The sequence below is a fragment of the Melanerpes formicivorus genome, unplaced genomic scaffold (genome assembly GCF_026170545.1).
Source record: "Melanerpes formicivorus ecotype bairdi unplaced genomic scaffold, bMelFor1.0.p_v2 SCAF_47, whole genome shotgun sequence".
NCBI lineage: Eukaryota > Metazoa > Chordata > Aves > Piciformes > Picidae > Melanerpes > Melanerpes formicivorus.
In genome coordinates, this window is record NW_027142399.1 from 3,728,877 (window position 1) to 3,798,511 (window position 69,635).

At 53.6% G+C, this 69,635-nt stretch overlaps 1 protein-coding gene across 2 annotated transcripts; it reads right to left on the reverse strand.

The window, feature by feature from the left end:
• Window positions 1–21,041: 21,041 nt before the first annotated feature.
• On the reverse strand, window positions 21,042–53,092 carry SNX19 (sorting nexin 19). 2 transcript variants are annotated; one of them, XM_068160045.1, is made up of 11 exons: window positions 50,965–53,092; window positions 50,357–50,495; window positions 48,947–49,047; window positions 48,723–48,842; window positions 47,570–47,700; window positions 44,293–44,389; window positions 43,845–44,031; window positions 41,160–41,289; window positions 25,608–25,792; window positions 24,738–24,825; window positions 21,042–24,107 (listed from the first exon to the last, which is right to left on the reverse strand). In XM_068160045.1, exons 1-11 carry the CDS (start codon window positions 52,597–52,599, stop codon window positions 23,981–23,983), a joined length of 2,940 nt encoding a protein of 979 aa, XP_068016146.1. In that variant the 5' UTR covers window positions 52,600–53,092; the 3' UTR covers window positions 21,042–23,980. The 2 variants fall into 2 exon arrangements, with proteins under 2 accessions (XP_068016146.1, XP_068016147.1); XM_068160046.1 differs by lacking the exons at window positions 21,042–24,107; window positions 24,738–24,825; window positions 25,608–25,792 and adding an exon at window positions 34,590–34,645.
• Between the last annotated feature and the right edge of the window lie 16,543 nt (window positions 53,093–69,635).

Consider the following 69,635-nt stretch of genomic DNA (forward strand, 5'->3'; position numbering starts at 1 on the left):
CACTGGGACAGGCTGCTCAGGGAGGTGGTTGAATCCCTGGAGGGGTTCAAAAGAGGCAGAGGTGCGGTGCTGAGGGCCAGAGTTTAGGACCAGCCTTGGGAGAGTTAGAGAATGGTTGGGCTGGGTGAGCTGGAAGGTCTTTTCCTACCAAACCCAGTTCCCTGGATCTGTGATGTTCAGTGCAGAGTCAGGTTTCACTGACATGCAGTTTGCACTCCAGGGACATCCAAGCACATTCCCATTGCATTGCACGTGGCACATTCTTCATTCTAAAACCTCCTGCAGCCCCCAGGTTATTCCACAGCCACTGGTGACTGCAGGCAGTCTCTGGAGTCTCTGCTGTTTCCTCTCCACACCTTCTACATACCCTTAAATGAGCCTGGCCATCCCTTTCCTCAGACTGCTTTGGGCTGGGCTTCACTTCCCAGCCTTCTCTGAGCACTGGCTAAGGGATCCTGCTGCAGCAGTGGTGGTGCTGGCTGCTGGGCTACATCACTTCCTCTGTTTTGCTTCCTGAACAAAACAAACCCCCAAAAGATGTTCTTACATAGCCAAAGACTTCCCCATGCTGAGAGGCAGGTTCATTTTCCAGGTGACAGGTAGAATGGAGTCCTCTCAAGTCCCTGTTAGAGGAAGTTCCTTCCTCTCTTCCCAAGCAGAACCAGCTTCTCTCTCCTACTGCCAACAGCAAGCTCTTGCTTTTGGTCACTTTGATTCCTCAGCTTTCAGTTTTCTTACTCAAAGAAATAGAATCAATAAGGTTGGAAGAGCCCTCAGAGATCATCAAGTCCAACCTGTCACCCAGCACCTCATGACTAACTACACCATGGCTCCAAGTGCCACATTCAATCCCCTCTTGAACACCTCCAGGGATGGTGACTCCACCACCTCCCTGGGCAGCACATCCCAATGGCCAATCTCTCTTTCTGGGAAGAACTTTCTCCTCACCTCCAGACTGTGTCCTCTTGTTCTGGTGCTGGGAGAAGAGACCAACCCCCACCTGGCTGCAACCTCCCTTCAGGGAGTTGGAGAGAGGCTCCCCTGAGCCTCCTCTTCTCCAGGCTAAGCAACCCCAGCTCCCTCAGCCTCTCCTCACAGGGCTGTGCTCTTGACCCCTCCCCAGCTTTGTTGCCCTTCTCTGGACACCTTCAAGTGTCTCGATGTCCTTCTTAAGTTGAGGAGCCCAGACTGGACACAGGACTCAAGGTATCATAGAATCACTGAGGTTAGAATCAGAGATTCTGGTGTTGGGTGCCTGGGAGAAGAGACCAACCCCCTCCTGGCTACAATCTCCCTTCAGGGAGCTGTAGAGAGCAAGAAGGTCTCCCCTGAGCCTCCTCTTCTCCAGGCTAAACAACCCCAGCTCCCTCAGCCTCTCCTCATGTCTGCTCCTCTTGTAGCTGTTTTGTGGAAGAAGCTGTGATTGTAAAATGGCAAAGGGAAGGAAAAGGAAGTTAAGAGGTTGTGGAGCCAGAATCACTCTTGGCACTCCTCCCATTTCTTCTTTTTCTCCCTCTTAGATTATAAATCTGGAATAAATCAGAGGTGAGCAGAACACAGCTGATGGAAGAGGAGCAGAACCAGCACTCTGGTCCCCTGCATGGGCTACAACAAAGTGTCCTCCCATGCAGGCAACAGCTCTTCTGATCTGCAAGTGGGGGGGTGGGGGGAAGGAGAAGGGACTCCAAGTGTTTATTAGCAGTCATAACCTTAATCAAATAACACTCAAGGATATGTAAAGAAATCTGCTCCACTGCAGCCTCCCAAGCCAAATAAAGAAGTAAATGGACTTCTATCAAAAATGCCTTTTAAAACTCATGCACCTCAGGTTCTAAAGAGAGGGGGAAAAAATATCCCAGCTTCTTGGGGAACAGCCAGAGCTGCAGAGGAGCTGCCCAAGATCAAACCAGTGGCCCGTGGTGCCAGGCATTCAGCTTGCTGCTGGGGAAAGGTGATGCCCTAGGATCAGCCTGGCTTGGCCATGTGTGGTGGCCTGTGGCTAGTGGTGTTCCCCAGGGGTTGGTTCTGGGCTCTCTTCAATATTCATAGAGTCATAAGCTCATAGGATGGTTTGGGCTGGAAGGGACCAGAAAGGTCATCCAGTTCCAACCCCACTGCCAAGGGCAGGGACACCTCCCACAAGCCCAGGGTGCTCAATGCCTCATCCAGCCTGGCCTTGAACATCTCCAGGGAGGAGGCATCCACAACCTCCCTGGGGAAACTGTTTCAGTGTCTCCCCACCCTCACTGGGATGGGATAGGATAGGATAGGTTAGGATAGGATAGGATAGGATAGGATAGGATAGGATAGGATAGGATAGGATAGGATGGAATGGAATGGAATGGAATGGAATGGAATGGAATGGAATGGAATGGAATGGAATGGAATGGAATGGAATGGAATGGACTAGACTAGACTAGACTAGAATAGAATAGAATAGACCAGACCAGGTTGGAAGAGACCTTCAAGATCATCTCCAGTCTCAATCTGCTTTCCTTAAGCTCAAAGCCATTCCTTCTCATCTTACATATTCATCAAAGTGATGGAGAGGACCCTCAGCAGGTTTGCTGATGATGCCAAGCTGGGAGGACATGCTAGGAGGCTGTGCTGCCATCCAGTGTGAGCTGGACAGGCTGGAGAGCTGTGCAGGGCGAAAGCAATTCAATTCACTAAAGGCAGATGTAATGTCCTGCATCTGGGGAAGAACAGCCCCATGGTTCAGTACAGGTTGGGGCTAATCTGTTGGACAGCAGCCCTGGGGAAGACGACCTGGAGTCCTGGCAGACAGCAGTCAGGAGAGGCTCTCCTACCCCTCTCCTCTGCTCTGGTGAGGCCACATCTGGAGTCCTGTGTGCAGGTCTGAGCTCCCTGGTTCAAGAAGGACAAGGACTTGCTGGAGAGGGTACAGAAAAGGACTACAGAGCTGCTGCTGATTTCCTCAGCACATCTCTGTGATGAGGAAAGACAGAATTGAGGCAGTTTAGTCTGGAAAAGAGCAGGCTGAGGGGGGATCTCATCAATGCTGATCAATACTTCAAGGGTGGGTGGCAGGAGGATGGGACCAGGCTTTGTTCAGTGGTGCCCAGCGACAGGACAAGAGGTAACAGGCACAAATGTGAGCATCAGAAGTTCCATGTAAACATGAGGAGGAACTTGTTTAATTGAAGGGTGATGGAGCCCTGAAACAGGCTGCCCAGAGAGGTGGTGGAGTCTCCATCTCTGGAGACAGTCCTAACCCACCTGGATGTGTTCCTGGGTGACCCTGCCTTAGGGGGAGTGGGGGGGGTGTTGGATTTGATGGTTGAGGTTCCTTCCAAGCCCCACCATTCTGTGGAAGGAAGAGGATGCTCTCCCCACATCATCAGCCCTAGAGGCATCTCCAAGCTCAGAGATCCTCATCTACCCATTTCACTTTGCATCGCAGGAGCCTCCTCGGCTCCCTCTCCCCCCATCCCTGTGACTGCTTCAGTCAGTGTTTATATATTTTGTATAATTACATGGAGGGGGTGGGGGTGGTGGAAAGAAAAGAAACAGACTCAGTGTAATAGAGGTGCATGTAAATAATCACTGTCCTAATCCCCTCTGACAATGAAAGATGGCCAAGCAGAAAACATTCGTGTCTGTAACTCAACCTGAAACTTAAGCACAAGGAAGTCGTGTCAAAAGGGGACTTGGGTTCCCATAAAAGCCTCTCCACTTCCAGACCCTGGGGGCCCCCTGGCCAAAAAAAACCAGAGCAAACTTCCAGACATAACACTGGAGAAGTGCAGGCCTCACAAAGGGACTCGCTCACCTCTGCCGGAGAAGCAGCCACCAAGAAAAGTAGTAGGGAGAAGGAAGCCTTCAAGCCCAGGTGAAGTACCTGCCATGGAAGAGAGGCAGGCTCTCCATCAGACATCTAGCAGGCTGAGGGACACTGTCCCATGAGGGCTGGGGAGACATTCAAAACAAGGCTGGGCAAAGCCCTGGAGAAGATTCATGGCTGGAGTCTGTTCTCCTCCGCTCCGGTGCAACAACCCTGAAGCTGATGCCTGACAGATGAACCCAGCTTGGTGTAGGAAGGATACAAGAAAAGGTGAAGCAAATCACCCAGCTGTGCTTTTAAGTCTCTTGTTTGGATGCTTCTGTCCTACTAAGGATGCAGAGTGTGTGAGATTCACCAGCACTGCTTGGGCATGACTGGCAAACCTTCCTGGAAGGAGTGGAGGGCACCTCTGGTGGAGCAGGTACCCACCTCTGCATGAGGACGCCTGAGGTTAATGCCTCCTTTGCTGGCAATGACATTAAAGGGCAGCAGTAAGGACCAAATTTCAGCCTGCTTTGAAGAGTAGAGGGTCAGGTCAGGACCTGGTTTTGGTTTTTCAGGAAGAAAGAGAACCCCTAAGATGGCAGCCCCTTTTCCAGGGCTAGCAGCTAGTCTGCTACATTCCCTGCCTCCACAAACCCCACCTTGCTTGCTTCCACCTCAGCAGCTTCAGAACATCTTCTTCCAGCCATGGAATACCCAATTGAGCACCTTGCCAAGGATGGGTCAGAGTCCCTTAGTGGGGCAAGAGCCTGCTCTGGAGGAAGCCCAAACCTAAGAAAGCAGAGCTGTCTCCATGGCACACAGATTTCCTCCCTCCTGGTTAAGCCACAGGGCTAGGGGCTGGCTGGAGATATGTGACCACCATCACTCAACCATCAGACCTGGTTAAGGGCAGGTAACCTGCTCACCTTGGTTTCTCCATAACCTCAAATTGGATGGACCCTCTTTAGCTCCAGAGGCAGGGTGAACCCCTGGGAGTGTCAGCTTGTTGCTTACAGGCTCTGACAGGTCCTGCTTGTGGTCTGAAGGGAAGGATAGGATAGGATAGGATAGGATAGGATAGGATAGGATAGGATAGGATAGGATAGGATAGGATAGGATAGGATAGGGATAGGGATAGGGATAGGGATAGGGTAGCATAGAATAGAACAGGAGTTTGCATGCTGCACCCTCTGCCTGCACAGAAAGCAGCAGCACCCTGAGGAAAGAGAAATACTAAGAGGGAAGTGTTAGAGCAAAGCTGGGCTCGGTGGTTTCCTCTCCTGCCACGAGTGCTGGCTGTATTTTCAGAGACTCATAGAATTTGGGTTGGAAGGGACCTTTAAGATGGCCTAGTTCCAACCCCACTGCCATGGGCAGGGACACCTCTAACTAGACCAGGTTGCTTCAGTCCTCACTCAGCCTGGCCTTGAGCACCTCCATGGAGGGGATATCCCCAACCTCCCTGGGCAACCTGTCCCAGTGTCTCCCCACCCTCACTGGAAAGAATTTCCTCCTAATCTTCAATCTAAACCTCCCCTCCTCAAGCTTCAGTCCATTCCCTCTTGTCCTATCACTGCAAGCCCTTGTAAAAAGAGCCTCCAGCCCCAAGGCTCTGCTGGTATTAAGTTCCCTGTGCTGATGCCCTGGAGAGTCTCTCTCGGCTGTTGGCCCTGTGCCACTGAGCTGGGTTCTCATCGGAAAGCGTCGATACCCTGCAATCAAAGCCCTCGGTGGGAATGCACCAGCTTCAGGAAATCCTTCATGGGAAAATGCTCTTCAAAGCCAGGCTGCAGCTCTCTGCCAGAGGAGATCCAGATCCAGCATCCTCACCACCTGGCAGAACCAGTGCCTCCCCCCTGGGATGGGGACACCAAGACCCTTCTCTGTCTTTCCTTCTCCCCGCCCCGAGGAGCTCTCTCCGTGAGGCTCACGTCGCTGCAGGTTTCTTTCACACCTTTTAAGTGCTCTAACCCTCAGGGACACAAACCCTTCAACCCCAAGGGTAGGGCATGGGCCCATAGGATGGAGACTTGAGCAGCCTGGTCTAGTGGGAGGTGTCCCTGCCCAGGGCATTGGAACCAGACCATTTTTAAGGTCCCTTCCAACTCAAACCATTCTATGACATTACCTCCGGTCACGGGGAGTGGGAGACCCGGATGGGAAGCCACACACTCACTAGCCTGTGTATCTTTCTAGATCACTTGTTCAACAGCTTTTCCTGGGGCAGAGCCTTGGGGTCACCCTGAAGAAGGGCTGGAAATAAGCTTAAACTTGGGGGGAGGTCGCACTCGGGAGCTGGGCGCTGTCCTGCGCAGAGCTCCGGGAGGTGCTGTGGTGGCACAGGGCGGGGATCACATATCCCCCTGCCTGCGGTGCCTGTCCCCTGCCCCTCGCAGGCTCCGCGATGGCTGAGACAACAGCACCACCTTGTGCCTCTGCTTGGCCTGCCTGCGGAGCAAACTTAAGGACCAGCCACGAAGCTCCCTCTCGTGGTTCCAGCAGCAACCAAGACCCACCAGCCAGGAGCAGCTGCGCCTCTGCACCACCCCTACATGTGCTGGTGTGGGGGCAAAGCAGACCTTGCAGCTCGCCTGCTCCCCAAACCAAACTCAGTAGAGAAACCATTCCAAGCAGTGTGAACAGGCTGCCCAGGCAGGTGGTGGAGTCCCCATCCCTGGAGGTGTTCAAGAAATTGTGCCAGGGGAGGGTTAGGTTGGAGATGAGGAACCATTTCTTCGCTGCCAGGGCGGTCAGGCATTGGAACAGGCTGCCCAGGGAGGTTGGTGGAGTCCCCATCCCTGGAGGTGTGTGGCCATGGCACTTGGGGACATGGTTTAATGGCCATGGTGGTGTTGGGCTGATGGTTGGACTGGATGGTTTTGGAGGCCCTTTCCAATGCAAATGATTCTGTGATTCCTAGACATGGCATGTTCATGCCCCATCCATCCCCAACTCCAGCCACAGCAGAGGGCCACCTGAGGACATTGTGCAGGCAAGCCTGGGTTTCACAGCTCAAAGCATGGAGCGCTGTTTGGGAGCTAGCAGGCTCCACTGAATTCCTTCCCAAGCCAAGAAACATCTGCAGGGCTGTAGTCCTCCAAGAGATGCTGAGAGCCAAGGGAGGTGTCCCCGGCTACAACCTGCTGCTGCAGTGCAGGGGCCTGTAAGCACTCACATTAAAGGCAGCTCCCCTTTAACTGAGCACCTCCTCTGGCAGTGGAGGGCTGCCTCAGGAGGGGGCTCTCTGTGGCAATGCTGCTGGTGCCTTCCAGCACTTTCCCAGCTGGTGCTTTGAAGTGCAATCAGCGCAGCGCTGGGGGGGGGGTGGGATTTGCTCAGCTGGAGCCAGCCCTTGGCTTTCCCAAGGGATTTCTTCCCCTATTGCACCCATTTTCTAATTTCACAGCGTGGTGAAATCAGGTCCTTTTGATGTTTCCCCACCACCACCCCCAGAAGGATCCAGGGGGCTGGCAGATTGCAAAACCACTTAGTGCTGCCTTATCTGCCGGCGCTTGTGCCACACTCCAGGCAAAATACAGCTGCTGCTGCTGCCAAGGAGAAGAGATGAACCTGTTCTTAAGGACAATATGAGCTACAGGGCAAGCAACAGGAGCTTTGTGAAGCGTATTAGTGGCTGCAGATGTAGCTACAGGGCAAGCAATAGGAGCTTTGTGAAGAGTATTAGTGGCTGCAGATGTAGCTGCAGATCCATTGGTGTCACTTGGGAAAGGTGAGAAGGTTTCTTCATGCTAATGTCCTGTCTGGAGGACCTGCAGCACTCTGTCCAGTTCTGGGGCCCCCAGCACAAGGAGGACATGGAACTGCTGGAGTGGGTTCAAAGGAGGCCACAAAGATGATCAGAGGGATGGAGAATCTCCCCTGTGGGGCAGACTGAGAGAGTTGGGGCTGTTGAGCCTGGAGAAGAGAAGGCTCCCAGGAGAGCTTAGAGCAGCCTCCCAGCACCTGAAGGGGGCTACAGGAGAGCTGGGGAGGGACTTTTGACCAGGGCTGGGAGTGACAGGATGAGGAGCAGTGGCTTTGAGCTGGAAGCAGGGGATAGAGACTGGAGCTTAGGAAGAAATTCTTCAGATTGAGGGTGGTGAGACAGTGGAACAGGTTGCCCAGAGAGGTTATAGATGTCCTTTCCTGGAAGTAAGTGTTCAAGGCCAGGCTGGATGAGGCCTTGAGCAGCCTGGGCTGGTGGAAGGTGTTCCTGCCCATGGCAAGAGGGCTGGTACTGGGTGATTTTTAAGGTGCTTCCAAACCACACCATTCTCTGAATCCACAGACATCTGTGTTCCTCTCAGCCAGGTTTTTCCCTCCAAGCCACACTAAAGAAGAGCAGCTTCCAACCCTATTCCCCTCCTTCCCTCCATGCCATCACAGGCTCACAGAACGTTGGCAGTTGGAAGGGACCTCTGCAGACCACCAAGTCCAGCTCAGACTTACCCAGATCAGGTTCCACAGGAACACATCCAGGCTGGTTTTGACAGTCTCCAGAGAAGGAGACTCCACAACCTCTCTGGGCAGCCTGCTCCAGGCTCTATCACCAGTCTGCCTTCTTCATTCTCAGCCTTTCTGTGTCCTCCTTCTCCCGTTAGCACAGGGCCCTGACCTACGCTGCTCTCCAACTTGATGGAGATGCTTCACTGGGGCTGCCAGCCAGGATCTCACCACAGTTGACTAGCATGAGCTTGGCACTGGGAGAGAAGCCTGGCAGATATTCCCTCCCCATGTCCCTCACCACGCAGGCTGAGCTGTCCAGGGAATATCACGCCTGATGGCGTGCCAGCCTTGTTGTTCACCATCGATGAGATAATGTCTCTTAAATCTGGATCCCTGTCATGGAGGGTGTTCAACTCAACTCCTCTTTTGCCTGTGGCTGCATTCCAGCTGCAGGACAGAAATGACCAGGAGAAATATGAGAGGTTAGTGACATTCTTGGCTTGGAACCGGTCAGCCTGTCGTGGAAAGGAATGTGATCGAAAAGAGACATCGCTGGTGTTTGCTTTCAGGCCCTTGATGTGTGATGCACTTGCATACAGCCTGCCCTAACCCAGCTTTGGAGCTTCAGGTGATCTTGCCCAAGGGACTGGAAGAGGTTATTTTTGTTGGTGGAGCACATTGGGCCAAGAACAGCCCTTAAAAAGCACTGTGCCTATTCATAGGCCCATGGAACTGGTGAGGTTGGAAGAGAGCTTGGAGATCATCAAGTCCAACTGCTTGCCTAGAGCTTACAATCTCACTGCTGCTGCTGAGCCACTGCCACCAAACCATGTCCCTCAGCACCACATCCACTTGGTTTTCAGCACCTCCAGGGATGGGGACTCCACCACCTCCCTGGGCAGCCTGTTCTAATATCTAAGCACTCTTCCAAAAGAGATTTTTTCCCCTAATCTCCAACCTCACCCTCCCCTGGCACGAGTTCAGGCCATTTCCTCTCATGCTATGACCTGACGCTAAGGAGGAGAAGCTGACCACCCCCTCACTCCAACTTCCCTTCAGGGAGCTGTAGAGAACAAAGAGATCTCCCCTCAGCTTCCTCTTCTCCAGACTAAACACCCCCAGCTCCCTCAGCTTGCTCCTTCTCAGCCCTATTCTCCAGCCCCTTCCCCAGCTTTGTTGCCCTCCTCTGGACTTGCTCCAGCCCCTGGCTGTATTCCTCAAGGCAGCAGAGCCATGGGAGGGCCAGGACAGGCCCTGCCATCCTGCTTTTCCATGCAGGTGGTGGCAGGAACGCTGGCAAAGGCCACTTTGAGTGCCTGCCTCAGGGACAGAGGGATTTTCAGAGCCTTCTTTGAGATGCAGCTGAATCTGGGACCAAGCTCTCAGGAGGTGCAGGGATGTGTTTGTTCTGAGGTGTGGTGAGAGTGACAGCCAGGAGGTTATTGGAATTCAGTGGCACGGACAAGAGCTTAATAACGCAGCTTGATGGAGTGCACAGAGCCCAGAGCAGACTTGCTGCAATAAAAGCACATTGCCTTTTGACATAGTGATGAACACCTCTGCTGGGAAGGCTCTTCACCACTCAGTCAAGCTGGGAAAGCTCTGGTCCCTTCATCTCCATCACTTTGTCCCAAAGAGAGCAGCAAGAAGCAAATCTCCGTCCTCGCAGAGTTATTCACCTGGTTCAACAGTACATTTTCTGGAGAGGAGCAACATCCTCTCCCAAGGTCACATCCAGAGGAGCATGGGAGGTGAGCTGGGTGAGAAACAGAAGGTGCTTGCAGCCCATTCATGCTGCAGATGAGGGAGGAATTCAGGAGCTTTTCTGTTGGTCTGATCAGACAAACACTTTGACAAGGTCCTTACGAGCGCAGAGCATGCTCCAGGCACCAATTCCTCCAGTGGCCCTGGCTGCACAGATAGCATCAAAGCACCTGTCAGGAAGAGGAGATTACCAAGTGCTAATGCTCTAAAAGGTCTCAGCTCCCTCAGGGGCTGCAGACCTCGAGCAGATCTTGCAGACAAACCATCCAGCAGTGGTTCTGCAACAAACAAGTCCCGGGCGCTGTCGGCCATCAGGCGCAGGGCACAAGCTGTCAGCTCAGCTCCCTTAGCTGTGCCAGAAGCTGGCACAGGAGGGATGTGCAACCTCACAACCTGATCTTAAGTTTCCCATGCTCAACTTTGATTAGGATTGTCCCCCTGGTGAAGCTGCACCTTGAATACTGGGCTCAGTTTCAGGCCCCTCAGTCCAAGAAGGACATTGAGGGGCTGCAGCAGGTCCAGAGAGGGGCAACAAAGCCGGGGAAGGGTCTGGAGAACAGGGCTGGGGAGGAGCAGCTGAGGGAGCTGGAGGTGTTTAGCCTGGAGAAAAGGAGGCTGAGGGGAGACCTCATTGCTCTCTATAACTCCCTGAAAGGAGGTTGCAGCTAGGTGGGGGTTCATCTCTTCTCCATATTGTCAGGTGATGAGAGGAAATGGCCTGAACCTGTGCCAGGGAAGGGTTAGGTTGGACCTTAGGACCTTAGGTTGGACCTCAGGCATTGGCACAGGCTGCCCAGGGAGCTTGGTGGAGTTCCCATTCCTAAAGGTGTTCAAGAAATGTGTGGCCATGGCACTTTGGGACATGGTTTTAGTGGCCTTGGGTTGATGGTTGGACTCAGTGATCTTAGAGGTTGTTTCCAGCCAAAAGTATTCTATGACTCCATGTAAACCCATCAGGAGAACTTCCCTTCCAGCCAAACACTTGAAGAATGCAATCAGGATGCTGTGATTTGCCATTTTCTGGGTGTAAATGTACAATCCAGATTTGGGCACTTCTAACTGGACCCAATGATCTCAGAGATCTTTTCTAACCACAACAGCTCTATGACTCTAGGAACTTCCCTGGCTCTTTCTCACTGTCACATATCATGACAGCTCCTGAAGGAGCCAGAAGTGGCAGCAATCCCCCGAGGGCCATGGCTCAGTGCTGTGCACACCATGGCCTTGCAGCAATCAAGTGAAGCTATTAAACATCCTGCCCTTCCCATGAAGCTGACATTTCTAATCCCCACTCTGCTTCTCTTTTCTCACACCGGTGGCTGGGGCCTTTCCCCACTGCGAGGGGCTGTGTGTCTCCCACCTCATCATTTCTCCAACCTTATTGCTCCCTCCCACTTGCAGCTGAGAATTAAAAAGCCTAATAAAGAGCCCTTGAATCAGAGGGGAGGGTGGAAAAAAAACCAACCCACAACAAACCCACAAAAAGCAGATCCCTTGTTTGAGCCTGGGATTCATCTGCCTCTCCCTGTGGAGATAAAGAGGCCCTTTCACCCCAGCAACCAGAAGGTTGAAGCTGGATATGTGGTCACCAGCACGGAGCTGCCAGCCTGGGGGCTGACGACGGTGACATTTCGCCTTCAGATGAGACAAAACCTTCCGCCCTGGAGTTGCTGGGGAGACTGCCCCTTCATAAGGCTGCACGCCTGGGAGCGAGCCTCTGTAGCTATGAAACCAGGCCAGTGCCTGGACACAGCCCCTCTCTGCAGATTAAGGTTAATCAGAGGCTCCCCCAGCCCACGGAGCCCACCGAGCTCTCCCAGCGGAGAGCAGGCCGGCGGGAGGTGGGAGCCAGCGCCTCTCATATCCCCACCGGCGAGCACGACCTGCCCCTGCTTTTGTTCTCAGCTGCTGCCCGGTGCTTTTCATTACATCCAGCCCCTGCTCATGCACACATGGAGGGGGAGAGAGCCCACACAAAGAGAAAGAAAAAAGCTGCCTGCTAGAAAGCCAGTAATTACGGGGCTGGGGCTTAGGGATCCCGCATGGCAGTGGTTCACACATACGGCCCCTCCGGGGCCCTGCTCCCCTTCCCATTTCATTAGCAGCAAGCTGGGCTGCCAAAGGAAACTTTTGCCCCCCCCCCCCTCAGAGAAAGGGGACAGTTGCACTTCTTTTCTTATCTGCTTTGAAAGCAATTTCACTGCTGCCCCCAAGAAGCCTCAGTGTGCACTCAGGAGAGCACAAATGCCATGAGTTGGTTTGTCATCACAGCAATAGAATAGAAATAGAATAGGATAGAATAGGGATAGAATAGGGATAGGATAGGGATAGGATAGAATAGGATAGGGATAGGATAGGATAGGATAGGGATAGAATAGGGATTGGATAGAAATAGGATAGGGATAGGATAGAATAGGATAGGATAGGGATAGAATAGAAATAGAATAGGATAGGATAGGGATAGAATAGGGATAGAATAGAAATAGGATAGGGATAGGATAGGATAGGATAGGATAGGATAGGATAGGATAGGATAGGATAGGATAGGATAGGATAGGATAGGATAGGATAGGATAGGATAGGATTAACCAGGTTGGAAAAGACCTTTGAGATCATCAAATCCAACTTATCACCCAGCACCATCTAATCAACTAAACCATGGCACCAAGCACCCCATCCAGTCTCTTCCTAAACACCTCCAGGGATGGTGACTCCACCACCTCCCTGGGCAGCACATCCCAATGGCCAATCTCTCTTTCTATGAAGAACTTCTTCCTAACAACCAGCCTAAACCTCCCCTGGCACAGCTTGAGGCTGTGTCCTCTTGTTCTGGTGCTGGGTGCTTGGCCCCCCCAGTGCCTGGAAATGTGTGGTCACCACGTATTTTAGCCAGATCTGGAGGTGATGGATCAACCCTTCAAATGTTTCCTAACCCCACCTGTGACTTGTGAAGGCTTTGCTCTCAAGGTGCATGGGAAGATAAGCACAATTCTCTGTTTGACCACAGAATGGTAGAGGTTGGAAGGGACCTCTGGAGATCATTGAATCCAACCCCCCCTGCCAAGGCAGGGTGACCTAAAGAGGGTCCCACAGGAACACATCCATGTGGATTTGGAATGACTCCAAAGATGGAGACACCACCACCTCCCTGGGCAGCCTGCTCCAGGGCTCCATCACCCTTCAATTAAAGAAGTTCCTCCTCATCTTTAGATGGAACTTCTTATGCTTCAGTTTGTGCCCATTACCCCTTGTCCTGTCACTGGGCATCACTGAACAAAGCCTGGTCCCATCCTCCTGACACTCACCCTTGAAGTATTGATCAGCATTGATGAGATTCCCCCCTCAGGCTGCTCTTTCCCAGACTAAAAAGACTTGATACAAGTAAAGCCCTGCAGGACCAAGCCCTGACCTTCTGTACACACTTGCCACAGGTAATGGGTGGTTTGCAGATGTCCTAACACTGCCAAGATCTGGGTGCTGTGCTAACTCATTCAGGCTGCAGTGAAGCCTAGATTCATAGAACAGGATCACAGAATGGTTTAGGTTGGAAAGGACCTCAAGGATCCTCCAGTTCCAACCCCCCTGCCATGGGCAGGGACACCCCCCACTAGCCCAGGTTGTTCAAAGGCCTCATCCAATCTGGCCTTGAACACCTCCAGGGAGGGGACATCCACAACCCCCCAGGGCAACCTGTTCCAGTGTCTCCCCACTCCTCATCTCCAGCCTAAATCTCTCCTCTTCCAGCTTCAATCCACTCCCTCTCATCCTATCACTACAAGCCCTTGCCAAGACCCAGGCCCAGGACTGGGTTTCCAAACATGCTGAAGGTTGCTTTGGTCCTGCCTCCTAATTCCCACCACTTTTTAGTTTCTCTCCTTATTTACTCGTTAAGTTCCATGGCTCTTAATTTCCTGCACCCCAAACCCTGCTGAGAGCAGCCCCTGCCTACATGGGATTGCAGGCTGCAGCCCTTCCCTCTTGAGGGAAAGGTCAGGGAGGGAGGTTTTGGTGTGCAGAGAAGAAAGGCAGCAGCAGACAGACAGAGAGCACTCATAAAGATCTGGCTGTGAGCCTCTCTGAGAAAATGTCAGGTTGGGGAGGCTCTAATAGCTTTAATCTGCAGTACAAGAGGATTAAAAGACTCCTTCTCAGAGGACAAAAGAGAAAGGGGCAGAGCGGAAGGAGCAGGACAAGGGGAGAATGAAGGCTGCAAGGGGAGGAAGGGAGAAAGTTAAAGGGCTCAGCTCTAAAGAGCATCGGGATTGAAAGAGCTCCCTAAGAAATTTGAAGTGGCCCACAAGGAAAAGGAGCTTTAGCCAGCGGCTTTGCTGTTGCTTTTTCACACCAAGCACACACACTTCAGCCTCCTTCCACCCAGGCAACCTCTTCTGTTTGGCTTTGTTGATTTCCAGGGGTAAAGGAGTAGGAGGGGGAAACAGAAGGTTAATGAGGCTCTGCCAGAGGCGACACTCCAGAGGAGTGGTGGCCATTCGGGGTTTTAAACAGTGCTTTATGGGCTTTGATCCTCACCCCTGCTGTCCCTTGTCCTGGAGGGCCGTGGAGGAGCAAAGGGGCCTGGGAACAGGAAGGAAGTGCAGCAAAAAGCAGGATGCTCTCCTCAAGTACTGCTTGAGCAACCTTTTCTGGGAGGCCAGGAGATGGAGAGAGTGGAACTGAATGGCTAAGGGAGGAAGGCAACTTCAAATACTTCCCAAAGGAGAAAAACAAATCCAGTGCATCAACTGCAGGAGAGGGCAAGGCCAGCAAGCCACCAGTATGGAACAGCTGCACTCCAAACCAGGAAACTCAAAGGCAGCTTTAAAGCATTGCTGATGCAGTGCAAGAAAGAGAGTTTCTAAGGGCTGGATGCTACCCTCAAAGGAAGGCAGGGTTGCTCTGCTACATGAGCAGGGAGGTCTGGACATACTGACATAGTGCATCTGGGTGGAGGCAATCCCAGGCACAAATCCAGGCTGGGCAGGGACTGGCTGGAAAGCAGCCCTGAGGAGAGAGACTTGGGGGTGCTGGGGGAGGAGAAGCTCACCAGGAGCTCTCAGTGTGCACTTGCAGCCCACAAAGCCAACCAGAGCCTGGGCTGCAGCAGAAGAAGTGTGGCCAGCAGGGCAAGGGAGGTGATTCTCCCCCTCTGCTCAGCTCTGGGGAGACCCCACCTGGAGTACTGCCTCCAGTTCTGGAGCCCCTAGCACAAGAGGGATGTGGAGGTGCTGGAAGGTGTCCAGAGAAGGGCCATGAGGATGAGCAGAGGGCTGGAGCTGCTCTGCTGTGAGGACAGACTGAAGGAGTTGGGGCTGTTCAGTCTGCAGAAGAGAAGGCTCCCAGGTGACCTCATTGTGGCCTTCCAGGATCTGAAGGGGGCTACAGGAAGGCTGGGGAGGGACTGCTCAGGATCTCAGGTAGTGATAGGCCTAGGGGGAATGGAATGAAGCTGGAGGTGGGGAGATTGAGGCTGGAGGTGAGGAGGAAGTTCTTCCCCATGAGAGTGTTGAAGCCCTGGAATGGGTTGTCCAGGGAGGTGGTTGAGGCCCCAGCCCTGGAGGTGTTTAAGCCCAGGCTGGATGAGGCTCTGGCCAGGCTGATCTAGTGTGGGGTGTCCCTGCCCATGGCAGGGGGGTTGGAATTAGCTGATCCTTGTGGTCCCTTGCAACCCTGACTGATACTATGATACTACTATGATACTATGACATCAGGACACTGCCATTACTCTCCTCAGTGGCACAGGGACTCTTCCTCCACCTGGCAGTAAGGGCATATTTTAGCCTTCAAAAACCTGTGAAGAATCATAGAGTGGTTTATGTTGGAAGGGACCTCAGAGACTCCTATCCTATCCTATCCTATCCTACCCTATCCTATCCTACCCTACCCTATCCTATCCTATCCTACTCCAACCTCCCTGTCAGGGCCAAAGATTCCTCTCAACTAGACTTGGTTGCTCACAGTTGCTCATCCCACCTGGTCCCCTGAACACCTCCATGAAGGGGGCATCAACAGCCTCTCTGGGCACAGTCCAGAGTCTCACTGCCCTTGTACTGAAGAACTTCTCCCTAAGATCCAGTCTAGCCCTGCTCTCCCTCAGCTTCAAACCATTCCCCCTTGGCCTGTCTGGACACCCTTACCCTCTGCAGCCTTCCTGCAGGATCCCTTCAGCTAATGGAAGGCAGCTCTAAGGTACCCCCAGAGCCTTCTCCAGGTTGAACACCCCCACTTCCCTCAGCCTATCCTTATAGCAGGGCTGCTCCAGCCCTTGGATCATCTTTGTGGCCTCCTCTGGTCTTGTTCCAACAGCTCTGTGTCCTTCTTCTGCTGGGGACACCAGAACTGGAAGTGATATCACCTCCAGGTGGGGTCTCAGCAAAGCAAAGGGGCAGAATCACCACCCAGGGGGCTTGAATTCCCTCACCAGCCTAAAGCCCTGTGACAGTTCAACCCACCCCAGCCCTGAGCAGAGAGAAGCAGCTTCCCTCAGCCCATTGGGTTGAACAGGACTGCAACACTTCCTCTGATCTCTTCAGTTATCCACTTTCCCACAGCTCAGCAGGCTTAAAAGCCAGGAGAGATGCTCCAGGACACCACCAAGCACAATCCAATCTCTAAAGCAGGTTCTCTTGACTGTTGTAGCAGCTCAGCAAAGTGCTGGAGGGCAGGCCAGTGCTCTGGGCACAAGCTGTACTCAGAGAGGCCAAAAAACAAAGAGGAAAAGCTTTTGTAACATAATAAGCAAGCTCCAGACAGGAATTAGAGTGCAAGGTATCCAGTGGAGACAGGGGGCTAGAGGGGCATTAAGGTAGGAAGAGTACAATTACCTGCTCTGGAGGGGAGCCAGCAGAATGGTATCCATTTAGAAGTGCCCAAATCTGGATTTCACATTTACACCCAGAAAATGGCAAATCACAGCATCCTGATTGCCTTCTCCAAGTGTTTGGCTGGAAGGGAAGTTCTCCTGATGGGTTTACATAGAGTCATTGAATTGTTTTGGTTGGAAACGACCTCTGAGATCACTGAGTCCAACCATCAGCCTAAGGCCACTAAGCCAAGTCCCAGAGTGCCATGGCCACACAGTTTTTCAACACCTTCAGGCATGGGGACTCCACCACCTCCCTGGGCAGCCTGTTCCAATATCTAACCACTCTTGCAGCAAAGAAATGCTTCCTAAGGTGCAACCTAACCCTCCCCTGGCACATGTTCAGGCCATTTCCTCTCTTCTTATCATCTGATACTAAGGAGAAGAAACTGATCCCCAGCTCACTCCAACCTCCTTTCAGGGAGCTGAAGAGAGCAATGAGGTCTCCCCTCAGTTTCCTTTTCTCCAGACTAAACACCCCCAGCTCCCTCAGCTTGCTCCTTCTCAGCCCTGTTCTCCAGCCTCTTCCCCAGCTTTGTTGCCCTCCTCTGGACTTGCTCAAGCCCCTGGCTGTATTCCTCAAGGCAGCAGAGCCATGAGATGGCCAGGACAGGCCCTGCCATCCTGCTTTTCCATGCAGGTGGTGGCAGGAACGCTGGCAAATGCCACTTTGAGTGCCTGTCTTAGGGACAGAACCCCCAGTTCCCTCAGCTGCCTCTCCCCAGCCCTGTTCTCCAGACTCTTCCCCAGCTTTGTTGCCCCTCTCTGGACCTGTTGCAGCCAGGAGTGAGGGGCCCAAAACTGAACCCAGTGTTTGGGGTGTAGCCTCACCAATGCTGTAACAGGAAAGCTCACCCCCAGCTTCATTTGGGAATGCTGCTGGTGTTCAAGGCCAGGCTGGATGAGGCCTTGAGCAATCTGGTCTAGGGGAAGGTGTCCCTGCCCATGGCAGGGGGTTAGGAACAAGATGATCTTCAATGTCCCTTCCAACCCAAACCACTCTATGAATCCCAGTGCACAGCACTGGAGCTGCTGGTGCTCTGCTGCAAGGCAAGCCCTGCACCTTGCAGCACAGAGAGATCATGCACCCCCCTCCCCCCAAGGCACCTCCAGGCAAGAAAGCCAAATAAGAGCAGCAGGCAAGGGAGCACAGCCCCCACTTCGATCTGGTATTAATTATCCACTGCTCTGCAGAGATAAATGTTTAATCCTCTGGCTGTTGACCCTGGAACTGGCCCAATCTACCCTGGGGTGGATATTATACAGGGGAACTTGGCTGCAGCTCCCATCCCTGCATCATGTGCTGGACAAATGTTCACTGGCTTGTAGGTAATGGATTTCATAGGGTGTAGAGGATCTCGCTGTGGCAGAGCTAATCCACAATAATACATGACCCAAGCACTCCTTGTATCAGGTTTTAATTCTCCCCCTTCTGCTTTTCTGTCCATGCAATATTTCAGCTCTCCTGTGGAGTTTCTCTTTTTCAGCCAGCCTTGACTTACCAGCTTTCCTCCCCCAGCATCGGTGTCAAGGGGAACTTCCCAAGCAGCAGTGCCCAAGGGAGGTGCAGATGTAGAATAGAATAGACTAGAATAAACCACGTTGGAAGAGACCTCCAAGATCATTGAGTCCAACCTATCATCCAACACCACCCAACCAACTAACCCATGTAACCAAGCACCCTGTCAAATCTCCTCCTGAACACCTCCAGGGATGGTGACTCCACCACCTCCCCAGGCAGCACATCCCAATGGCCAATCTCTCTCTCTCTGTGTAGAACTTCCTCCTGACCTCCAGCCTGAACCTCCCCTGGTGCAGCCTGAGACTGTGTCCTCTTGTTCTGGTGCTGGCTGCCTGGGAGAAGAGACCAACCTCTGCCTGTTTACAACTCCCCTTCAGGTAGTTGTAGAGAGCAATAAGGTCACCCCTGAGTCTCCTCCTCTCCAGGCTAAGCAACCCCAGCTCCCTCAGCCTCTCCTCACAGGGTTGTGTTCCAAACCCATCACCAACTTTGTTGCCCTTCTCTGGACTTGTTCCAGCAAGTCAACCTCCTTCCTAAACTGAGGAGCTCAGAACTGGACACAGGACTCGAGGTGTGGCCTAACCAGTGCAGTGTACAGGGGCACAATGACCTCCCTGCTCCTGCTGGCCACACTGTTCCTGATGCAGGCCAGGATGCCATTGGCCCTCCTGGCCACCTGGGCACACTGCAGGCTCATGTTCATCCTACCATCAACCAGCACCCCCAGGTCCCTCTCTGCCTGGCTGCTCTCAGCCACTCTGACCCCAGCCTGTAGCTCTGCCTGGGGTTGCTGTGGCCAATGTGCAGAACCTGGCACTTGATGATGATGAGGCTGCACAAGGCCCTGCTCCTCCAGGTGTCTTCCACTTTCTTCCAGGAGAATATCCAAAGATTCATAGCTTCATAGAATGGTTTGGGTTGGAAAGGGTTGTGAAGATCATCCAGTTCCAGCCCCTCTGCCATGGGCAGGGACACCTCCCACTATCCCAGGTTTGCTCAAGGCCTCATCCAGCATGGCTTTGAACACCACCAGGAAGGGGAAACCCACAGCCAACCTGTTCCAGTGTCTCCCCACCCTCAATGTCAAGAATTTCTTCCTAATTTCCAGCCTAAATCTCCCCTCTTCCAGCTTAAAGCCATTGTCTCTCATCCTGTCACCACAAGCCCTTGTAAAAAGTCCCTCCCCAGCCTTCCTGTACCCTTCAGGCAGCTCTAAGGTCCCCTCAGAGTCTTCTCTTCTCCAGGCTGAACACCACCCAGCTCCCTCAGCCTGTTCTCACAGCAGAGGTGCTTCAGCCCTTGGATCATCTTTGTGACCCTCCTCTGGACTCACTCCACCAGCTCTGTGTCCTTCTTATGCTGAGGACACCAGAGCTGGAGGCAGTGCTGCAGGTGGGGTCTGAGCAGAGCAGAGCAGAGCAGAGGGGCAGAATCCCCTCCCTGTGCTGCTACTCTCACTGCTTGGGATGCAGCCCAGCACACAGCTGCCTCCTGAGCTGCCAGTGACCACTGCCAGCTCATGTTGAGATCTCCACGTTGCTCCTCTGGTTTCACACTCACTGCAAAGCCTAAATCAAGAAGTTGGCTTCTCAGGGAGCTAGAAGCTGAAGCTACCAGAGATGGGAAAACTGCTCCTACTTCTGCCCAAGCTACTACAGACTTGGTCTTTCCTATGCCACTGTGTGCCAGGAGGGCAGATCACCATTTCAGGCCCACTGCCACCAGCCCTGCTGCCCCAGCCTGGCAGTTTAGGACACTCAAGGGAGGTGCCTGCTGCCCTCTTCCCACTCCCACTTGGGCTTTCTTGCCTCCACCCTACTCACTCTTCCCCGTCTCAGGGGGCAGTGTCTTGGCAAAGGTGAATTCCAAACCCAAAGACAGAGACATGTTTGAAACTGAGTATTATTGTCCACAGAACAAGAGCCACAGGTGCTTGGGAGCACCACCACCACCACTTTGCTCCCCATTTAACAACAAAACCAGGTTTCCAACACAGGGCTTTTCTACACAGACCTGAAGACCTGCACCCACACTAGCTGCTGACACAAGGGTTTGAACACAGGAGATGCAACAGGGCATGGTGACACTCCCTTATCCCCCAAACCATCAAGAGCAAGCTCTGGTTCAACACCACAGCCAATGATTTAGCTTCCAGTGGTGCCCTGAAGCTCTGGATCACTGCACTCTGCTGTTACAGACACACACCAGCAGCCTCTCCTTCCAGGGAAGCTGAGGCAGGGGGGTGATGAAATGTGTTCCTTGATGCCACACAGTCAGCAAGGGGTGGGCTGGAAGCAGAACAAGTGTCTCCAGCAGGATGCAGAGAGCTGAGAACCCACCTGAATCATGTTCTGCTCCATACAGAAGCCTGCAGCTTGTTCTTGAGCTCCAGCCTGGCTGCTCTCACCTCTTTCCCCCTTTAGGCAGAGGTGGCTTGAGCCTTCTGCACAAATCCCTGCAGAAGAAAGGGAGCTGGCTGGGAACAGACACAGAGAGAGTGACTCAGAAGTTGTTTTGTTGGCCTGGTTTGTTTGACCAAAGTGGGGTTCCTAGTCTCAGTCCAAGGGCAGTGAAAAACTTGCAGCCCACCTGACTGGAGAATTTTGCCTTTGCCACTGTCCTGCTGAATCTAATCCCCAAATCACAGTGAGGCAAAGAACTGGCAGCAGGAAGAGAGCTGAGCTTTTTATTGGATTTTGGATTCCCTAACAACAAGAGGGGGGGAGAGAGAGAGAAAGAGAGAGAGAGAGAGAAGGGCTCCTTGTTCCTGCACTGCTCCTGGGCAGCTTCACCTCAGCTGTGAGAATGGACTAAGATCCATGAAGGAGAGAATGGGAGCTTGAAGCTTAGCCAGTGAGAGCATGAGAAAGGGCTCTGGCAAGCCTGGGTGCTGCTTTTCCTCACTTTAAGAGAAGAAAGGGAGGTCTGGGGGATTAAAACTAAGACTCTGCAATCCAAAGTCCTGGGGTTTGTCCCCAACTCTGCTGCTGACTTCAGAGTCTGCAAGTAAATCTGCCTCATCTCCCCTGCCCCAGCTTCTCCCCTGGTAAACTGCTGCTGCTTCACCGAGGGAGTCTGCAGAGTGCAGGCTCTGAGGTCCCTGTGTGAAAGTGCAGGAGATGGAGACCCCAGGCAGCGAGACCAAGCACAAATGATTGTCACAGCAGCCCAGCAAAGCCCCAGCTCTCAGGCTATGCTCCTTGGAGCCTGCCAGCAGAGATGATTTCCATCACAAGGATTGACTATGGAGTGACTCACATGATGTCAGAGGTCAGGGTTAAAGGCAGGGTTTTGCTGGGGCTTCCCAGGAAAGCCATAGCTGCTTCTTCCAACATCACATCCAGTGTAAGGACTGTGCCAGACCTCTGCCCCCACGGGGAGCTGGCAGTGCCCAGCTTGCAGTGTGTGTTCCTGAATGATCCTTTGCAGGCAGTCTCTTAATGATATCCCTAATCAGTGACAGACTACAATCTTGGAGCTCCAAAGCCAGCAAATTAATGAGGAAGCAAGAGCAAGCAAGCACACCAAGAGTGCCTGGGAGGCCACCAAGCACAACAGGGGCAAGCTCCATCAGCCCTGGCTGATGGCTGCTGCCTCTGCTGCCCTCTCCTCAAGACAGGTGATTAGGAAATGGAAGGAGTAGGTAAAAGGAGGGAAACAGGAGCCTGGCAGTGAAGGACAGAGTGGAGCAGCTACTCCAAGGAGAGGATGTGTGGGAGTCCTGCTTCCCAGCCTGCTGCTTGGCCACTGGGGATTATCCCATATGAAGCCTTCTCCAACTGCACTCTTAAGCTACTTAACACCCCTGCTCCCTTCTTTTCCAGGCAGGTGGCAGGGCCACCCCCAGCTCACAAGTGCCACTGCTGAGAACTGGCTCTGAGAAGCCATGCACAACTGTTTTGCTTCATTACATTGGGCTCTGCCTCGTCTTGGGATGTCCTTGGAGCTCCCTAAAAATGCTGGCAGCAAGCTAAGCACACAACACACAGCAGAAGCACAAAGCAGCACACACCACTGTGGGGCCATTATTAAGCAGCTGCCTCTGAAAGGAGCAGAGTCTCTGCTTCCAGCAGTAGGCATGTTGGAGTTACATCATCTTCCCTCCAACCAGGCCACAGAGTATCCAGCTCCAAGAAACAGCAGGCTGCATGAAATGCCTGTCCTGTAACATGGAAACTAGTCATGATCCTGCACACTTCCCTGTTGGAAGTCTCCTCTTCAAAGTGCTTTAATCTGCAGACAACACCAGGAGCAGCATCTCCTTGACCAGCCAAGTCCAGCTCTGGGCAGCTGCTGTTTCTCCCAGGAAGTACACCAGAACAGGTCACCAAACCAGGCTGTTGGTGCATGTTCTCCATGTCCATTTGTCCTGCCACAAACCTGACAAACCCACTCAAGCCTTGGATGACCTGGAAAAGCAGCTGCCAACTCAGTGTGCTGGGTGGCACTGGGCATGGTGACCTGGCAAGCTGGCTAGAGCCCTCTGCACACAGCTGCTGCAATAGTAGGCATAGCAAAGCCTGGTGGCATAGCAAAGCCTGGGGACAGAACAATCGACCCCAGAGCCCAGGTGGGGCTCTCAAGCCCATCTCTGTGGCTGCCCATGACTCATCTGGAGTTCCTCCTGGGTTCAGAGGTGCTCACTTCCTTCCCCAGCTTGCTGTGACCAACACTCTGTGTGGGAGGTGATTTCCTTGCTGGGTCACACATGGGTCAGCAGTATTTCAGTTCTGTGCCTTCCCCCTGGCAGCCTCTGGGACTAAAACATGGCTCAGCAGGCAACATGCAGAGTCCTCTGGGGTCCAGCTAAGCCACTGCTCTTCAGCCTGGGAATAAGTCTCTTTTGCAGGACCACAGCCTAACCTGCTTACATCCTGATGTTCAGTCAGCAAGAGATGCCACAACAAGACCATGTCAGTGCAGAGGCAGGGGGAAGCAGCTCATTTTGTCCCAGCTGCAGGACAGCAGCCCTGAGTTCTGCACTGCTTCCAAAAGTGGGTCTTTGATGTTGACTTCAGGGCTGCCAGCGCATCTCCACCTCTCCATTCTCTCTCCATCTTCCTTCTGGTAAAATGGATGATGCTGGTGTAGGCACAGGGCAGGCTGCTTAGAGAGGAGGGCTAGCACTTGTTTTTCCCGTGACCTGCCCTGGAGAGGCCTCTATCAACTTCTACCAACAAGACACCATCCCATCAAGTCTCCACACGCCAGCGCCAGCTGAAGCCACGGAAGCACACCTGATGTGCTGCCTGCCTTTAGATGTTCAGGAAAGTGGGGCAAGAAAGCAGGATTTGTGGGCAGCCTCCATATCCTTCTCCAACTCTCCAGCTCAGCAGAGGTCAGGCATCTTCATTCCAGGCTCTCCATCAGGTCAACAACAGAGCAGATGCTACACGGCAGAAAACCATCCTCAGCCTCTGACGCTGGGCTCAATCCATTACCCAGCCAAACCAGAGAAGCCTGGAAGCAGCCCCATGTAGCACTGGCTGGAACAATTGCTTTGCAAGAAGCTCCCAGACATGTTCAGTAAGCCCTGGAAATCAAATCAGCCCATGCCTGTGGCTGCTGCTCTCCTCCACTGCTGGCTGCAGCAGCCAGGTCAGTGCGCTGCTTGCTCCAGGCCTCCGGAGGCAGATGGCGCGACAGCTGCGGTCTCAAGCTCATCGCTGCAGCCCTTCACAACCAAGAACTCCAGCACAATATCCAAGAGGCAGAAAACCAGGTGCCTGAAATGAAGAGAAGAGAGGGCTTAGGCTGGTCAGGGCCCAGCAGAGCAGGGAGAAAGGCTCCAGGCAGGCAAAAGGCAAAGCTCAGGTACAGAAGGTGGATTCTGGCTGCCGGCAGGGGAAAGACAAAAGGCTTTGTGTGCTAGAAGAATTGGTTCAAGGGATGGTTCAGGGTTGGGTTTTCCCCCTGTGCACACACAAATGCATCTTCTGGAGTGGGGTGGCACATGCACTGCCCTGCAGCTAAACAAACCCACTGCTTTCCAAACACAGGGTGATGGGCACCCAGAGGAACACTGTCTGCACAGCTCTGCAGCCCCCCAAGCTCCTCTCCAAACAGCAAACCAAAGCAGGGTTTGTCTTCTTCCCTCTGACAGCCACAACCAAGCAGGCCCAGCAACCTAATTAACAGGACTGGCTCAATAATCTCCAGCCAGACCAAGGTCCTAGACATGCACCTTCATAATAAGCAAGCCAGATGCCCTCTGCTAGTATAAATCTGGGATGATTAGCCAGATACGTCCTGTGCCAGGAGGCTGGCAGCAAGAATCTCTTGGTGAAGCTCTGCCTGTAGCTTACAGACCCCACCACAAAAGCTAGCAGGGAAAAAGAGACCATAAATCCACTTACCTGTTTATCACAGGCTGGCCCAGGGACTCCAGTACCAGCTTCCAGCTCATCTGACATTTACTGGTCCCAAGGACTTCTTGGATTACACCTGTCAGAGACAAAGCTTTAGGAACTGTGCACTTGCACACAGCAGTGCAACAGGGTCAGGCTTCTGCTGGTGGGTACTAAATCAAAGTTCCTGATGATGCTCTAAGCCTCAGGCATCTCATGGCCAACATGACCATGCCAGAAACCAGCCAGGGACAGTGCCAGGAAAGTTATTCCAGGCTGGAAGAGCATATCCCCAAAGGACAGTGAGGGCCCCTGAAGCTGCAGCAAGGAGTTAAAAGTTCAGTCTGCACTCACATGGATTAGGCAGCAGCTGCTTTAATGCCAAAGGTCCTGGTGTCAGACTTCAAGAGAGGGAAATCCACTGCAGCTGGGCTCATGGTGTCAGTCCAGTGGAAAAGCCAAAGGCTTTGCCTTAAGAATCTTCCCAGCAGTGGTGCTCTTTGGCAGCAGGGGGGAGCACAGGGTGGCACTGCCTTGCCTGAGCCCTACCTTCTTGGAAGTGGCTCAGCAGGAAGCAGCAGCACAGGGGACGAGGCCACTTTGCATCTGGGAATCGCCAGCACGTGTCCTTTCCCTCTGAGCTCTGCTGCTCCCCAAACACTTATGCAAGCTATCTAGAACTGGGAAACTGGGGGGTTTGCTTGCAGGAAACCATTCAGACCTCCAGGGTCACAAATGTTTCCCACTGCCTCAGCATGAGCAGGCTCCATCTCTGTGTTTAAGAACACTCCCAGCGATGCCAATGCACTGGAGGGCTCCCCAGCCACCCTCACTGCCCCTGCCTCAAGGGCAGCTGCCACATCCCTGGGGCACACTCACTAGGCAAGATCCCCATCAGGCTCTGCAGGGCTTGCTCTGCTGCTGCTTTCTTCTGTTCCTCTGTCCTGGCTGGTTTAGGCACTGCTGGCAAAACTCCTCCAGGCCAGATGGATTCCTGGAGCAACTGGAGGTACTGGACCCAACGCTGGGTGCAGGTCAGGTTAACCACTTGGACTTCCAGCCACCTGTGGGCAGATGGAGAGAAAGGGAAATGGCAGGGGGGGCAAAAATCAAGCTTGGTACCAGCTCACAGAATCACCAAGGTTGGAAGGGACCTCAGAGATCATCAAGTCCAACCTGTCACCACAGCCCTCATGACTAAACCATGGCACCCAGTGCCACGTCCAATCCCCTCCTGAACACCTCCAGGGACGGTGACTCAGGAGCTCTCTGCTGATTCAGAGGCCCTTGGAGGGAATAAAATCAGCTTGCTGGCTGAGTCAACATGCATTTCCCAAGTCCTTATGTTAAATATTTTCCTAAGTCTTCATGAGCTGAGCTTCCCTGTGCACCAGCAGTATGTCAGTGCTGTCCATCTGACAAGCAGAACACGAAAGCAAAGGCACAGTGAAAAGCAAAAGCCATGAAAAGCTCCACCACCCTTCTGCCTGCAGGAGACCAAGTGAGCAACCCTGCAGGGAGCACAGCTAAGGGATGTGCCTGGCCTTAGCCTCCTGAGCTATGTCCATACATGAGCAGATGGCAGAGAGGAGACAGAGCTGGGAGAACCACCAAAATTGGTGGTTTAGTTCTGCAGCAGCTCTCTGGGACTGCCTGCAAGGACAGCAGCGTGGTCTGGCAACCAGTGCTCCCCTCATCAGTCCTTCTGCTACCCAAAGAGCCAAGGCTGTCTTGCCTGGAGACCCAAACACACGCTCCCAGGATGGCAAGGCACAAACATCCTGCTGCTTTCCGCTCCTCTCAGCCCCCTGCTTCCCCGCTGCCAAGCCCTGCTCCGTCTGGTGGCAGGCAGTGAAACCAGCTCCACTCCCACCCCACAGCCCAGCTATTAAAAGCAGAGTTAGGTACCTGCCAACAAACTGCTGGGCAGCCAAGGCTCTGCTCTTTAGGAGGAGAACAGCTTGCACATCCCAAGGCTGTGGGAGGCCTGGAGGGCTCTGCAGCCTCCATGGGGGAGATGAGTCCACACCACCGGCTGGGAAGAGCCTGCTGCATCAACAGGTGAAATCCCTTCCCTGTGCAGCAGCAAGAGCCACGGCAGCCAGCCACAGCTCAACACTGCTTAAAATCTTGCCCCTCAGAACAAGCAGAGGCCAGCAGACGAATCCCTGGTGCCACCAAGGCCAGCTGCAAGGCTCCCATGGATTCAGCAAGCCCAGGGCCGGGCGGCGCAGCGCCGCCGGCTCGCTGCCCTCGCCCGCAGCGGGAGCGGAGAGCGGCCACGGGGCAGGGAACAGGCTCCCGACTTCACCCAGCCCTTCAAGGAGTCCCTGAGGAGAGGAGGCCACAAGCAGGGCCAAGAGCCCCGCTCCTCTTGGCAGCTGGGGCTCGTGCTTGCAATTCCCTCACCGCTACGCCCCGGCAGCTCCCGGCCCGGCCAAGCGCGCAGGTCCTGCCAAGGCAAACTTTATTTAACCTGCGCTCTGCCAGACTGTCTGCATTCCTCTGGGGCCAGCCACAGGGCCAGCACTCTCCTTCCCCCTGCACCCAGCACAGCCTGAGGGCAGAGGTGGCAACAGCAGCACCTCGCGGGAGCCAGCGGGGAAGGGACGGCCAGTGGCCAGCGCCAAGGATGCAGGGGCGGCCTGCAGCAGCACCTAAGGCAGCCAGGGGTGAAGGAAAGGCCAGTGGCCATCATCAAAGCCACAGTGGCCACCATCAAAGCCACACTGGCAACCTGCAGCAGCACCTAAAGGCAGCCAGGGGTGAAGGAAAGGCCAGTGGCCATCATCAAAGCCATAGTGGCAACCTGCAGCAGCACCTAAAGGCAGCCAGGGGTGAAGGAAAGGCCAGTGGCCATCATCAAAGCCATAGTGGCAACCTGCAGCAGCACCTAAAGGCAGCCAGGGGTGAAAGAAAGGGCAGTGGCCATCATCAAAGCCATAGTGGCCACCATCAAAGCCACACTGGCAACCTGCAGCAGCACCTAAAGGCAGCCAGGGGTGAAGGAAAGGCCAGTGGCCATCATCAAAGCCATAGTGGCAACCTGCAGCAGCACCTAAGGATAGCCATGAGTGAAGGAATGGGAGCTGGTCATCATCAAAGCCACAGTGGCAACCTGCAGCAGCACCTAAAGGCAGCCAGGGGTGAAGGAATGGGAGCTGGTCACCATCAAAGCCACACTGGCAACCTGCAGCAGCACCTAAAGGCAACCAGTGGTGAAGGAAAGGCCCCTGGCCAGCGTCAAAGCCACAGTGACAACCTGCAGCAGCACCTACAGGTAGCCAGGGGTGAAGGAATGGCCAGTGGCCAGCATCAAAGCCACAGTGGCCACCATCAAAGCCACACTGGCAACCTGCAGCAGCACCTAAAGGCAGCCAGGGGTGAAGGGATGGCCAGTGGCCAGCATCAAAGCCATAGTGGCAACCTGCAGCAGCACCTACAGGTAGCCAGGGGTGAAGGAATGGGAGCTGGCCACCATCAAAGCCACAGTGGCAACCTGCAGCAGCACCTAAAGGCAGCCAGGGGTGAAGGAAAGGCCAGTGGCCACCATCAAAGCCACAGTGGCAACCTGCAGCAGCACCTACAGGTAGCCAGGGGTGAAGGAAAGGCCAGTGGCCACCATCAAAGCCACAGTGGCAACCTGCAGCAGCACCTACAGGTAGCCAGGGGTGAAAGAAAGGGCAGTGGCCAGCATCAAAGCCATAGTGGCCATCATCAAAGCCACAGTGGCAACCTGCAGCAGCACCTAAAGGCAGCCAGGGGTGAAGGAATGGGAGCTGGCCAGCATCAAAGCCATAGTGGCAACCTGCAGCAGCACCTAAAAGTAGCCAGGGGTGAAAGAAAGGGCAGTGGCCAGCATCAAAGCCATAGTGGCCATCATCAAAGCCACAGTGGCAACCTGCAGCAGCACCTAAAGGCAGCCAGGGGTGAAAGAAAGGGCAGTGGCCAGTGCCAAGGATGCAGGGGCGACCTGCAGCAGCACCTAAAGGCAGCCAGGGGTGAAGGAAAGGCCAGGGGCCACCACCAAAGCCACAGTGGCAACCTGCAGCAGCACCTACAGGTAGCCAGGGGTGAAGGAATGGCCAGTGGCCAGCATCAAAGCCACAGTGGCAACCTGCAGCAGCACCCAAAATTAACCAGGGGTGAAAGAATGGGAGCTGGCCAGCATCAGTGCCATGGTGGCAACACCATGCTCCTTCTTTACCTCCAAGGAGGTTGGTGCCAGCTCAGGGTCAGCCTCTTCTCACATGCAACAAGTGCCAGGAGAAGAGGAAATGAGTTCAAGTTGTGCCAGGGGAGGTTCAGGCTGACATAAGGAAAAATTTCTTCCCAGAAAGGGTTGTCAGACACTGGAACAGGCTGCCCAGGGAGGTGGAGGAGTCCCCATCCCTGGAGATGTTCAAGACACATGGATGTGGTGCTGAGGGATGTGGTTTAGTGGCAGTGGCTTAGCAGCAGAGGTGGGATGGTGAGCTCTGGGTGAGGGGTTGGACTTGAGGATCTCAAAGGTCCCTTACAACCTCAACAGTTCTATGGCTCTGTGATTGCCCAGCACAAAATGTGCCTGAAGGCTGGGGAGGCAGCAAGAAAGCTGGGGAGGGACTTTTGACAAGGGCTGGTAGTGACAGGATGAAAGGGAACAGATTGAAGCTGGAAGAGGGGAGATTGAGACTGGAGACAGGAAGGAATTCTTTCCAGTGAGGGTGGGGAGACACTGGCACAGGTTGCCCAGGGAGGATGTGGATGCCCCCTCCCTGGAGCTGCTCAAGGCCAGGTTGGATGAGGCTTTGAGCCACTTGGGCTAGGGGAAGGTGTCCCTGCCCATGGCAGGGGGGTTGGAACTGGCTGATCTTCAAGGCCCCTTCCAAGCCAAAGCATTCAGTGAATCTCTGAGTGCCCCTGGTGATGCCAGTGACAGCACTGGCAACGAGGAGCCATGGCTTTTATGCTCAGCCTCACCAAGGTCCTCAAGTACTGCAGCTGCTCCAAGAGGTCCAAAGCACAGCTTCTACCTGTCTTAGAGGACAAAATGTCACAGCACAGCCTGGGGGGGGAAAAGGCCATGTTTGAACTGCAACAGCTTGAGAGGGTTTTTATCTCCAGCCATCAGCAGAGTTTAACACCCTGGATCACATTAAACCCTCCAGCCATCCCCAAGCAAATTAAAGTGTTGAACTGTGGCTCCTCCAGGGGCAAGAGCTTTCATTAAGCTGCTTTTTCATTAACATGTTTTCCTACCCAACCTGCCTTCCTAATTGAGAAAACAGTTGACAAGCAACAGAAGTTGAGAGACCTGGGGACAGAGCTGCAAACAGGCCAGCCCTGCACCTAGGGAGAGCAGATTGAATGACAGCTTGGAATGCATCTCAGCCACACTCACTCACCAGCCTCTCAAAGGCTGCAGGAGGCACACAACAAGCTTGCTTCTTTCTTGGGAATGCTCCTAAAGCAGCCCCCAAAACCCAAGCAGAAGAGCTGAGCTTTGAGAAGATACTGCTGGACAGCAGCACTCTGAGCTGGGTTAGGAACCGGCTGGAGGCTGAGCCCAGAGAGTGGTGGTGAATGGTGCCACAGCCAGCTGGCAGCCAGGCACCAGTGGTGTCCCCCAGGGATCAGTGCTGGGCCCTGTGCTCTTTAACATCTTCACTGATGATCTGGATGAGGGGATTGAGTCAGTCATCAGCAAGTTTGCAGATGACACCAAGTTAGGAGCAGATGTTGGTCAGTTAGAGGGCTGAAGGGCTCTGCAGAGGGACCTCGACAGACTGGACAGATGGGCAGAGGCCAACAGGATGGCATTGAACAAGTCCAAGTGCCAGGGGCTGCACTTTGGCCACAACAACCCCAGGCAGAGCTACAGGCTGGGGGCAGAGTGGCTGAGAGCTGCCAAACAGAGAGGGACCTGGGGGTGCTGATTGACAGCTGCCTGAATATGAGCCAGCAGTGTGCCCAGGTGGCCAAGAGGGCCAATGGCATCCTGGCCTGCATCAGGAATAGTGTGGCCAGCAGGAGCAGTCATTGTGCCCTGTACTCTGCATTGGTTAGGCCACACCTTGAGTCCTGTGTCCAGTTCTGGGCCCTTCAGTTTAAGAAGGACATTGAGAGACTTGAAGGTGTCCAGAGAAGGGCAACAAGGCTGGGGAGAGGCCTTGAGCACAGCCCTGTGAGGAGAGGCTGAGGGAGCTGGGGTTGTTTAGCCTGGAGAAGAGGAGGCTCAGGGGTGACCTCATTGCCCTCTACAGCTACCTGAAAGGTGGTTGTAGCCAGGAGGGGGTTGGTCTCTTCTCCCAGGCAGCCAGCAGCAGAACAAGAGGACACAGTCTCAAGCTGTGCCAGGGGAAGTTTAGGCTGGAGGTGAGGAGAAAGTTCTTCCCAGAGGGAGTCATTGGTCATTGGGATGTGCTGCCCAGGGAGGTGGTGGAGTCCCCATCCCTGGAGGTGTTCAAGAGGGGATTGGATGTGACACTTGGTGCCATGGTTTAGTCATGAGGTCTGTGGTGCCAGGTTGGACTTGATGATCCTGGAGGTCTCTTCCAGCCTTGGTGATACTGTGTGATACCAGATGTTTCCAGACAGCTCAAGAGAGGGCTGAGAAGTGACAAGGGCTGGAGGGTCCTACACAAACAGTTTACCATTCCCAGCTCATTCATTTGCATCAAATCACCAGAGCCAGGCAAGGGGACCTGCAATTGACAGCTCTAAATCTGCTCCAGTGTGCACCAACTGGGATTATGCTTCAAGGTTTTAGTTCCCACAGCTGCAAAACATCCTTGATGGGAGTTTAGACTTGGTCTGGCAGCTCCTTGACTTCCTCTTCCTTGACTTCCTTCCTTAGGAAGCAAAGGGCAGGATCCAGGGCTGGCTTTGCCCCACCTGCACCAAATGTGTGCTACAGCCACAGAGAAGATGCCAACTTCCCCATCAGAGTTGGAGGTGCCCCAGCTCGCTGCAGGGGGGTAGGACAAGATGAAATTTGAGGGTCCTAATCTCCAGGCTCAACTCTTCCTACTCTCCAGTCTCAATCTGCCCTCAGACAGGCATCAGACAAGGCAGCAGATCAGGGTTAACTTGCAACCAAGAGTTTTCCTCCTTTCTCTCCACCTGAACCTGGTGAAGTCACCATCACCACCCACTCTGGAGGATGCACACTGCACTTCTACAGCACAGGGACACACATCAGCACCAAGCATTAAACACTGAGGAGCAAAGTCATTCCCTCAGCTCTCACAGCTGGGGAGAAGCAGAGAATCTGTTCAGTTGGAATAGACCTTGAAGATTATTCACAGTGAGAGGGGGGGAGATACTGGCACAGGTTGCCCAGGGAGGTTGTGGAAGCCTCATCCCTGGAGGTTTTGAAGGCCAGGCTGGATGTGGCTGTGAGCAGCCTGCTGTAGTGCTGTGTAGGATGAGAGGGAGTGGATTGAAGCTGGAAGAGGAGAGATTTAGGCTGGAGATGAGGAGTGGGGAGACACTGGCACAGGTTGCCCAGGGAGGCTGTGGATGTCCCCTGCAGGTGTTCAAAGTCAGGCTGGATGAGGCCCTGAGCAACCTGGGCTGGTGGGAGGTGTCCCTGCCTCTGTCAGGGGGGTTGCAAGTGGCTGATCTTCAAGGTCCCTTCCAACCCAACCCATTCCATGCATCCTGAAGTCCAGCCATTACCTAACCACCAAATGTGCTGCCAACCAACTCAAGGAGGGTCAGACCAAGCTTCACTGGCAAGTCCCACCCAAGCAAACCCCAGGTCTGTGGCAAATTGGCCTTTCCATGGCAGACTTGTTGCCCCAGGGTCAGGACTAACAGCTCACACTTCTCACACAAGAACTCCAAACATGTGCTGCTCCAAGGCTGACCTTTGCCAGCAGGTCACAGATGATTTTTTCCTGTGCTATTAAAGGACCAAGCATTTGAGATGGAAAGCACACACAGGTAGAAATAAATCCAGCAAGGACCACAAATAGATCTACCTTGGAGGTTTTTTTTTTGGGGGGGGGGGGGGGGTGGATGGCTTATGAGCTACTATTTCCACTCTGCTATTTGATGAAGAAATAACCTTAATAAGAAAGAAAGGAAAACAAACCTATCTCTGAACCATCTCCTTACACTTCAACAGGGCCCAGAAATAGATAGAAAGTGACCTCCCCAGGCTCAGACTTTCAAATGCTTTGGTAATGCCCAATGCAAAGAGCCAGACTGCAAAGGCTACAAGTCCTGGACCTCAGTCTGGAGGTGCATAACTTGTCCATGTTGTAAGGGCCCCTCTGTTTTAAATAGCTGCTGGTGAAGGAATGAAATGGCTGCTAAAAAAGAGCCCATTTAATGCCAAGGCTTAAGCTGGAACTCCAAGGTCAGCTGAAGGGTCCATTAAGACAGGAACGGTAGCAATGCCCTGGGAATGAGAAACAAGGCCTGGGGGGTGCATACCTGGGGCCTTCTGTGGCTCTTACAAGCACCAAGATTTAGAGAATGGGTTGGGTTGGAGTGGGCCTTGAAGATCATCCAGCTCCAACCCCCTTGCCACAGGCAGGGACACCTCCCACCAGCCCAGGTTGCTCAAAGCCTCATCCAACCTGGCCTTGAACACTTCCAGGAAGGGGAAATCCACAACCAACCTGCTCCAGTGTCTCCCCACCCTCACTGTCAAGAATGTCTTCCTAATCTCTGGTCTAAACCTCTCTTCCTCGAGCTTCAATTCAGGTTTAGTTTCTGAGTCTGTTCCAGGCTGTTGTTAAACCCCTTGTAGAGAGAGAAGGGGAGAGGGGAGAGAGGGAAGAGGAGAGGGGAGAGAGGGAAGAGGAGAGGGGAGAGAGGGAAGAGGAGAGGGGAGAGAGGGAAGAGGAGAGGGGAGAGAGGGAAGAGGAGAGGGGAGAGAGGGAAGAGGAGAGGGGAGAGAGGGAAGAGGAGAGGGGAGAGAGGGAAGAGGAGAGGGGAGAGAGGGAAGAGGAGAGGGGAGAGAGGGAAGAGGAGAGGGGAGAGAGGGAAGAGGAGAGGGGAGGTGAGAGAGAAGCATCCCTCCATAAATCAAAGAACACAAAGCATCCTGAGTCCTTTCAAAAGTCTGGCCCAAGACACATAAGCAAAGCAAACTTTCCTTACTGGAAATGTTCCTCTCCTGCTGCCCTATAAAAGTTTACAGTTGTGGATGCTGTGAACAATTTGTCCTGTACCCCTGCCCCAGCACAGGCAGTGAAGTGTTTGACCAGGGAGGCAGTGGCCAAGTGCCTGCCCTCAAGCAGAGAGCCTTGCCAGCCCTGCACCTCCCAAGCACAATTCCCCTGAGGGCACCAAAGGAAGCCAGAGAGAAATGGAGCTGCTAGGAGCTCACACTGGTAGCATTTCACAGAATGACAGAATGGTAGGGGCTAGAAGGGACCTCCAGAGATCACCAAGTCCAAGCCCCCTGCCAGAGCAGGATCATCCAGGGCAGGTCACCCAGGAATGCATCCAGATGGGTCTTGAAAGTCTCCAGAGAAGGAGAGTCCACAACCTCTCTGGGCAGCCTGCTCCAGGGCTCCAGCACCCTCACAGTAAAGAAGTTTCTCCTCCTGTTGAGGTGGAACCTCCAGAGTTCCAGTTTGTGCCCATTGTCCTATCACAGGACACCACTGACAACAGCCTGAGCCCTTCTTCTTGCCCCTCACCCTTCAGGCATTTGGAGACATTCACAAGATCTCCTCTCAGGCTGCTCTTCCCCAGGTCCCTCAGCCTTTCCTCCTCACACAGATGCTGCAGTCCCTTCAGCATCTTCACAGCCTCTGTTGGATGCTCCCCAGGGTATCCCTGTCCCTCTTGACCTGGGGAGCCCAGAACTGGACACAATGCTCCAGGCGTGGTCTCACCAGGGCAACTTGCATCCAGCATGCCTCCATCAGCCTGGCCAGGGGGGTTTTTCTACCTGCTTGGCCCGAGCAGAAGCCCTGTGGGGCAAAGAGGAAGAAAACCAGCTCATCCCCTGCTGCCTGCAGGGCTGAAACCACAGCTCAGGGCTGGGCTTTGGGGCACTGCCCTGGGGCTGCTGTTCCGTGCTGCTCCCTCTGAAAGACACCTGCTGCAAAAGCCCGGCCTGTAAACACCCAGGGCTCCAACTCCCAGCCTCCTTCTCCCTGCTGTGCCTTAACCCAGCTGCTCTGTTGTGTTTTTCTTTGCTCTTCTCAAGTCAGAGCCCCCTGGCACGCCCTGGGGCTCAGGAAAGGGGGAGAGAGAGCGGCGTGATTAACCGAGAAACCAAGCCCCAAAGCCCCTTGATTGTTCAACAAAGCATCCTTTGCTTTCGATAACATCTTCATCAAGTATTTATTGAGCCAATTAAGCTCTCAGCAGTGCCCCAGGGGAGAGGCCAGGCTGTCTCAGCCAGGTCCTGCTCACAGCAGATTGCTTCATTAAGCCCACTTCAGAATCAAAATACCTAACAAAAAAAAACCCTACCCCACCATTAACCCTTCCCAAGGCAGGGAGGAGGAAGAGCAGCAAGGACACATTCTGGCCCCTCAGCCCTTTTCTTCTTTGTCTGCTCTGATTGAAACAGGAAGTGGTGGAGGTTTGGGTGGGTATTTTAAATCTAGGGTGGGGGGTGAGGGGGGGAAAAGGCAAGAGAAATAAAGTTGGCAGGGATCTTGACAGTTGAAAGGGAATCAAAAGGCAAGAGAGTGAGGCAGGCAGCTCAAATAATGTTGCAATTGTTATCAAAGCACAGAGAGCTTGCTTCATTCTAGTGGCTGTTTTTGGAAGAGAGCTGCTTCTAGAAAAAGAGGGAAAGAAACCAAACTTGGGCTTGGGACAGAGATTTCAAGGCAGCTCCAAGATTTCCAGGTGCTTGGAGGCCACTGAATCAAGGCCTGTTTCCAAGCTGACTTTTATTTACTTTACATCCACACATGAGGACACACAGAGCCCTGAAGGCCTTTCTCACTGCCATCCCACAGCCCTGGGACTTCTACAGCTCCCCACAGCTTTGAGGGCCAGAGCAAGATGCCATAAGGTTGGCTCCTCCACAGCCAGCCAGCCTCTCACATCAGCAAGGAAACACCAATGCAGGGAGCCACAGAATGGTTAGGGCTGGAAGGAGACCTCAAGGATCATCTGGTTCCAACCCCACCTGCCCTGGGCAGGGACACCTTCCACCAGATCACAGAATCACCAAGGTTGGAAGAGACCTCAAAGCTCATCAAGTCCAACCTGTCACCACAGACCTCCTGACTAAACCATGGCACCAAGTGCCACATCCAATCCCCTCTTGAACACCTCCAGGGATGGGGACTCCACCACCTCCCTGGGCAGCACATCCCAATGGCTAACAACTCTCTCTGGGAGGAACTTTCTCCTCACCTCCAGCCTAAACTTCTCCTGGTGCAGCTTGAAAGAATAAACTCTCATAGTGGTATCTCCACTTCCTGTAGACTGTGTCCTCTTGTTCTGGTGCTGGCTGCTTGAGAGAAGAGATCAACTCCCTCCTGGCTACAGCCACCCTTCAGGTAGTTGTAGACAGCACTAAGGTCTCCCCAGGTTGCTCAAGGCCTCTTCCAACTTGCTGCCAAGCCCTTGGGCCAGCCAGCACAGCAACTTGATGTGCTGTCAGAAAGGTCCTTACCAAACATCCCTAAATCAGCTCTCCCAGCTGACAAACCACAGCACCAAATGGGTGTAGCTGCCCCAGCTGCTCTGCCACTGCAGTTTGACAGCTTGTTTCTGCCAGCCAAACACAGAGGCTCTGCCCAAGCCTGGGCTGCTCACCTCCCTGCCAGATCCAAAGCCCAGGGAAGGGGGGAGCAGCCACACAGGGAACCTTCCCAGCTTCTCCTGGACAGCCTGGAGCCCTGGGCAGAGGAGAACCTCATCAAGTCTGACCAGGGCAAGTGCAGAGCCCTGAACCTGGGGAGGAATAACCCCCTGCAGCAGTACAGGTGAGGGGTGACCTGCTGGAAAGCAGCTCTGGAGAAGGAGCTGGGAGTGCTGGAGGAGAAGTTCAGCCTGAGCCACCAATGCACCCTTGTGGCCAGGAAGGCAAAGAGTCTCCTGGGGGGCACTGAGAGGAGTGTGGTCAGCACATCAAGGGAGGGTCTCCTCCCTTCTACTCTGCTCTGGCAATGCCACAGCTGGAATCTTGTGTTCAGTGCTGAGCTCCCCAGCCCAAGAGGGACAGGGAACTACTGGAGAGATTCCAGCAGAGGGCCATGAGGATGCTGAGGGGCCTGGAGGATCTCTTTGGAGGAAAGGCTGAGAGACCTGGGGCTGCTCAGCCTGGAGAGGAGCAGCCTGAGAGCAGATCTCCTCGGTGCTGCTCACTATCCAAAGGGTGGAGGCCATGAGGATGGGGCTGGGCTCTTTTCATGGTGGCCAGTGACAGGAGAAGGGGCAGTGGGTACAAGCCAGAACCCAGGAGGTTTCACTTGAGCCTAAGGAAAAACTTCTTTGGTGTGAGGCTGCTGGAGGCCTGGAGCAGGCTGCCCAGAGAGGCTGGGGAGTCTCCCCTGGAGAGATTCCAAACCTCCTGGGCAAGCTGCTGTGGGTGACCCTGCTTTAGCAAGGGGTGCTGGACTTGATCTCCAGAAGTCCCTTCCCACCCCTGCCATGCTATGGTCCTCCAGGCACCTGAGGAGCACAAGTCAAGCCTCACTTTGAAAGTCTTTCTCAGAGAGAGGTTACAGGGAGCCTCTGCAGCTAACATCTGCCTGTGCACAGCCCTGTCCCACCCCAGGATCCCCCTGACACCGAGTGCCAGAGGCACAGAGCAGCTTTGTGCTGAGCCCACAGCACCGAGATGAGGTCTGGCTGACCACGATGGCTGCTGGACACGGCCCCAGGGCTGGGCAGAGCTGCTGGCCCATAGGCAGCACATTCCCAGCACACCCAGGGCTGCAGGTGCTTGGCTGGCCAGGTTTACTCAGGGGCACTGAAGAGGGTCAGGCAACACTAGATGCCGGTGGCACTTTCAAGTCAAGGGGATCAAGGAGCTTGCCAAAGGTCTGTCTTTGTGCCAGTTCAGTTGGCACAGAGATCAAGGAAGAAGTAAGAGAAATACCAGGAAAAAACCCACCCAGCAAGCAATTCCCTGAAGCTAGGAGCTCCTTGACTCCAGCAGTTGCACAAGTGCCTGTGACCCCTGGCCTGACATCCACAGGCTCCAAGGCCAGCTCAAGATGACAGCAAGAAGGCAAGGACAGCCTGGAGTAACTCCCAGCACTATCCCACCCACAGCCAGTGTGTGTGCAATGGCTGGGCACCATGCCACATCTCTGCTGAAGGAGAGATGGGAAATGTGCCACCAGAGCAAGCTGCAGCCCCCTTGGAACCTTTGCTGACAGACCTCTGCTGAAGACAATCCTGCCTCTATGGTCTTGCCCACCCTCCACCAGACCAGGTTGCTCAAGGGCCTCAACACCTCCAGGGAGGGGGCACCCACAGCCTCTCTGAGCAGCCTGGTCCAGTGTCTCCCCACCCTCACTATAAAGAATTTCTCCAGTCTCAGTGTCCCCTTTTCCAGCTCAAAGCTGTTGCTCCTCATCCTATCACTTCCAAGCCCTTGTCAAAAGCCCCTCCCCAGCTTTCCTGTAGCCCACTTCAGGTACTGGAAAGGCTGCTCTGAGCTCCCCCCAGAGCCTTCTATTCTCCAGGCTGAACAGCCCCAATTCTCTCTGCCTGTCCACACAGAGGAGGGTTGCTTTAAGATGAGGAAGCAGATGTGAGCCTGGGAGAATCTCCAAAGCACTTTGAGCTGGTAGCCAGTGGCTGTCATCCCAGTTCCATGGCTGCCACCATCCTCTTGTGGCAGGAGCAGACCCCTGACCTAGTGACCACTGTGCCACCCAGGACAGACTGGGGGCAGGGTGTGGGGTCACAGCTGTGGCGTGGCTCAGATGCTTGCTGGGTATTTTTAATGCTGCTTTGACTCACAAGGCTCCAAAAAGGCACATGGATTCTCCAAATGCTTTTAAGCTTTTCTACCAACCCCCCCTGGAGCCCAGAGCAGCCCCCACCTACCTCCCCTCCCCCTCTGCTGCCAGGTCCCTGTTGGAGCTTCCTCAGGAAAGAGGGATCTGCATTTCCATGCCGTGGGATGGCAAGTGAGAGCTGGACACAAGGAGGGTGCAGAGCTGGACAGAAGGAGGGTGCAGAGCTGGACACAAGGAGGGTGCAGAGCTGGACACAAGAAGGGTGCAGAGCTGGACAGAAGAAGGGTGCAGAGCTGGACAGAAGGAGGGTGCAGAGCTGGACACAAGGAGGGTGCAGAGCTGGACAGAAGGAGGGTGCAGAGCTGGAGCAGGGCAGTGAGTTTGTTTACAGGCCTGGGGAGGCTGCTGGAAGCTCTGCCTGGCTGCAGGGCTGTCCCCACTCCCGGCGAGGCTCCCAGCCCCTCCGCCCGGCTCCTCCGGCGGCGCCGGAAAAGGCTCACTCCCTGTTGCATAACAGGAGGAGCTGCAGGGGGATGGAGCCTGCCCACAGGGCCTCCTCTGGGCTTAACAATCCCTTTTTCGGTCATGAAGCCTCCCTCTGCCCAGCTGCCACCCAGCTGCCAGGCTGGGGAGAGCCACAGAGCTGCACAGGTTGGAAAGGACCTCACCCAGTCCAAGCATCAGCCCAACCCCACCACGGCCACTGAACCGCGTCCCCGAGTGCCATGGCAGCACAGTGCCTCAGCACCTCCAGGCATGGGGACTCCACCACCTCCCTGGGCAGCCTGTGCCAACGCCTGACCACTCTGGCAGCAAAGAAATTCTTCCTAGTATCCAACCTAAGCTTCCCCTGGGGCAGCTGGAGGCCATTTAAATGGGGCGGTGGAGTCACCATCACTGGAGGGGTTTGAGAGGGGACTGGATGAGGCTCTTGGTGCCATGGTTTAGTTGATCAGATGGTGCTGGGTGATAGGTTGGACTTGATGAGCTCAAAGATCTTTTCCAACCTGGTTAGTTCTATCCTGCCCTATTCTACCCTACCCTGCCCTATCCTACCCTACCCTACCCTGCCCTACCCTGCCTTGCCCTACCCTACCCTGCCCTACCCTGCCCTGCCCTACCCTGCCCTACTCTGTTCTCTCTCATTTTATCACCTGACACTAGGGAGGAGAGACCAACCCCCACCTCACTCCAACCTCCTTTCAGGGAGTTCCACAACCCTCCCTGGAGGCACCCCTATGGCAGGGCTGACAGATGCAAAGACACTGTGGTGGCAGACTGGAACAGGTTGCCCAGGGAGGTGCTGGAGGTCCCATGCCTGGAGACACTCAAGGTGAGGCCATTTCCTCTTGTGTCATCTGATACAAGGGAGAAGAGGCCAAGCCCCACAGTGCTGCAGGCTCCTTTCAGGGGTTTGCAGAGAGCAGCTCCTGGAGCTCCTGCAGCTTGCAGAGGCAGGCATGTGGGGGGTGTTTGACAGCTTCTCTAGTGGAAAATACCAAAGCCACGTGCTGGGGCTGCAGGCTCCCCAGGGGCCTGGGACAGGGTTTATTAGGAGGTGATGACGTGCTCCAAGCTCTCATACCTCCCTGCTTACACACAAGGACTGCCTCCCAGCTCATCCCCTGTTTTGGAGAAGTGGGAGCAACACCCACCTCCTTCCACCCAAGGAAAGGGATTCTGGAGTGCTGGCCAGCAGCCCCTGACCTCAAAGTGCTTCAGGCAACCTCTGCTGAGGGCAGCTTAAATTACCAGCTGGGTTCCAATGTGCTGCCCTGCACATTCTGCCTTTGGATGTCTGCGAGGGAAGAAAGGGCACAGGAGAGGGAGAAGCACTGCTCTGAGACTCCCTCTAGCCCAAGCCCTTCCAGGAAGGCTTTCTTTTTCCTCTGAAGGACCATATCCTCAGCTAGTGATAGTCACTGACCTACACAAGGCACCAGAAATGCTCTGTTTGTGTGCCTTGGCCCAGTGCCTTACCACACAGCGACACTGGCCCCAGAAGAGCTTGGCAAGCTCATGCCAGCTGGAAAGGAAGCTTATCCCAAATATCTGTGGGTCACTGCCCAAGGCACAGGCACTGCTGGCCCACTGCAGACCAGAGACAGCAAAGGCCCCAGGAGGCTGCATTCCAAGCTGTTACTTGACAAGCTGCTGGTCCCTGTGCCTGTTTGTTCTCCTTTGCTCAAAGAACAAGCTCAGCCCCTCAGCAGTGAGATACCAGGAGGCCAGCAGAGGCTTGTCCCTCCCTGGAGAGCCAAGCAGCTGGGCACTCTTTCCCTTTCATGAGGCAAGAAGCTTCCCATTTCCAGGGCTGGGTCCTTCCTTTCCCTGGTTGTTAAAGGACAGGAGGCTGCCCACTTAGATTTCTGGGGCAAAGAGCTCCTGGTGCAAGTCTCTGAGACCTTTCCTCTACAGAAACCTGACAGCTCCTGTGCAGAACCTTGTTGTGTGATGTGCACTTATCTCTGTTCAGGCAAGAGCCCCACTTCAGGCTGGGATGTCAAGGGCAATGCTGTGAGGTTGGCTGCTGAGGCCTCACCTTTGAATGAGGGTCCCAAAGAGCAGGTTGCAGACCTTGTGGAGGTTCTCCGTGCACAGCCAGCTCCAGCGATCCAGCAGCAGCAGACGAAGCACATCCAGGGCCAGGTCAGCCAAAGCTGTTTCAGAGTCTGGCAGGAGGAAGAGGAGGGTCAGGTGAAGAAGCCAACTCTGTGCTTAAGCAAACTTGGTGGAAAGTATCATCCAAAGCTGGCTCCTGTCTCCAAGAGCCTGCTTGTCTCTCTTTTCCTTCTGCTTCTGTGGCACGGCCAGACCGGGGAGCCCACTCTCTCAGGCTCCTGCCCCAACCACTCTTTCATGCCCACTTTCATCCAAGCTCCCTACCAAGGAGTGCACCAGATCAGAACAGGGCTGCTCCAAAAGCTTAGCTGCTGCTTAGTTAAACCAAGGAATGATCAAACCCCATTCTAGGCACAGGGATAGCAGAGTGCCCAGAACAGGTGAGAAAGAAGGCAGTGACCGTGGCCAGAAGAAAGCTACACTGCTGAGGACTTTTTGCCTGGTCTTCACCAACACTTTTCCCTCTTCCAAGGTGCAGGTTTCCAGGCACAAGCCTCGGGTCGGTGTCTGCAGGCTGCCACCCTGTGGCAGATCCAGGTCCGAGCAGGAAGGTGGACAAACCACATCTGGGTAAAGCAGATGGCAGCAGTTAAAGACACCCCCCAACACACACACGGGCCCAGGTAGCTCTGCTGACACAGATTTGGCACAGCAAAACCTCTCCCCAGTCCTCAGGGGGATGTCAGAGCCTGCAGTGTAAATACATCCTGCTGGCTAGAGAAATGTTGCTTAGATTCAGACTGAAGAGCAGGAAGAAATTCTTTAGCATGAGGGTGGGGAGACTCTGGGACAGGTTGCCCAGGGAGGCTGTGGATGTCCCCTCCCTGGAGGTGTTCAAGGCCAGGTTGGATGAGGCCTTGAGCCACCTGGGCTGGTGGGAGGTGTCCCTGCCCATGGCAGGGGGCTGGAACTGGATGATCTTTAAGGTTCCTTCCACCCCAAACCATTCCATGATTTATGCTGCTTGCCCCCAAAGCCTCTTATGATGAAGGAGCTCTTATGTACCACAAGCCTGCCTGAGACAAACAATCCCAGGCCTGTGCCCCAACCTGAGGGTACTGTGGTGGCTCTGCTGGCAAAGTGAGCTCCTACAGAGCAGGTTCCCCTCCTCTGCCCTTGATCTTGGTTTGATCTTTCAACCACTATGTCTAGGGAGTCAACAAGACTGTTCATGCCTGATTTACTGCTGGAGGTGAAGGGGAGAGGGATTCTGGACCCCAGGACCTCTCCTTCCCTCCTGGACTAATGAACTCCAGGCTGTTTCAGTTGGAAAAGACATGAGTGTGCTTGGCACCTCCTGCTCTGGGCCATGCAGAATGTGCTCCTTGCTTGCTTTGCCCTTTGGGATCTGTCTTCCCTGGGCAGAAACAGGAGTAGGCTGTTCAGCTCAACCAGAGCCCCACCAAAGAGCAGGGCCAGCAAGCTCTGTTTATTCCCTTAGCATCCAAGTCCCCTTCCTCAGAGAGCTGCTGGCCAACCTCTTCTGAGAAGTCCCCCAGTGAGCAGATACCGGTTGCCTTTTCAGCCAGCTGCCCCTCAGACATTCCCTCCCCTCACCCTGCCAGACCAGCCTGCCCTGTCTGGGCTCTAAAGCCTCACAGACCTGCAGGCATTTGACATCACTGACATTCCATTTCCTGTAGGCTCCAGCGAATCTGGCCTGCCTGTCCCTTTTGTGCTCTGCAGGCTGGCCTCCCAGCTCCAGCCCTGCTTCCTAGCAGCCCCAGAACAACCCCATCCAAAGCCTGCACTGGTAGCACATGCTAGCTTTCAAAACACCAGCCCCATCCTGTCACAAGCACGTGCTTTCAGCCAGAGCCTGCCAAACTGGAACCACTGGAGTGAAGCTTTTGGGAAGTTCCAGCTGATAGAGCTCAGCTCTTCCAAGAACTAGAGCAGAGAACATGCTTTGTGCCTGTGCTCAGGGCAATCTTGTAACCATTCTGACAGGCCACACCACCCCTCTGCTGCAGAGGAGGGATCTGTCATCAGATAAAGAGGAACAGCATTCCTTGTGCTGGGAGGAGGTTTGCTGTTCCCATCAAACCTATCCAAAAGTCCTTTAAGAGTGCATGGCTGAATCAAGGCTAATGCAAGGCTACCAAGAAATCATCATCTGGTCATGTTTCAGCTCCCAAGAGCTTGGTTTTGTAGCACTGGCAGTTTAAGCAGCATGGCCCCAGCAGGCTTGTTGCATGCAGAAACTCCTGAGGGCACCACAGTGAAGATTCACAGTGACACTGCTGAGCCAACATCCAAGTTACTTCCATAACAATAAACACCAAAGCAACCACTGCAACAGGTTGCCCAGGAAGGCTGTGGGTTCCCCCTCCCTGGTGGTGTTCAAGGCCAGGTTGGATGAGGCCCTGAGCAACCTGGGCTGGTGGGAGGTGTCCCACCTTTTCAGGTCCCTTCCAACCCAAACCATTCCAGGGATCTTTGGCTCACCTAGGGGGACTGGGAAAACTCAGTTGGCTTTCCCTCTAATCAAGGTGCACCAGGCAGGTCCTCAAAGCAAAGACCTTGCAAGCTGAGTCTGCAGCTGCAGAGCTCTTGAGATTCCAAAGGAGATAAACTGAAGCCTTAACAGAGGGGTTGAGCTCACCAGGGTCTGTGACTGGATGTGTTCCATGCTTTGATGTGCCCAGTCCATCTACGTCCTCCTGCACGGAGCTGTCCTTAACTTCTCTGCCTCCCTCACCTTCAGGAGCCTTGCTGGGCACAGCCTCCAGCAGCTTCTCCTGCTTCTGGATGAAGGACTCCATAGCAGCCAGGGACAGGGTGCCAGAGACCTACAAAAGCAGCAGTGCATTAGGACCAGAGCAGCAAGCTGCACACAGCCAAACTGATACACAAGATCTCCACTCCCAGGCAGCCTCCCACCACCTGCTGTGCACCTTGCTGTAGCCACAGGGCTGCTTATTGCCTTTCTGGCACGTGGAAGGAGGCTGCAGCAGCCACAGCCCTCAGGGCACAGGGATTAATCCATGCCAGCACCCAAACAGGACAGTGATTAGGATCATGAGATGACTGAAAGAAGGATCTGAACTTACAGCACTTCCTTCCCTGATAGAGTACAAGATCCTGTCATGAGCTTCACTCACACTCAGCACTGGAGTGATTTTACTGGAGGAGAATCTCAGCCGGGACCTGAAGAGGAGGGACAGGGAAGAGTCAGGGTTTGCTCAGCAAGCTCCCCAACCCTTAGCCAAGAACCTGGACCATCTATCTTTGCCCACTGTCTAAGCCTAGCTGCCCAAGCTGAGAAGCCTGATAAGGTCAAAAGTGGTTCAAAAAAGCAGGGTAACTAAGGCTACCCCCCGGGGTAGCTAAGAGGTAGCAGTAAAACCATATAAAAACCAAGTGCAGGGTCCTGCAGCTGGGTGGAGGCAACCCCAGGCACAAATCCAGGCTAGGCAGGGACTGGCTGGAAAGCAGCCCTAAGGAGAGATACTTGAGGGTGCTGGTGGAGGAGAAGCTCACCAGGAGCTCTCAGTGTGCACTTGCAGCCCACAAAGCCAATCAGATCCTGGGCTGCAGCAGGAGAAGTGTGGCCAGCAGGGCAAGGGAGGTGATTCTCCCCCTCTGCTCAGCTCTGGGGAGACCCCACCTGGAGTACTGCCTCCAGTTCTGGAGCCCCTAGCACAAGAGGGATCTGGAGGGGCTGGAAGGTGTCCAGAGCAGGGCCAGGAGGATGAGCAGAGGGCTGGAGCTGCTCTCCTATGAGGACAGACTGAAGGAGTTGGGGCTGTTCAGTCTGCAGAAGAGAAGGCTCCCAGGTCACCTAATTGTGGCTTTCCAGTATCTGAAGGGGGCCTACAAGAAGGCTGGGGAGGGACTGCTCAGGATCTAGGACTAGAGGGAATGGAATGAAGCTGGAGGTGGGGAGATTCAGGCTGGAGGTGAGGAGCAAGTTCTTCCCCATGAGAGTGGTGAAGCCCTGGAATGGGTTGTCCAGGGAGGTGGTTGAGGCCCCAGCCCTGGAGGTGTTTAAGGCCAGGCTGGATGAGGCTCTGGCCAGGCTGATCTAGTGTGAGGTGTCATGGCAGGGGGGTTGGAACTAGGTGATCCTTGTGGTCCCTTCCAACCCTGTCTGATACTATGAAATTGAAGTGCTTTTCCTCATAGAATCAGTAAGATTGGAAAAGACCTCAGAGATCATCAAGTGCAACCTGTCACCCAGCATCCCATGGACCCAGGCAACGCTTTCCACCATCCACCACCCAAAACCACCCTCTTCAGAAGGTATGTCCCATCTCTATGCCCCATCTCAGCTCCCATGGAGATGCTGGCATTTCTGCTGAGCAAGGTGTGAGCACTGCAGCACGCAGGAAAGTGACCAGAAAAGCCTGGGAGATGAATCACACTCAGCAGGATTGTGAAATCCACTTGTAACTCCACACAGGCAGGAGGAGGAGGAGCCAAAAGGCCGTTTGGGATTGTAGGACAAATTGTAACCCAGCCTGGTTGTAATTAAGGAATGTCCCTTGCAGCCAAGATGCCTCAAAACATGGACTTTTTTGGTTTGCCTCTTTGTCCAAAGCAATTTTCTCTAGCAAAACATCTCTTTCCTGGACAAAAAGTCATGCTTGTGAAGAAACCTTCCCTCCTCCTGTGAGGGAAGAAATGTGCTGAGCATAAGAGGGCTCAGCACTGCCAGCAACACCAAGTAAAGACCTGGTAAGCAACATATGCCCAATGCCCTTAAACTCTACTCCTACCTAAACCCTCAGATGTTTCCTGTGTGAAACAACAAAGAAGCAGGAGAAAACCTTCAGGTGGACAACTTAGAGCTGTGTTCTGCAGTGACTCACCACATGCAGAGGTCACACATGGGCTGAAGGGGAAAAAGCACTTCTCCAGGAGCATCAGCTTGGTTGGCAAATGTCACCACCACACAGCTGCCTCAGGAAGAAATCCACCCACTGGGGAAACCTGAGTGTTCCTGGAAATTACTTTACCCCCAACAGGAACTCAGCATGTGAAAAAGAAAGGAAAAGAATCCACCTGGAGCACAACAACAATGTGCTCTCCCCAACAGCAATGTGCTCTCCCCAACAGCAATGTGCTCTCCCCAACAGCAATGTGCTGTTGTCTAAGAACTTGTTGTCTAGAACTGCTGGCTAAGCTGTCAGCTCGTGGCTTGGACCACCACACTCTCTGCTGGGTTAGGAACTGGCTGGAGGCTGAGCCCAGAGAGTGGTGGTGAATGGTGCCACAGCCAGCTGGCAGCCAGGCACCAATGGCGTCCCCCAGGGATCAGTGCTGGGCCCTGTGCTCTTTAACATCTTCATTGATGATCTGGATGAGGGGGTCGAGTCAGTCATCAGCAAGTTTGCAGATGACACCAAGTTAGGAGCAGATGTTGGTCAGTTAGAGGGCAGAAGGGCTCTGCAGAGGGACCTCGACCGACTGGACAGATGGGCAGAGTCCAATGGGATGGCATTCAACAAGTCCAAGTGCCAGGGGCTGCACTTTGGCCACAACAACCCCAGGCAGAGCTACAGGCTGGGGGCAGAGTGGCTGAGAGCAGCAAGGCAGAGAGGGACCTGGGGGTGCTGATTGACAGCTGCCTGAACATGAGCCAGCAGTGTGCCCAGATGGCCAAGAAGGCCAAGGGCATCCTGGCCTGCATTAGGAATAGTGTGGCCAGCAGGAGCAGGGAAGTCATTGTGCCCTGTGCTCTGCATTGGTTAGGCTGCACCTTGAGCCCTGTGTCCAGTTCTGGGCCCCTCAGTTTAAGAAAGACATTGAGACACTTGAAGGTGTCCAGAGAAGGGCAACAAGGCTGGGGAGAGGCCTTGAGCACAGCCCTGTGAGGAGAGGCTGAGGGAGCTGGGGTTGTTTAGCCTGGAGAAGAGGAGGCTCAGGGGTGATCTCATTGCCCTCTACAACTACCTGAAAGGTGGTTGTAGCCAGGAAGGGGTTGGTCTCTTCTCCCAGGCAACCAGCACCAGAACAAGAGGACACAGTCTCAAGCTGTGCCAGGGGAGGTTTAGACTCGAGGTGAGGAGAAAGTTCTTCACCAAGTGAGTCATTCGTCATTGGAATGTGCTGCCCAGGGAGGTGGTGGAGTCACCGTCCCTGGAGGTGTTCAAGAGGGGACTGGATGTGGCACTTGGTGCCATGGTCTGGTCATGGGGTCTGTGTTGATAGGTTGGACTCGATGATCCTCGAGGTCATTTCCAACCTTAGTGATACTGTGAGACTGTGCTCTCCACCCACAAGAGGTCAAGCACCAGGTCTGTGTTTTCCTGTGATGGAGTCACTGATGGATGAAGTCCTTGTTCTGTTTCAAGCACAAGAGAAGCTGAAGAAGCTTTTCCTTACTTGTTTGTCTTCTTCCCCTCTGTCTGAGATTTGCCATCCACTTCAGACTCGCTCAGATCCTCCGTGGGGCTCTGGGGCTCTGACCTGGGGAATGCTGTCTTCAAGGTGTCCACAATGGCATTGACAACGATCTGCAAAAGCCAACAGGGCTATCAGTTGCTGATTCCCAGCCCTTAAACAGGAATTAAGAGCTTTCAGACCTGCATGCTCTCTGTTTTCCATGATAACCCCCAGGCTCTTTGAGGTAGGCTCTGACTCTTCCTGGCTTTATGGTCACCTGGACAATCACACATTTTAGTCAGGGTGGGGAGACACTGGAACAGGTTGCCCAGGGAGGTCATGGATGCTCCTTCCCTGGAGGTGTTCAAGGTCAGGATGGATGAGGCCTGGAGCAACCTGGGCTAGTGGAAGGTGTCCCTGCCCAGGGCAGTGGGATTGGGCCTAGGTGGTATTTAAGGTCCCAAATCATTCTACGACTCTCTGAATCTATGACCCTCTGAATCTATATCCAGATGTCCAGCTACACAGAGAGGTTTCAAGTTGCTGGAGTGTGTCCAGAGAAAGGCAACAAAGTTGGTGAGGGGCTTGGAGCACAGTCCTGTGAGGAGAGGCTGAGGGAGCTGGGGTTGCTTAGCCTGGAGAAGAGGAGGCTCAGGGGTGACCTTATTGCTCTCTACAACTACTTTAAGGGAGGTTGTAGACAGGCAGAGGTTGGTCTCTTCCCCCAGGCTACCAGTACCAGAACAAGAGGACACAGTCTCAGGCTGCACCAGGGGAGGTTTAGGTTTAGGCTGGAGGTTAGGAGGAAGTTTTACACAGAGAGAGTGACTGCCCATTGGAATGTGCTGCCCAGGGAGGTGGTGGAGTCACCATCACTGGAGGTGTTCAGGAGACTTGATAGGGTGGTTGGTTGCATGGTTTAGTTGATTAGGTGGTGTTGGATGATAGGTTGGACTCGATGATCTCGAAGGTCTCTTCCAACCTGGTCTATTCTATCCTATCCTATCCTATCCTATCCTATCCTATCCTATCCTATCCTATCCTATCCTATCCTATCCTATCCTGATTTTATTGGCTAGTGGCACAACAGATGCTGAAGCCCAGGAGGCATGTCTAGCTGCAGGGTAAGGGGTTCAGCCAACCAGCTTCCCACCTTGTCGATCCTGGAGACAACGAAGGGCTTCTTGACGAAGGCAATCCTGGCGTCGGTGTTGAGGGCCAGGAACTCCTGCACCTCCTCACTGTTTGCAATCTCAGGGACTGCACACAATTGCTGCAAGGAGAGAGGTGGCTTTAGGTCTTTTGGGTTTGGGTTTTTTTTTGGCTCAACTTCTCAGCTTAATCACTGAAAAGTGCAGGTGGAAGCAGATCGCTCACCTTCAGGAAAGATTCCAGCAGGCTTTTTCTGGCTTCCACTTTATCACTGTCCATATTTCCAAATGGGAGATCAGGGAAGAGCTTCTTGGGGCCTTTGATGTCTACAAAGGCAACAAATTCATCAGCAAGCTCAGCAAAACTGCAACAGTTGAGTTAAAAATCTCAGTGCTCTCATGTTTAAGGGTTACATCAGCCCAAGGTAACACAACCCTCAAGCCAGGGTGGCTGAATCAGGCCTTAAATCCACACAGGATTTGTGCTCTGCTGACACCATCTGTGCCTTTAAAGTTAAAAGCAGCAAAAATGTCAGTTTAACACAAGGACTTTGCATCACTCCAAGACTAGATGATCCTTGAGGTCCCTTCCAACCTGGTATTCTGGGAATCTATGAATCTTTTGGACTGGCTGGGGCATTGAGCAGAATGGAATGGAATTAACCAGGTTGGAAAAGACCTTTGAGATCAGCAAGTCCAACCTCTCATCCAACACCATCTAATCAACTAAACCATGGCACCAAGCACCCCATCCAGTCTCTTCCTAAACACCCAGTGATGGTGATGGCAGTGATGGTGACTCCACCACCTCCCTGGGCAGCACATTCCAATGGCCAATCTCTCTTTCTATGAAGAACTTCTTCCTAACACCCAGCCTAAACCTCCCCTGGTGCAGCTTGAGACTGTGCCCTCTTGCTCTGGTGCTGGTTGCCTGGGAGAAAAGACCAACCTCCACCTGGCTACCACCTCCCTTCAGGTAGTTGTAGAGAGCAATAAGGTCTCCTCTGAGCCTCCTCTTCTACCATTTTAGTAGGAGCTGTCCCTCCCCACAGCAGGGGATTGGAATTAGATGATCTTTAAGGTTCCTTCCAAGCCAAATCATTCTATGAATCTATCTCAACAATGCAGTTTTCCAGTCAAACCCCAGGTCTGTCAAAACCAAAGGATTATGGAGGGCCACGCTCAACCCAAGGAATCTTTCCACAGGAGCAGCATTAGAATGATGACAGAAAGAAATTTCCCCTCTAGCCAGCTCTGCTCAGAACAAGGATGTGGGCATCACACACAGCCCAGCATCCAGAGCTGCAGGGCACCCTCAGAAGAGAGTAGCATGAACAGGGAGGTTTAGGCTGGATGTTAGGAAGAAGTTCTTCATAGAAAGAGAGATTGGCCATTGGAATGTGCTGCCCAGGGAGGTGGTGGAGTCCCCATCACCGGAGGTGTTTAGGAGGAGACTTGATGGGGTGCTTGGTGCCATGGTTTAGTTGATTAGATAGTGTTGGGTGATAGGTTGGGCATGATGATCAACAAGGTCTCTTCCAACCTGGTCTATTCTATTCTATTCTACTCTATTCTATTCTATTCTAAGCATTAAGAGGGGGAGGGATTTTCTCAGGGGGCTGAGGCAGGCACTGACTTTTCAGGAACTTGCGGAGCTCCGGTTTCTCCTCCAGCCTGGTCTGGAGGTTGAGGAACTCGCGGTAGCGGCGGTTCACGGTGTGGTAAGCCATTTGCTGGAGGCTCCCTGCGCTCTCACCCTCCAGGGCTGTGTCATACTGAGGAGGAAGACAACACTCAGTTATCCTTACAGACACCAAAAGAGTTCTGATGTGCTGTGGGCTCTGCCCACCCCTCCCCAATTCCATAGGATTCCATGCAGCAACTCCTCAGGCTGACCCCTCCTGGAAGAGCAGTCCTGAGGTCTGTGGTGACAGGTTGGACTCGATCTTTGAGGTCTCTTCCAACCTTAGTGATACCAGCAGCTGCACAGCACAGAAAGCCCTCATGATGAGGGGAATGGTAGGAACATGACATAAACAGCTCACTCAGCCCCATGCAACCCTTGCTCATGAGTAGGAGCCCCAGTCCCACAGCCAAATGACCGCTGGAAAAGCCACCGCGCTTGATATGCCCCCACTGCCAAACTAAACACACAGAGCACGTCCTCGTCTCCACACACCAGCCTGTGCTCTCCTGCCAGGACAAAGGTCCTGGAAAAGGGGTGGCTACTGGGGAAGCCTTTACCTTGACAGTGTAGAGGGTGTAGGGGTGGAAGCCAGTCCCACTGTGCTCTCGGGCAGTGATGGTCCCAGTTATCCGCAGGTTCTGGATGACTACTGGTCCGTCGGGGCTGCTGAGGGGCTCAAAGCTGAAGGTGCTGATGGAAGCTGTTGGAGAGGATGTGAGAAGGGGCAGAGTCTGCCTGGAGTCTGCAAGGGTTTGTGGTGGGCCCTCTGCTGCCCCCAGATCTTTCCCCAAGCTGGAGGGTCTCTGTGAGGAGGACTTCCTGGGCACAGCAAGGCCTTCCACTTCCTTCTCAACTGCTGGGTTGATCTGGATGTCAGGGCAGGAGCTCAGTGCAAAAGCAGAGGTGGGAAGCAGGCCAGCATCTGAGTTGGTGGCAATGCCTTCCTCCTGATCCCCTATGCCATTTTCTGGTCCCTCCAGCACATTGGAGGTGTCCTGGAGGGATTCATCAAGGAACTCCCCTGCAGGTGATGGTGCCAGCAGATCCACATCCTGGCCCACATCAGGTGCGGGGGACTCCAGCTCCAAACCCTCGCAGGGAAAGAGGTTGCCCAGGGCTCGGGGCCGGAGGAAGGGCTCTTCTGGGGGACACAGACCACTCACTGAGTCCTCTCCTTTCTCACCAGCAGCCCCAGCCTCTTGCCTGGGCACCTCTGTGACCCTCGGGGTAGGCGACAGCCCTGCAGGGACGGCGTCCGTCGGCACCGTGAAGGGCAAGGAATCAGGCACTGGGGGTGCTGGGGGTGGCTTCTCAGCCCGGGGCTTCTTGGAGAAAGCCCCAATGAGCAGCAGGTTAATCCAGTCAGGATCAGCCATCTTCCTGACGGCCGGCAGCAGCACGTTGCAGGTGACCAGCTCCACCACCACGAAGCGGCCTGTCCGCGTCTCCAGGTGCGGCCACGGCACCAGCGCCCGCAGCAGCGTCTCCACCGCAGCCCGGGCATAGCCCACCTCAGCTGCCGGGCTGAGGAGGGCAGGATGCGGCCCTGCCAGCCGGCTGTACTCCTGCCACAGGGTCCTGCCACCTGCTGGATCGTCCCTCAGAGCCTCGGTGGCCCGCAGGTAGCTCTGCAAGTGATGGCCGCAGAGGAGGAGGATGCGGCGAGCCAGGGCTTGGCGGTCCACTCGCCGCATCCGCCGCCTCAGCTCAGCCGCCAGCCCGGTCATAGCCTTCTCTACCTCGATCTCAAAGGCTGGCTCGCTGCTGACGGTGCGGTACCAGGAGGCGACGAAGTCCCGCACCACCTTGTGGACGGTGCTGGTGATCTCCCTCTCCAGCCGCTCCTCGGCGTCGGGGCAGTGGGGCTGGGGCTGCAGCGAGCTGACAAAGCGCTCCAGCCGCAGCCGCCGGCCAGGGGGACGGAGAGCTCGGGGCCCCAGCCAGCCGCCCAGCGCTGCCAGCAGCCCGCAGAGCAGCCCCAGTGCCCGCAGGTCCACCAGCAGCTGCAGGGCCAGCAGCCAGCCCAGCGTGGCCACCAGTGCCAGCAGCACCCGCTGGAATCCCTGTGGCCTCTGGCTTGGCATGGTGGGGCTGGGCAGGAGGATCCGCCCGGGGGCTCTGCCTGAACGGCCACCAGGGCTAGACACTGGCATCTGTCCGGGCCCAGCTGACCAGTCCCCTTCACTGGGCATCAGGGCTCAGCCAACTGGGATCCTCAGCAGGCAGCGGGGCTTGCTGGGGCTCAACCGATCAGCATCCTTACTCGGCATGGGGGCCCAACCGCGCAGGTTCCTCGCTGGAGGCACGGGAGCTCACCAGGCTGCCACGGACCAGGCTCCTCCACGGGACGCCGGAGCCCAACCCGCCGGCCCCCTCCTCAAGCACTGGTGCTCACCGAGGCCCAACCGACCAGCGTCCTTACCGGGCAGAAAGGCTCAACCAAGCAGGCTCCTCACCAGGGTGCAACAGACCAGGCTCCTTTACCGGACTGGAGCTCACCCAGACCCGACTAACCCTGGTCCCGCCGGGGCGCAGCCAACCGCAACCCTCACCGGGGTCCCTGCGCGCACAGGAGCTCACGCCGCGGCGGAACGCAGAGCCCAGCCCAGCCCAGCCCTACCGACAGCCACACGGCAGCACCCGCAGAAACGAATCCGCCACCCCGGGCGCCTACAAACCGGCACCGCCGCCAAGCCTGCCCGGAACCGGCCGCCGCTTCCGCTTCCAGTTCCGGTCCTCCTCCCTCCGCTCCCCCAGCGGATCAGCGGCTGCTTAGCCTTTGCCTGCGTTGCTCCCTTGCGAGCCGGAGGTCTCACGGCATTTGCTTTGGGATTAAAGCGAAAAAAAGCCCAACACACCAGATCCCAAAACCCAGATTCCCCCCCAAATTTCCAGCTTCACGTGAGGCAGGAAAAAGTTTCTTCTTCCTCCTCCCCCTGCCGTTTGCAGAATGCTGAATTAGCCAGGTTGGGAAAGACCTTTTAGATAATTGAGTCCAAGCCCCAACCCAACACCATCTAATCAGTTAAACCAGAATAGAGAATTAGCCAGGTTGGAAAAGACCTTAAAGATCAGCAAATCCAACCTATCACCCAACACCATCTAACCAACTGAACCAGAATACAGAATTAACCAGGTTGGAAAAGAGCTTTGAGATCGAGTCTAAGCTAACACCCAACACCATCTAATCAGCTAAACCACAATACAGAACCAGGTTGGAAAAGACCTCAAGAGATCATCAAGTCCAACCTATCACCCAACACCATCTGATCAACTAAACCATGGCACCAAGCACCCCATCCAGTCTCCTCCTGAACACCTCCAGTGATGGGGACTCCACCACCTCCCTGGGCAGCCCATTCCAATGGCCAATCTCTGTTTAAAAAGCCCTGCCACGGATTTATTTCGTAGGGGCTATGAGCAGTAAGAGTTCCAAGGAAATCGTCTCCTCTGCTAATTTTTATCCTCATTTTTGGCACGTGTTAAAGAAAGTGGCATTGAGTTTCATAGAATCACAGAATCAAGCAGGTTGGAAGAGACCTCCAAGATACTCCACTCCAACCTATCACCCAGCCCTATCCAATCAACCAGACCACAGCACTAAGTGCCTCATCCAGGCTTGTCTTGAAGATCTCCAACGATGGGAACTCCACCACCTCCCTGGGCAGCACATTCCAATGGCCAATCTCTCTGGGAAGAACTTCTTCCTAATATCCAGTCTGAACCTCCCCTGGCACAGCTTGAGACTGTGTCCTCTTGTTCAGGTGCTGCTTGCCTGGGAGAAGAGACCAACCCCCACCTGGCTACAACCTCCCTTCAGGGAGTTGGAGAGAGCAAGAAGGTCTCCCCTGAGCCTCCTCTTCTCCAGGCTAAGCAACCCCAGCTCCCTCAGCCTCTCCTCACAGGGCTGTGCTCCAGACCCCTCCCCAGCCTCATTGCCCTTCTCTAGACACATTCAAGTCTCTCAATATCCTTCTTAAACCGAGGAGCCCAGAACTGGACACAGGACTCAAGGTGTGGCCTAACCAGGTGCTTGCCTGATGAAAGGAAAACCAAGCAAACAGGTGTATTGAATCAAAGAGGGGTTGGGGATGATTGCAAATCACCTGAAACCAATAATCAATCAGGAGGAAGCACAGGTGATGCCACTTAGGGGTGTGAGGTTGTGAGGGCAAAAGGGGCTGAGGGAGCAGCAGTTTCTTTTGGTTTCTCCACGGACTCAGACCTGGATGTGGGCTTGTGCTCAGGGAAATTTGGACTGTGATGTTTTGTGGGTGTAAAAATACATCTGGTTGTTCTTCTCCTGTGACTAAGAAGGTGTGGAAAGCCTGGAAGCCTCTGTTCTCTACAGGAGACATCTCAAAGGCACTCATGGAGCTTCTGGAGACGGACCATGCAAGAGGAGACACAGGATGGAGGTTAGAGCAAATTTTCTCTGCTGAAAGCTCTTTAAAGCTCTGTCAGAAGGAGGCATTTGTGTAGGGGGCTTGGATGTGTCTCCATTCTGTCCCTGGGGACCTTTCTCCAGGTTCTGATGTTTGAAGCACTGTGGGAAGGTGTTGCTGCAAGTTTTCTTTGTCCCTAGTGAGGGCATTTGTGTTTCGTGGCTGAACAGCAAAGGGCTGTTTAGGAGTGAGCTGAAAGTCCCCAAACCAGAACAAACATACCAAACATCCCCAGTTTCCTGGGCTTTTCCTGTTTTTCCTTAGTGTGTGGTTGCAGCTTTTGGGTTTGTGTGCCCCCCCAAACCTGGAGGCAGTGAATTTCCCTGCCCATGGGAGCTGGGGTTTGGGGGTATCTGGGAGCTGTGGATCGTTGGGCTGGGGAGCCTGAGATGAAATTGCTCATTTCTGGGTGGAGAAATTTGCAATGCTGTAAAAATTGCCCTGAATATGTCAGTTTTGAGGATGTCTTTTAACTGTGGGTGCTGCAGGAAGGTACAGCAGCAAGGAAAACTTGGCTTGATCAAAACCTTCCTGTTTAACAAAAGGCTTTTTACGGCTTTTAAAGGGGCTTGTATCACTTTGAACCCTCTGGAAGCAGAAGTGTGATGCTGTTCTCTCCCCTGGCTTGGTGTTTGTGCTGTTTGGGGAGCTGCTTGTGTGCAGGGTTGTGCTGTGCATCTCATTGCCTGAGTGCTCCCACCCCTGTCCTGGTGTAAATACATGTGTTAGACAAACACCAGTACCTGCTGCCAGATGTTAGATGGGTAGGAAAAAGTGATGAGGCAAGCCTGATGGTTTCTGTCATTGTTTTTGAAGGGAGCAAAATGCAGGTCTTACAAACTGCTGCTGCCTTCCAAGTGTGGTCCACAAAGCATGGTCTGTCCCAAATGCATGCAAGGGAGGCGTGGAGCTCTTGGGTTTAATAAAGCTGAAGAGCAGAGCTTGACTTCTGCTCCACCATTAAAGCTCCAAGAGGATTACAACCTTCTCTACTAGGGCACCCTACACTCAAGGTTAAAGCCCCACACCTCTTTCACCCTTGCTGCCAGCTCTCTCCACACTTGCTCTGGTTACCCTTCCTCCTTCAAGAGATAGTTTGAGGAGAGGCTTTTATGCAAGCAGTTACATGGGCTGAGCAACTTTGCCTTTGTATCAGGGGAGCAGAGCTGCAGGAGTGATGCCAATGCATTTGAATCATGATGCCAGGGGTGACAAACATCCCTGTTCCCTCCCTGGCCATTTTTTACTGCAGGTGGGAGGGGGTGGCAGGATCCTTTGGCAGGTACTAGCTCTTTGGTGCCATGTAACTGTGTGGTGTGAAAAGCCCCGTGGGGAGCTATCGTTCCTGAGTTGGGCTGGGAAGCATGGCCAATTAGAAGAGATTAATTTATAATGGGCACCAACCAGGAATCTGACAGCTTATTATTAATGGATAAATGCAGAACAGAGTGTGCAGCATGAGGAGCAAAGAACCTTGCTGATCTTGGAGGGGGGGGGAGGTGCGTGTGGGGGGTGAGATGCTGTGTACAAACCAGCTCCCACATGCTCTTTGAGGGTGAGGGTCCTCCCAAAGTGCTGATATTTGGGATTCAGTCACCTGCCTCAGAGGTTTTGCCTTTCTCAAGCACCTGGCTTTGGGCTTTGATCACAAATGTTTCCTGCTTGCAAGCAAAGGGGTGGGGCAGGGTAGAATTTGTTTGGATCCTTAAATATTTACAGCCATCTCTGTTAAATAGATAGTGCTGTGCTTAATGAGCCACTCTGGGGCAGGGTGAGACCTCTGCAAAGGTGCTTCATGGAAGTTGCAGCTGCCTGGAAGTTTTAAGAGAGTGAAATAAATGAACTGCCTCAAGTGTATCTGCAGTTCCTTCTCTTGGTGACAGTTCCCTATCTGGGAAATAACTCAGGATGTGATTCCTCCTTTTGCAAAAGAGGTGGTGGAGTGGCAAAACACTGCTAGAAGAGGCAGTTTCATCCCAGTGTTGCTTATTTATGCTTTTCTTCCCCCAAGAAAGCAGTAGCAGCTTGATTAGGTGGAGGGGGAAGGTGAGTTGAGTAAGTCCCACACTTCCATTGCTCCCCACGGCAAACTTGGGGCTGCCTGAGTACCTGCAGATAAATGTTTGATCTTTAAAGTGGGAAATTGGAGGTCAAGTGTGGATTACTTGGACACTCAAGTCGTCCTCTGTGCACTTGAAAGGGGGGAATGTGAAGCTGTTGAGGAGATTTTCATGTTGTGAGGTGCAAAGCACCCTTGGCACAGCTGTAGAAGGCTGCTTATAAGCTCCTTCAGGTGCCTACACTGACTACAGGTGTTTCACAAGCTATTGTAGAGCCTTCCCCAGCTGCATCCCTCCTTTCCTGGGTATTGGAGCAAGCTGGTTCCTTCCTTTGGCTCTTGTGGGTGTTTTTCTGTTTTCTTTTCCCCTCAGGAAGCAGGGTTATTAATATGGAGACAGCCTGTACAGTGTCTAGAACAAAAAGACCATGGTGGGACACTAGTTGCTATAGAGATGTGATTTAGAAGGTCCTTTGCCTCCTACCTGAGCCTTTAAGTGAGCAAACGAGTGTTGTTGCTTTTCTGCAGTGCTCCACCAGCTTTGTGCTTGCTCTCCTGTGATGCTGATTTTGAAGGGGCTCTCGAGCACTGGAAGCTACTCCTCAGATAAATACCCTGAAGCTGGGAGTCTGTCTGCTAGAGCTGATAGCTCTGATCGACCTGACTGCTGTAGCAGTGCAGCTCTTAACGTGCAGGAGGTGATAAAAGAGTCATTGTCGTGCCAAGATGCTTGAGAGTTGACCAGTCCTTCCCAGAGCCACTTCTGGACTGTACAGGTTTAAGAGCTCCCTGTGCATTGCTCATATCTTTTAGGAGAGTCTGGGCTGAGGGATGAGTTTGCTGTAGAAATCATTCAAGGCAAGAAAGGAAGAGTCTCTCTGCAGCCAGCCCTGGTCCTGGGGACATCTTGAGGTTTGGATTTGAGATGAATCCTGTGTTGGGAGAGCTGGGAAGGGGCAGAGTGAACTGTCCTCATGCTGTCCAGGTGTACAAGCCCCTCTTTTACAGATTGCATTGGGTTGGAAGGGACCCCAAAGGTCATCTTATCCAAAACCCCCTGCAGTCGGCAAGGAGACCTCCAATTAGATCAGGCTGCCCAGGGCCATATCAAGTCTGACCTTGAATATCTCTGGGGGTGGGGCCTCAACTACATCCCTGGGCAACCTCTTCCAGGATTTCACTACTCTCACTGTACAGAACTTCCTCCTAATCTCCAATCTAAATCTTCCCTCTTCCACCTCAAAGCCTTTGCCTCCAGAGATGGGCAACAAGGCTGGGGAGAGGCCTTGAGCACAAGCCCTGTGAGGAGAGGCTGAGGGAACTGGGGTTGCTTAGCCTGGAGAAGAGGAGGCTCAGGGGAGACCTTCTTGCTCTCTCCAACTCCTTGAAGGGAGGTTGGAGCCAGGTGGGGGTTGGTCTCTTCTCCCAGGCAACCAGCACCAGAACAAGAGGACACAGCCTCAAGCTGTGCCAGGGGAAGTTTAGCCTGGAGGTGAGGAGAAAGTTCTTCCCAGCAAGAGGAATTGGCCATTGGAACGTGCTGCCCAGGGAGGTGGTGGAGTCCCCATCCCTGGAGGTGTTCAAGAGGGGATTGGATGTGGCACTTGGTGTCATAGTTTAGTAGTCATGAGGTGTTAGGTGACAGGTTGGACCTGATGATCTCTGAGGCCTTTTCCAACCTTATTGATTCTATGATTCTTATCTGATCACTCCAAGCCCTTCTAAACAGTTTCCTCTCCAGCCTTCCTGTAGGAGGATTTCTGTTGCTCCCTGGTTTGAGCACAGATCACTATTGCATTAAAGCTTGTCACTTAGACTATGGCTTGGAGACCTTCTATAGAGAGTATCACAGTATAACTAAGGTTGGAAATGACCTCGAGGATCATCAAGTCCAACCTATCAACACAGACCCCATGGTTAGACCATGGCACCAAGTGCCACATCCAATCTCCTCTTGAATGCCTCCAGGGACAGTGACTCCACCACCTCCCTGGGCAGCACATTCCAATGACGAATGACTCTCAGTGAAGAACTTCCTCCTCACCTCGAGTCTAAACCCCCCCTGGTGCAGCTTGAGACTGTGTCCTCTTGTTCTGGTGCTACTTGCCTGGGAGAAGAGACCAACCCCTTCCTGGCTACAACCTCCCTTCAGGGAGTTGGAGAGGGCAATGAGGTTGCCCCTGAACCTCCTCTTCTCCAGGCTAAGCAACCCCAGCTCCCTCAGCCTCTCCTCACAGGGCTGTGCTCAAGGCCTCTCCCCAGCCTTGTTACCCTTCTCTGGACACCTTCAAGTCTCTCAATGCCCTTCTTAAACTGAGGGGCCCAGAACTGGACAGAGGACTCTAGGTGTGGCCTAACCAACGCAGAGTACAGGGCACAATGACTTCCCTGCTCCTGCTGGCCACACTGTTCCTAATGCAGGCCAGGATGCCATTGGCCCTCTTGGCCACCTGGGCACACTGCTGGCTCATGTTCAGGCAGCTGTTGATCAGCACCCCCAGGTCCCTCTCTGTTTGGCAGCTCTCAGCCACTCTGCCCCCAGCCTGTAGCTCTGCATGGGATTGCCATAGCCAAAGTGCAGTACCCAGCACTTGGACTTGTTCAATGCCATCCCATTGGATTCTGCCCATCTGTCCAGTCGGTCGAGGTCCTTCTGCAGAGCCTTTCCATCCTCTAACTGGCTAACATCTGCTCCCAGCTTGGTGTCATCTGCAAATTTGTTGATGACTGACTTGACCCCCTCATCCAGATCATCAATGAAGATGTTAAAGAGCACAGGGCCCAGCACTGATCCCTGGGGGACACCACTGGTGCCTGGCTGCCAGCTGGCTGTGGCACCATTCACCACCACTCTCTGGGCTCAGCCTCCAGCCAGTTCCTAACCCAGCTCAGAGTGCTGCTGTCCAACGGTGTCTTCTCAAAGCTCAGCTCTTCTGCTTGGGTTTTGGGGGCTGCTTTAGGAGCATTCCTAAGGAAGAAGCAAGCTTGTTGTGTGCCTCCAGCACAGAGTGTGGTGGTCCAAGCCACGAGCTGACAGCTTAGCCAGCAGTTTGCTGTGGGGGACGGTGTCTCTTGACCTTCATCACCTATCCCTCAACCCCTCCGCTCGGGTTGTGCCGTGCCCGGGGGAAGCGCCAGCCCGGTTTAAATCCTCGCACTTGGGTTGATTAACATACTCCTAGCTCATAAATCGAGGCAAGTGGATTTGGGAAGAACTTTTCCTGCCTCCAGTGCAACTTGCCTTTAAATTATTTAACAAGCTTCTTAAGCCACTCAGCCGTTTTGCATGGAATTTGTCAAGGCTCCATCAGCGACAGGCAGCGCAATGTGACAGCCATCCTTTTATTATGAGCAGCCTATTAATCTTGGAATAGTGCTATTTGTTTCCCCCCCACCCCTTGCTTTTATGGTGCTTAAAAGCATGTATCTTCTCCTGAAAATCAATAACTGGAGCCATGAATAATAAAAGAAACCACTGCAGCGACTGGCTCGTGGAGGATCCTATGGCTGGGAGCCGCAGCTGTAATGGCTCTGTTTGCTATCCATTAAGTGTGTGAACTCCAAAGAATTATGCAGATTATAATAGCTGTATCAACATAAGTATGTTTTGCTGATAGACTTTCCTGATTGGATCCACAGGATGTAAGCCTGCTAATCCCCCTGTGCAGAGGACCTGATTATATTCGTGTTCTGCAGATAGAAAGTTAAGGAACAATTAAGAAGAGGTTGCTCGGTGTATGTGTGTGTGTGTGGGGGGTTGCTCTGAAGCGCTCCTGTTGCTGCCGGCTTTGGGCTCCTCTCGAAGCAGAGGTGGTTTTGACTCTTGGGTGCTTTGGTGGGAAGAAAGGGCTCCGGCCCCGGTGAAAATGTAAACACCCATGGGTTTGGGACAAAGGAGAGAAATTTGCCCCGTGCTGAGGCTTAAATGTCGCAGCAGCTTTGTGCTGCAGCCGCTCCTCCGCCTGAGGCTTGAGCGGCGCTTTGGGACCAGCCTGGGTGGTGTGGGGCTGGGGGAGAAGGGGGGGGACAACAGCAGCCTGGGTGGTGTGGGGCTGGGGGAGAAGCGGGGGGACAACAGCAGCCTGGGTGGTGTGGGGCTGGGGGAGAAGCGGGGGACAACAGCAGCCTGGGTGGTGTGGGGCTGGGGGAGAAGCGGGGGGACAACAGCAGCCTGGGTGGTGTGGGGCTGGGGGAGAGGGGAGGGACCAGCCTGGGTGGTGTGGGGCTGGGGGAGAGGGGAGGGACCAGCCTGGGTGGAGTGGGGCTGGGGGAGAGGGGAGGGATCAGCCTGGGTGGAGTGGGGCTGGGGGAGAGGGGAGGGATCAGCCTGGGTGGAGTGGGGCTGGGGGAGAGGGGAGGGATCAGCCTGGGTGGAGTGGGGCTGGGGGAGAGGGGAGGGATCAGCCTCGGTGGAGTGGGGCTTGGGGAGAGGGGGGAGGAACCAGCCTCGGTGGTGTGGGGCTGGGGGAGAGGGGAGGGATCAGCCTGGGTGGAGTGGGGCTGGGGGAGAGGGGAGGGATCAGCCTCGGTGGAGTGGGGCTGGGGGAGAGGGGGGAGGAACCAGCCTCGGTGGTGTGGGGCTGGGGGAGAAAGGGGGCGACCAGCCTGGGTGGTGTGGGGCTGGGCTAGAGGGGACAGTAGCCTGGGTGATGTGGGGCTGGGGGAGAGGGGAGGGAGAGCAGCCTGGGTGGCGTGGGGCTGGGGGTGAGGGGGGGGGACAGCAGCCTGGGTGATTTGGGCCGGGGGAGAGGGGGGAGGGACAGCAGCCTGGGTGGTGTGGGGCTGGGGGAGAGGGGAGGGACAGCAGCCTGGGTGGTGTGGGGGGACCTGTGTCAGTGCATGTGTGGTGTAGCCTTGCTAACTGCTCCTGTTGGGTGTGCATCTGCCCTCACACACTGCTCCTTGCACGTGGATGTCAGCTGCATGCCTGGAGTCCCTTTTCTCTCCCTTTCTGCTTTAGCTGCTCGTTGCACACGGATGTGTTGTGACAGCCTGCAGACCCCCCTTTTCACTCCCTTCCTCACCTTGCAGCTTCTCAGTGATTTGTTGGCTGGAATGGAAGTGGGGAGGGGAAAAAATAAAAGACAAATCACTCCCCCCTCACTCCCCCCCCACACCCCCCCAGCCTGTAATTAAAGTAATCAGCTTGCTGTGCACTTGACACAAGGTTAAACGTCATCCAATTCGCTATGTAAAATGTTGCATGTAAGGTCTGCTTATTAATATCACCTCGTTAATGTGGTGTCACCTCAGGAGGTGACAGTGTGCTCTCAGGAGGTGACAGCTGCTCGGTGAAGTCTGCTCAGTTCTTTCTTCATGGTGCTTCAGCTCTCTTCAAACCGAGGGGAAACTGAGGCTGTGCTGCAGGAGCTTGCATCCTGCTTGCGTGGCTTGATTTGAATCGTTGGCTTGGAGTCACTGTCCCTGGAGGTGTTGAAGAGGGGATTGGATGTGGTGCCATGGTCTAGTAGTCATGAGGTTTTGGGTGACAGGTTGGACTTGATGATGTTGGAGGTCTTTTCCAACCTTGTTGATTCTGTGATTATTTGTAGAATGGGTTGGAAGGGACCTTAAAGATCGTCCAGTTCCAAACCCCTGCCATGGGCAGGGATGTCTTCCGCTAGCCCAGGTTGCTCAAGGCCTCATCCCCCTCCAGGGAGGGGGTATCCACAACCTCCCTGGGCAACCTGTTCCAGTGTCTCCCCACTCTCCCTGGAAAGATTTTCTTCCTAATCTCCTGTTTAAATCTCCCCTCCTCAAGCTTCAGTCCATTCCCTCTCATCCTGTCACTCTCAGTCCCTTGTCCAAATCCCTCCCCAGCTCTCCTAGAGCAGTCTCCCAGTACCTGAAGGGGCTCCAAGGTGTCCCTGAAGCCTTCTCCAGGCTGAACAGCCCCAACTCTCTCAGCCTGTCCCCATAGGGGAGATTCTCCAGCTCTCTGATCATTTTTGTGGCCTCCTCTGGACCCACTCCAGCAGCTCCATGTCTGTCTTATTCTGGGTGAGCCAGCACTGGATGGAGTGCTGCAGGTGGAGGTCTAAGGACCTAAAGCATTTCCATATTCAATAAAGGATGCACAGCCATGTGTAACCTGTCTAAATCCCTCATCCATGTCTCCTCTAAGTCTCCTTGGTCCTGTCATTTCTTGCTGTGGGCTGTTTGGTCACAAGCTCCTTTGATGCCTGACAAACACCTTGGTTCCCCTCGGCCCTTTGCAGCAGCGTTAAGCCAGGCTCTGGCAGATGCCAGAACGAGTGGAAAGGAGGTCACTGTGTGTTAGGGCTCAGCAGAAAGGAGATTCTGCCCCCCCTCTCCAGTCAGCAGAGATGCATACAAAACTTGAAACATGCTGGTTTAATTTTTCTGAGAGAAGATGAAAGCTCCTTTCCAGGAGAATCTCTTCCAGCATCTCTGCTCCATGCTGAGTGCTTGCCTGTGAGGTAGGGGAGAGCAGCATCGCAGCTCTGCGGTGCTTTGGGTACCACAGCAGGGAGTCATTTGTTCTGTGAACTGGATGAGGCTGGAGCAGTGTTTGCAGCAAAACTCCTTTGGCTGCTGGGAGAACTCAGACCTGGGATGGATGGCTTCAGCCAGCCCTCAATGTGGGTGAGCCTTGCAGCCAGCAGAAGTAACTGGAGAGAGATATTACTCCCTGCATATCTCTCCTGGCAGCACTCAGCTTGGATTTTTTCCATGAAGTCAGAGAATCACAGAATGGTTTGGGTTGGAAGCAACCTTTCAAGGCCATCTAGTTCTTGCAGTGAGCAGGGGCATCTTCAGATCAGTTGTCTACAGTTCTAGTATCATAGTATCAGTGAGGGTTGGAAGGGACCACAAGGATCAGCCAGTTCCAACTGCCCTGCCATGGGCAGGGACACCCCACACTAGATCAGCCTGGCCAGAGCCTCGTCCAGCCTGGGCTTAAACACCTCCAGGGCTGGGGCCTCAACCACCTCCCTGGACCACCCATTCCAGGGCTTCACCACTCTCATGGGGAAGAACTTCCTCCTCCCCTCCAGCCTCAATCTCCCCACCTCCAGCTTCATTCCACTCCCCCTACTCCTATCACCTCTGTCCATCCCTAATGTCTCCAGGGAATCCACTACCTCTCTGGGTAACCTGTGCTAGCATTTCACCACCCTCAGCACAGGAAACTTCTTTTTATCTTATCTAAATTGCCCTTCTTTAATTGAAAACCATCACTCTTTGTTGGAAGAAGCCCTGCTGAAAAGTCTGCCCCCAGTCTGCCTGATAGGCTTTTTCCTTAAAGGTGGTGGAGTCCCCATCCCTGCAGGTGTTCAGGAAACCTGTGGCCATGCCACCTGGGGACATAGAATCAACCAGGTTGGAAAAGACCTCAGAGATCAAGTCCAACCTATTACCTAAGACCTAACACCTCATGACTAATTAAACCAGGTGCCATATCCAATCCTTTCTTGAACACCTCCAGGGATGGTGACTCCACCACCTCCCTGGGCAGCACATTCCAAGGGTTAATCTCTCTTTCTGTGAAGAACTTTCTCCTCACCTCCAGCCTAAACTTCCCCTGGCACAACTTGACTGTGTCCTCTTGTTCTGGTGCTGGTTGTCTGGGAGTATGGTTTAATGGCCATGGTGGTGTTGGGTTGAGGGTTGGACTGAGTGATCTTGGAGGTCTTTTCCAACCAAAACAGTTCATAGTATCAGTCAGGGTTGGAAGGGACCACAAGAATCATCTAGTTCCAACCCCCCTGCCATGGGCAGGGACATCCCACAATGATCTATGTTCTATGAGTCTATATTAGAACATGATCCATAGGGTTGGCCTCAACTTCCCTGTTGGAGGTGTTCAGGAGGAGACTTGATGGGATGCTTGGTGCCATGGGTTAGTTGTTTAGTTGGGTTGGATTGGTTGATGGGTTGGACACGATCTTTAAGGTCTCTTCCAACCTGGTTTATTCTATTCTAATTCAGTGGTTGTGAAACTCATTCTGCTTTCTTAGGAAGAAGCTCTATACAGAGAGAGTGATTGCCCATTGGAATGTGCTGCCTGGGGAGATGGTGGAGTCACCATCATTGAAGGTGTTCAGGAGGAGACTTGATGGGGTGCTTGGTGCCATGGGTTAGTTGTTTAGATGGGTTGGATTGGTTGATGGGTTGGATGCGATGATCTTGAAGGACTCTTCTAGGGCTGGCCTATTCTATTCTAGGGCTGGCCTATTCTATTCTAGGGCTGGCCTATTCTATTCTAGGGCTGGCCTATTCTATTCTAGGGCTGGCCTATTCTATTCTAGGGCTGGCCTATTCTATTCTAGGGCTGGCCTATTCTATTCTAGGGCTGGCCTATTCTATTCTAGGGCTGGCCTATTCTATTCTAGGGCTGGCCTATTCTATTCTAGGGCTGGCCTATTCTATTCTAGGGCTGGCCTATTCTATTCTAGGGCTGGCCTATTCTATTCTAGGGCTGGCCTATTCTATTCTAGGGCTGGCCTATTCTATTCTAGGGCTGGCCTATTCTATTCTAGGGCTGGCCTATTCTATTCTAGGGCTGGCCTATTCTATTCTAGGGCTGGCCTATTCTATTCTAGGGCTGGCCTATTCTATTCTAGGGCTGGCCTATTCTATTCTAGGGCTGGCCTATTCTATTCTAGGGCTGGCCTATTCTATTCTAGGGCTGGCCTATTCTATTATCCAGCCAGGGAAGCCATTGCCTCCCAAGGCAGCAGCAGCCTCCCCTCCACCAGCCAGCATCTCATTCCCAAATAAACTTGTTATTTTTTGGGGTAAGGCTGCTGGTGACTGCGATGTGCACATCACCACCGCCCCCTCACCCCCCCAGAACAAAAATCCTCTGCTCTGCCTTCAGAAGCAGGTTGGGTTGCACGGTGATGAATGTCATGCAAAAACTGGGAGGCACTAATTGAAGGTGGTTTCAACAGAATATTCAATTAATGCTCCGTGCGTCGCAGACAGTCTGGCAGAGGCTGGGATCTCTCCTGAGGATCTCTGCTCCTCTGCAACAAACAGATGAAAATGAACCATTTTACAGCCGCCTAATTGAAAGTCGATGCACCAGTTTTATTAAAGTCTTCATGGTGGGGGGAAACTGGGTGCCTCAAGGGCCCAGTAATGGGATGAAGAAGCTTGCTTCCTTCTCTGCTGCCTCGCATCTAGCCCCAGGCAGAAGCGACTGGAAGTAAAGGCCTCGGCTGTCCCTGGTGGTGGCGCCTTTGGCCTTGGCGTCTCTTCAGATCCGTTTTGATCTGTGCCCACCGCACCCTTGAGAGGAGCCAGGATGCTTGGGATGCTTTCATGGGTGAGGAGAGTGGAAAGGATTTTCCTCATCCCTCTTTGTGGGCACAAGGTTTGGTTTCTTCTGTTTGGAGGTTTTTGCTCTATCTTGGTGCCATTGTGCCACATACTGGGGAGCTGAAGCCTCTCCGACCTGATCGCCTTCTGTGCCCAGTGACCACCTGGTGGATGTATCACAAAGGTTGGAAGAGACCTCAAAGATCAAGTCCAACCTGTCACCACAGGCCTCATAACTAGATCATGGCACCAAGTGCCACATCCAATCCCCTCTTGAACACCTCCAGGGATGGGGACTCCACCACCTCCCTGGGCAGCACATTCCAATGATGAATGACTCGCTCGGTGAAGAATTTTCTCCTCACCTTGAGTCTAAACTTCCCCTGGTGCAGCTTGAGACTGTGTCCTCTTGTGGGGCAGGCTGTGGATGTAGCCTTCATGGACTGCAGCAAGGCCTTTGACACCATCCCCCACAGAAAACTCCTGGCCAAGCAGTCAGCCCCTGGCTTGGACAGCAGCTCTCTGAGCTGGGTTAGGAACTGGCTGGAGGGCTGAGCCCAGAGAGTGGTGGTGAATGGTGCCACAGCCAGCTGGCAGCCAGGCACTAGTGGTGTCCCCAAGGGATCAGTGCTGGGCCCCATCCTGTTCAATATCTTTATCAATGATCTGGATGAGGGGATGGAGTCCATCATTGGTAAATTTGTAGATGACACTGAGTTGGGAGCAGGAGTTGATCTGTTAAAGGGTAGAAGGGCTCTACAGAAGGAGCTTGACAGGCTGGACAGATGGGCAGAGTCCAACAGGGTGACATTCAACAAGTCCAAGTGCCAGCTGCACTTGGGCCACAACAACCCTATGCAGAGCTACAGGCTGGGGTCAGAGTGGCTGGAGAGTAGTCAGGCGGAAAGGGAGCTGGGGGTACTGGTTGACAACAGCTGAACATGAGCCAGCAGTTGCTAAGAAGGCCAATGGTATCCTGGCCTGCATCAGGAACAGTGTGGCCAGCAGGAGCAGGGAAGTCCTTGTGCCTTGTGCTCAGCACTGGTTAGGCCACACCTTGAGTCCTGTGTCCAGTTCTGGGTTCCTCAGTTTAGGAAGGAGGTTGAGAGTCTTGAATGTGTCTGGACAAGGACACCAAGCAGCCAGCCCAATGTGGTTATGGTCTCTAACTCAAACCATTCTATGGATCTCTGGTGTTGCTCTCTATATTAAACCAAGCAGCCAGCCCAATGTGGTTATGGTCTCTAACTCAAACCAATCTGTGAACCTCTGGTGCTGCTCTCTATATTAAACCAAGCAACCAGCCCAATGTGGTTATGGTCTCTTACTCAAACCATTCTGGGAACCTCTGGTGTTGCTCTCTATATTAAACCAAGCAGCCAGCCCAATGTGGTTATGGTCTCTGGGTGCTGTCTGGGTGGTAGGAAGCAGCAGAAAGATGCTCTCCATGCAAATTCCAAACAATTGCTGGCTGGAAGCTGTTTGAGACCTTCCATGGTGTTTCATATGGATGCTAATTGACTCTCCATGATGATTTAGCTATTTTAAAGCATTATTTATGATGAATTCTGAGACTTGCCATGGTGATAGTGTTGTGATAATGGCAATTTGCAGCTCTTCCTGACAAGAGACTGTAAACCAACTGGCTGGATAGTTTCTTTTGTATTCCTACAGGCCTAATTTGTACCATAAAGCACTTAATAATTGTTATTAATGAACCTGCTGTGGTCGGTCTATAGACCCAGCTGGAAATCACATCTGCTCTCAGATTTAGCAGCAGAGTTGAGGGAGGTGTGAGCAGCCAGGAGGAGATGGCTTCAGCTGGCCAAAAGTGCCTGAGGATCAACAGGAGCCAAGGCTTAGGCAGTGTGGGGTGTTTTTTTTTTCCTGTGGGAAGGAGCATGGGAATCTTAAATGGCTGCTGGGTGAGGAAGGAGAATTGTAATGAAGAAGGGAAATAAAGCAAAAAGAAGCTGCTGGTTTCTTAGGGACAGGGTATTTGGGACAATTAAATGCATGTTGGTAAACAATTGCCAAGGACTTCAGTAAATATCCTTAGGGATTCTCATCCCCATTCCTCACTTAAACAGAAAGCAGCCACGACTGTTTTTTCTTGCAGCCAGCTAGTGACTGCTGCCTGGGTCTGGCTTCAGCTCTCCAGCATGGGATGGAAAGATAATGGATGCTTCTCATTTCTCTTCACCTCTCCCACTGGGTTGTGTGTGACCTTGAGAAAGGTGTTTAATCTTGATGTGCCTGGGCTCCTGCCTGAAATAAGGCTGTGTTGGCGTTCCTCTGGGCTGCAGCCAAAATGGTGTAAAGATAGAGGCAGCACAGTCTTTATTACAATATCTTTTATTAAACCTTGCAAATCTCACTGCTGGTAGTCCCACCTGTTTAGATCTGGGGAGATATATAGATGTGTGTGTGTGTGTAGTCAGCACTGGTGAGGCTGCAGCTTGAATACTGTCTTCAGCTCCAAGCAGGACATTGAGGGGCTGCAGCAAGTCCAGAGAAGGGCAGCAAAGCTGGGGAAGGGTCTGGAGAACAGGGCTGGGCAGGGGGAGCTGAGGGACCTGGCATTGTTCAGCCTGGGGAAGAGGAGACCTCATTGCTCTCTACAACTCCCTGAAAGGAGGTTGCAGTGAGGTGGGGGTTGGTCTCTTCTCCCTGTTATTAGGCAATAGGAGGAGAAGAAATGGCCTGAAACTGTGCCAGGGGAGGTTTAGGCTGGAGATTAGGATTTCTTTGCTGTAAGAGTGGTCAGGCATTGGAACAGGCTGCCCAGAGAGGTGGTGGAGTCCCCATGCCTGGAGGTGTTCAGGAAATATGTGGCCATGGCAATTGATATGGTTTAATGGCCATGGTGGTGTTGGGTTGCTGGTAGGACTCAATGATCTTAGAGGCCTCTTCCAACTGAAACAGTTGGGGATTGGACATGGCACTTGGTGCCATGGTTTAGTCATGAGGTCTGTGGTGACAGGTTGGACTTGATGATCTTTGAGGTCTCTTCCAACCTGGGTGATTCTGTGAATTCCATGACTCTGTTTTCACTGACATGGGCTAGCAGGCTGGGATCTAGGTGGAGGCATCTTCACTACCAATGTAAACCCAACAAATATGAATAGTGTGTTTTTGGAAGGCCTACAACTCCCTGAAGGGAGGTTGTAGCTGGGTGGGGGTTGGTCTCTTCTCCCAGGCAAGCAGCACCAGAACAAGAGGACACAGTCTCAAGCTGTGCCAGGGGAAGTTCAGGCTGGATGTTAGGAAGAAATTCTTTACAAAAGGAGAGATTGGCCATTGGGATGTGCTTCCCAGGGAGGTGGTGGAGTCCCCATCCTTGGAGGTGTTTAGGAAGAGACTTGATGGGTTGCTTGGAGCCATGGTTTAGTTGATTAGATGGCGTTGGGTGATAGGTTGGACTCAAAGATCTCAA

Coding starts and splice junctions, on each gene's coding strand:
- SNX19 (XM_068160045.1), bottom strand. CDS start 52,599: ATGCCCAGTGAAGGGGACTGGTCAGCTGGGCCCGGACAGATGCCAGTG. Junction 50,496..50,964: donor ACACCCTCTACACTGTCAAG/GTAAAGGCTTCC, acceptor CTTCCTCCTCAG/TATGACACAGCCCTGGAGGG. Junction 41,290..43,844: donor ACATCCAGTCACAGACCCTG/GTGAGCTCAACC, acceptor TCCTCCTGCCAG/ACTCTGAAACAGCTTTGGCT.